The sequence below is a fragment of the Erinaceus europaeus genome, chromosome 16 (genome assembly GCF_950295315.1).
Source record: "Erinaceus europaeus chromosome 16, mEriEur2.1, whole genome shotgun sequence".
Classification (NCBI taxonomy): Eukaryota; Metazoa; Chordata; class Mammalia; order Eulipotyphla; family Erinaceidae; genus Erinaceus; species Erinaceus europaeus.
The window spans coordinates 19,626,155-19,697,459 of NC_080177.1; the positions used below are offsets into that span (position 1 = coordinate 19,626,155).

A 71,305-nucleotide genomic window follows, 5' to 3' on the forward strand; every position below is an offset into this window, starting at 1 on the left:
AAAGGGAAACTAAAAGCAGGACCTGACCAAATTGTAAGTAGGGCACCAAAGTAAAAACCCTGTGGTGAGGGGTTGACATGCAGCTTCCTGGGCCAGTGGGGGGCGGGAGGGGGTGGGAGGGATGGGTCACAGTCTTTTGGTGGTGGGAATGGTGTTTATGTACACTCCTAGTAAAATGTAGTCATATAAATCACTAGTTAATTAATACGAGAGGGAGAAAAATTAATTGTATGTCTCAAAGTTTTTCAAAACACAGACTGAATCTTTTCTATATATAGGCTGTGTAATTGATATGCAGACTCTCTCAAAAGCCTAGACCAAGTAGATCAGAAGCAACCAATAGCACAGCTATATACAAGATACTGGGTACTGTACAGCAAACCCTAACAAAAGGACTTTTCAAAGTTAACCCAATTACCAAATAATGTGATGATAACATTAACTATTGATTGTCTTTTTGAACCCTAAGACAGCAGGAACCTCACATCTCCACTATAGAGCCTCTACTTCCCCCAGTCCTGGAACCATTGGATAGGGCCCACTTTCCTGTATGCCTCTCCCAATCCATATCAAATAATATTGCATCTGCCGATCACAACCTAACCAACCCAACGATGGCCACCTCAACATGCTTCACTTCAGACTGTGTCCAGAGACTTCATGTGTGGAATGACAACCCTTCAACTTCATTACTCCGGTGAGACCTTTCCTTTCATAGTATACTCTAATTTCATCTCAGGTGGTTCACTTTCTAACAAAGTCCCAAAACCTAGATATACACTAGTTTCTGTGAGAGAGAGCATATCTTCACACGCATCTATAAACTACTGCAAAATATATACCTGAAAGCAGAAGTACACTAGAGTTTGCAGTGAGTACCCCCCTAACACTTCCTCTCCACTATTCCAAGCTTTGGGTCCATGATTGCTCAACAATCTGTTTGGCTTTGTATGTTAACTCTTTTCAGTCACCAGGTTCCAGATGTCATCAGGATGCCAGCTTGGCTTCCCTAGACTGAAGACCCCACCAATATGTCCTGGAGCTCTGCTTCCCCAGAGACCCACCCTACTAGGGAAAGAGAGAGGCAGACTGGGAGTATGGACCGACCAGTCAACGCCCATGTTCAGCAGGGAAGCAATTACAGAAGCCAGACCTTCTACCTTCTGCAACCCACAATGACCCTGGGTCCATGCTCCCAGAGGGATAGAGAATGGGAAAGCTATCAGGGGAGGGGGTGGGAAATGGAGATTGGGTGGTGGGAATTGTGTGGAATTGTACCCCTCCTACCCTATGGTTTTGTTAATTAATCCTTTCTTAAGTAAAAAATAAAAAATATATAAAAAATTTAAAAAATTTAAAAAACTTAAAAAAATAAAGCTTAAAAAATTAAAAAACTTTTTAAAAATTTTTTTAAATTATAAAAAATTTTTAAAAACTCTTAAAAAAATAAAAAACTTAAAAAAAACCTTAAAAAATTTTAAAAATTAAAAACCTTTTAAAAAATAAAAAACTTAAAAAAATAAATAAAACTTAAAAAATAAAAAAACAAAAAGATAAAAAACTTAAAAATAAATAAAAATATTTAAAAAATAAAAAAGCTTAAAAAATTAAAAAACAAAAGAAAAAACTTTCAAATATTTAAAAAATTTTAAAAACTTTAAAAAAATTTTAAAAAATTAAAAAATTAAAAAACTTAAAAAAATAAAATATTTAAATAAAATTCTAAAACAAAAAATAAGACTAAAAAAATAAAAATACTTACAAAAAATAAAATAACAGATAAATAAAATAACTTTAAAAAATAAAATAACTTAAAAAATAAAGACATTAAAACATAAAAAAAACAAAAAAATAGAGAAACTAAAAATAAAAATAATAAAATAAACAAAAAATAATTTAAAAAACAAAAAAATTTAATAAATAAAATAATAAAATAAATAAAATACTAAAAAATTTACAAAACAAATAAATTTTAAAAACTTTAAAAAATAAAACATATATTAAAAATTTTTTAATGAAAAATGAAAAATAAAAAATCAATAAAAATAAATATAATAAAAAACAAAATAAAAAAATAGATTGTGTGTCTAACAAAGGGACTTTTCAAAGCTAACCCAATTTCCAAATAATGTGATTATAACAATAACTATTGTCTTCTTGAACCCTAAGAACCTCACATTTCCATTATAGAGCCTAAACTTCCCCCAGTCCTGGGACCCTAGGGTAGGGCCCACTTTCCAGTATGCTTTTCCCAATTCTTATCAAATAATATTGAATCCGCTCAACGCAACGAATCCCTTCACTTCAGACTGTGTCCAGAGACTTCAGGCGTGGAACGACAACCCTTCAGCTTCATCACTAGGGTGAGACCTTTCCTTTCATAGTATTCTCTAATTCCATCCCAGGTGGTTCACTTCCTAAAAAAGTCCCAAAACCTAGGTATAGACCAGGTTCCAGGAGATAGAGCATATGTTCACAGGTATCCATAAACTAGAGCAAATATATACCTGAAAGCAGTAGTACACTAGAGTTTGCAGTGAGTACCCCCCAACACTTCATCTCCACTATTCCAACCTTTGGGTCCTTCAACAATTTGGGATTCTTTAACAATTTGTTTGGCTTTGTATGTTAACTCTCTTTTCAGCCACCAGGTTCCAGATGCCATCAGGATGCCAGCCAGGCTTCCCTGGACTGAAGACCCCACCAATATGTCCTGGAGCTCCGCTTCCCCAGAGACTCACCCTACTAGGGAAAGAGAGAGGCAGACTGGGAGTATGGATCCGCCAGTCAACGCCCATGTTTAGCGAGGGAAAAAAATTACAGAAACCAGACCTCCCACATTCTGCAACCCACAGTGACCCTGGATCCATGCTCCCAGAGGAATAGGGAATGAGAAAGCTATTGGGGAGGGGATGGGATATGGAGATTGGGTGGCTGGAATTGTGTGGAGTTGTACCCCCCCCCCATCCTATGATTTTGTTAATGTCTCCTTTCTTAAATAAATAAATTAATAAATATATATATATAACTTTTAAAAATTTTTTAAAAATTAAAAATTTAAAAATTAAAAAAATAACAAAAAATAAAAATTAAAAATTTTTAAAATTAAAAAATAAAAAAATTTTTTTAAATCAAAGAAACTTTAAAAAACTTTTAAAAATATATTAAAAACTTAAAATAAATTAAAAATAAAAATAATAAATTAAATTTAAAAATTTACAAATTAAGAAAATTTTAAAAATAAAATTTAAGAAATTTCAAAATTTGAAAAATAAAATAAAATAAATTTTTTAAACAAAAAATAAAATAAAATAAATTTTAAAACAATAAAATTAAAGATAAAGTAAATAAATTAAAAGTAATAGAAAAAGCTTAAAAGAAAAACTTAAGACCTTCCGGCTTCTGTCAGTTAGGAATTGGGTGCATCTCTATCTTTGTTATCTGTAGAGGGAATTTGGTGGCTTAAAACCTAAAGCCTCATAGTTTATGTGGGTCAGGAACTTGAAGCCACTCACCTGCTAGCTCCTGCCTTGAGGACTCTGAGTTGAAATTAGAGTCAAGGTATGGACCGAGCCTTCCCTCCTCTGAGTACTTGAGAAGCTGGGAAATGCACCCGTGGGGTTGAGCTGCTGGGTCAGCCTGGCACTGCTGGAGTGAGAGCTCCATTCTCTGTCATATAGTCCCAGGCTGCTTGAGTCATTAGGACATGACAGCAACAGCTGTCCCCCAGAGTAAGTGGTCCAAGGGAAGCAGGTAGCATCCACACATCTGTGTGGCCTCCTGAGGTTGCACACCATCTTTTCCTCAGCATCCTGTGCACGCACAGGTCAGCTCTCTGCAGCATGGGAAAGGCCCTCCCCAGAGCATGAGTCCCAGGGGGCCAGGCTCACCAGGAGCCCACGTGGAGCTGTCCACCACACCACCTTAGAGACAGAGGCCCAAGAAAGCAACTGGCAGGGCTGTGCTGTCCTCCCACCTAAAATAAACCTGGAGGTGGGCATTTCCTAGATACCCTGACACTTCCGCAGTCAAACTGAGGGTTGCCTCATGCTCCCAGGATGGTCTCTGCAGCTGCTGTCAACACACCTACATCCCAGCCAGCTTGGAAGGGAGGAGGAAATGCTGTGGAGACCCCCCCCCAGCTGAGTCAACTGCTTTTCTGAGAAACTCCCCCCAAACAAAATGGTTTGTTATAATAACAAACTGTGAGCCAAAACTTAGTCACAAGGCCCTCCTTATCTACAGGCTAGCCTGGGAAATGGTTTTTCATCTGGGTACACAAAACCAGCTTGCTACTGAGGAAGACAGGGAGGCAGAACTTAAGGGGGGGGGCTTCCCGTCCTGCCTCTCCTACAGTGACCCCCTCTGGGGCTTACAAGTTCATGGGTCCTCTCCTGGTGACCCTGACCCTGGCCTTTCAGAAGTTTCCTTAGCCTTCATGTTCAAGTCATGGGGTCACATTCACCTGTCCCCATGTTCCTGGTACCCTTCATCAACTGAGCTCGGCTGGCCTGGGCTGGCCTCTCACTTGTGATGTCAAGTGAGAGGGAACTGTTGTCTTCAACATCTCCTCAAAGACCCCTGACTGCCTCTTCTCTTTCATGACTTTGGGGCTAATGAAAGCTGTGTGTGCTGGTTCCACTCTGGGGCTCAGAGTTCCAGCTGTGGGTTGGAGTCTGCCTCTTCTCTGGCTCCTGCAACCTCATCAGGCCATAACCGGCTATCCCTCTGGGGAGCCTTTCTCATGACAGCTGGCCTTTCTGGTAGCTTTCCTCATGCTCTCTGGCAGTCCTCACCATCCACACCATTCTTTCCTTGATGGGATGGTTCTCTCAATGTGAAATCTCGGTTGGATTCCTTTCATAGTCTTCAATAGTTTCTCTTAAGACCCACAGTCACCATCCTCTTAATAGCTCCTGAAAGCGACTGTAGAAACTGCTATTACCAGATGTCCTTGTTCAATGTTTTGAATCCCAGGCAAATCCCACAGTGGTGCTTAAAGTGGCCATTTACATTGGGCACTAGTGCCTCATGTTCTCTTAACCCTCCATGTAACTGTTGGGAGTAGGGACTGCCAAACAGCTGGAGAAATCCAGGTCCAGAAAGGTTCAATCAATCACTGAGATCACACAGTTGATAAGAGGCAGGACCTATATTCCTCCTGTACTTTCAAGTTGCCATGCTATCTTATGTCCCACTGTCTGTGATTGGTTCCCTCTTCTGGGCAGATGGGAAGGTGTCCCAAACTCCCTTGTGTCAGTACTTGGGAACTAGAAGTACAGGGAAAATGAAGGTTAAAGCTTCTCCTCACAGGAATGGGAACAGTAGCTCTGACTCAAGCTTTGGTTCATGCCACCATCTTTCTTTGCCTTGTGTTAGCCATGTGGAGAGTGCATGGTAAAGAATAGGTTATGGCCAGGGCCTGCTTGTGAATGGAAGATAGACCTTCTACCACCCTGGGCATATTGTTCACATTTTCAAGTCCTAGTAGATCAGACATGTTGGGTGGTGGGGAAGGGACAAAGAGATCAGTGGGTTTTCTTGATTGTTGCCATTTTATTGAGGGAAGCTAGTGGTTTCCAATACAGATGTTGACACATGGGTATAATTTCTCATCTCACCATGATAGGTGTCTGGAAAATACTTTCATCCCTGACTTAAGACCTTTCCCACCACCAAGCACCAGCACCTCGACACCCCCACCCCATCCTTCTCCCTGTCCTCCTTCCCCAGAGTCCTTTGCTTTGGTGAAATATGCCAAACCCAGTCCAAGTTTTTACTTTGTGTTTCCCTTTTTTGCCCTTGTTTCTTAAGTTCCCCCTTACAAATGAGATCATCATGTAGTCATCTTTCTCTTTGTGCCTTATTTCACTTAACATGATTCCTTTAAGGTCCATCCAAGATAAGGTGAAGGAGATGACTTCATCATTCTTAACAGCCAAGTAATATTCTGTTGTGTATATATACTATGATTTCTAGTTTGGGCTATTGCAAAGTTTGCTATTATGAATATAGATGTACATAGATCTCTTTGGAGGGTAGCTGTGTTTGTTTTTTCCCCAGAAACAGGAAGTATATCTGCCTCCCCTTTGAAAGCAGCACTGCCTCTTTTTGTTTTCATACAAAATGTGACAGGTTTGCAGCTGGCCTGTGGCTAAGTGTATTGCTTAGGTTCTTGAGAATCTGACCTCTCTGAATAAGAGATGAATCAAATGGGAAGGTATTAGTCTGAGGAGGTGTCGATTGTACTTTATAATCCAGTCTATATGGCAACTCTGGTGATTTTTTTTTTCCTAGAAGGGAGAAGAAGGCCTGTCAAACTTTCCCAAGAAGTAACTCACAGCTTGGGATTTTGTTGACCCATGTTCAGTTCTCTCTCAGAAAATTCTAGGCTGTCACAAGCAGACAGCGTTTCCAACACAGCTGCATCATTCACAGGAGCAGGACAACAGTTCCCATTGCCCTGCCTGCAGTGCTTGAGGAAATTTTTGTGTGTATGTGCATGCTTTTTTTTTTTTTTCCTATTCTTCCAGCTGGTGACTTTTGTTTTCTTCTAAGTGGTGCTGTTTAAACGCTTTCCACAAATGCCATCTTGAAAATAAACACACTGAATGAACAAGAACAAAAGAGGAGCCATTCTCAGTGCTGTTCACAGGGGTGAGGTTCCCTCAGCTGGAGAGCAGTAGGGGCCCCAAGGCTAAGCAGACTGTCTGTGAAATGCCACCAGAGGTGGGGTGAGGACTGAAATCCAACCAGGGCCCCCCTTGCAGTGTCCACACACCTCTCTGTAGGGCACTTTTGATCCACCTATGGGCCCTGAAAGCAGAAGCCTCCTTTTCCACATGGTGATTCCAGAAAATTTTGCCTTTTTGCCTCCAGAGCTTCCCAGACTGTGACTGAAGGGTCACTTCACTATGCCCTTTTCATCTCCATGTTTGAAACTCTCCACTGTGACTACTGTGTAGGTGTGTGTGTGTGTGTGTGTGTGTGGCTTGTCCATTGTCACTACTGTTGCATTTTTAACACTTGTGGTGACTCGCTCCTTGTGTACATCCTGGTTCACTGTGAACTGACAGTGGGGTAGAGGGCTAGGGGGATGTCAACATCAGCGTCCTGAACCTGGTTTACAAATCTCACAGCCGCCAGGCACCTGTGTCAGCAGCTGGAGCCAGGAGCCTCCTCTGGGGGCTTGTTGGCAGTTTCTTTTTTATGCCATCAGTGTTCTAGATATGTCTCAGTGCCTGCACAACTGCACTGCTCCTGGCAGCCTTTTTTCTCAGAGAGGTTGTGAAGAGAGTCTTGATGTACCCATATGCCAACAGTCATACTGTAAACCATTAGTCCCCACAATGATAATTTTTAAAAAGTGGGGGGGGGGGTTGGGGGGGCAGGTAAAAGACAGGAAAAGAGCAAAAAGTAAAGGAAATGACTGCAATACCTTGGAAAGACTGTTTTGTTCATTATTCTGTCTCCTACATACCTGCTTTGGCATTCCACACAAGAGGCTCTCAAGAAATAAGAATTTAAGGGGTGAGTGAACTGGCATCACTATGCTGTAGACTAACACACACTAAGCACTTACTAGGTGTCAGACAGCTTTAATCTGTGCCTTGAAATGACCCTGGTGGGGCTGCTCTGGTCCCTTCATTTCCAAGCATGGGACCCATGTGAAGAGAGTTGCTGCCTCAAGCTCACAGTGCTGCTGCTGCTGCCAAGCCATGATCTCCATGCCCTGAGCAGCCCGTTAAGCCTTGCATCAAGGGCCATGAAATGGAAGAGCCAGTGAGCAGGTATAAAGTATTTTCATTTTACCAGGCTGTAAAAGCAACCAGATGGGCTTTTTACTGCCGGTCCCTGGCCGGCACCCCAATTTGGTGGGAAACTGCCAGAAACCGAGGCAGCCTGGAACCATCGGACTTCAAAGCCTGTGAGCCTTTCCATGTCTGCCCCCTGCTGGCCATCATGAGAATATCAGGGCTGCTGGGACCGGCCCCAGATGGTTGCAAGAGCACTGCTTGCCCACTTTTCCATCTTTCTGCTGTTTGAGGAGGGTGGTTCATCACCCAAACCCCAGACTGCAACCTGTGCTCTGGAAAATAGCCACACTGTAGGATAGGCTTTCATTTTGGTTGCAGTCCTGGCAAATTTTGTCTATTCGGTCACTTACTAAAGGATGAAGGGACTAAAGTTTTCAAAGCCTAGATAGTTCAGTGGGGAGGACAACTTGCCATGAGCTCAGGTTCAAGCTCCAGCACCTCATGGGACGTGCTATGGCACTGGGTAAAGCTCTGGTGTTGAAGTTTTCTGTCTCTGTCGCTGTATCACCAGCCCAGGAGTGGTGAAATCACACGTGTGAGGCCCCAGTTCCATAAAATTAAACAAATAGGTTAAGCGCACATGGCGTAAAGCACAAGAGCCGGTGTAAGGATCCCGGTTTGAGCCCCTGGCTCCCCACCTGCGGGGGGGGGGGATCACTTCACAAGCGGTGAAGCAGGTCTGCAGATGTCTCTCTTTCTCTCCCCCTCTCTATCTTCCCCTCCTCCCTCCATTTCTCTCTGTCCTATCCAGCAACAACAGCAATAACAACAAGGGCAACAAAATGGGGAGAAATTAAGCAAATAAAAAAGCGTTGGAGGAGGTCAGGCAGTGGTGCACCTGGTTGAGATCTCATGTTACCATGGTCAAGGATGAGGGTGTATGTAAGTCCTTGGTTCAAACCTGCAGGGGGCAACTTCACAACTGGTGAAGCAGAGCTGCAGGTGACTCTCTTTCTCTCTCCCTCTCTACTTACCCTCCACCTTCCCTCTCAATTTCTCTGTGTCTTGTCAAATAATAAGGAAAAAGAAAAAAAAAAGCACTGGGCTATATCAGGGGGCCTGGGGTCTGGTCTCAGCAGAGCCTCCTTTCTGGAATCTCGTGCTCACCCCATAATAGGAGGCAGAGTGTTCACAGCTCTTTCCGATGGCCCAGCACCCCCAACTCCAGTCTTCCTGTCCTCTTGGACCACCCTGTTCAGGTCTTGTCCCTCCAAGGCTCCTTCCGCAGGTCCTCCTCCCCACTGTTGTGGACTTGAGAATCAGAGTCAGCAAGGGTGGATCTTTAACAATATAAATAGGCCACAGAAGTCTTGCCTGCTGACCCCATGTCCCTCAGACCATGGAATTTGGCTCCAGAAGGTGCAACCTGGTCCCAGCACCTTGGTACACCTTGGGTATCTCTGTTCTCCTGGGCATGGAGGTTATGGCAGGAACCAGCAGTCTGGCACTGGAGATGCAGTCTGCTGTGATAAGCAGCTGATGATCTGCGAAGCATGCTTGCAGGGCAAGATATCTGCATCACCAACATTTATACGAGGACATTGCAGCCCGAACAGTGACCATCCCTGAATTCTTAGGACACCTGTTTCTGGGCTAGAGTGTCTGCACTGCTGATTCTGAGATAGAATGGGAGGCAGAGAGATTGTAAACCGATGCCTGTTCTTCAGGACCTTTTCTTTTCAGAATCTGCTCAAAGTTTGCCCTTTTACAGCACAGTGTGGAGGAGAGGGAGCTTATTCGAATGTTGAGATGGGGTTAACTGAAAAGCAAACATTTCCAGAAGTATACTTATTCAGATTTTTAAAAAATATTCCCTTTTGTTGCCCTTGTTTTATTGTTGTAGTTATTATTGATGTCGTTGTTGGACAGGACAGAGAGAAATGAAGGGAGGATGGGGAAGACAGAGAAAGGGAGAGAAAGATAGACACCTGCAGACCTGCTTCACTGTCTGTGAAACGACTCCCTTGCAGGTGGGGAGCCGGGGGCTCGAACCAGGATCCTTATACTGGTCCTTGCACGTTGCGCCACGTGTTCTTAACCCGATGCGCTACCACCCGACTCCCCTCATTCAGATTTTTTAAATGGCACAGAGTAGATGGACTCATATGGGCTCTATAACATGAGTTGTGGTGTTTGGAAAGACAACTGATGTCTTTTGAAAATTTTCTCTGGAGGGATAATGACTGTGTAGTGAATTTGCGAGCTTAGTGCATCAAACCACTCTGATGAAAGTTAAATCAGAGGTAGGCTACAACATGAGTACAAAGGATTCTTCCTCCCCCTCCCCCTCCTCCTCCTCCTCCTCCTCCTCCACCACCACCACCATCACCTTCTCTACTGACTGTCCTGAAGAGAGAAAAGAGGAACTCAAGAGGGATGAGTAATGGATGCAAGAAGCTTACCTTAGAAGTTTTAGCTGATGGCAATGAAAAATTAGAAATAGATTTTAGAGGACTACCCCTTCTACAAATCACATGGAGATACTGGTTAGAGCTGACAGAAACTTTTGGTTGGTCTCACTGATGGAACTAGGCAACAGTGCAAACATGGGGGAAAAAAACAAGAAATTTTATTTCCACTTGAAATGTTTTATGTGATATCCCCTACCCCCCTACCCCCACAGTAGAAGTATGTCCCCAGTTCTTGTTCACTTGGGGTCTTGCTAGGTTGCCTTGTGTTACCGGAATCCCCACCTACTGCAGGGTAAGTGGCTGAGGCATGAGTCAAGAGGCTAGGGAAGGAGAATCTTTGAACTTTTGCCACAGACACATCACACAAGGATGAAAGGAGGTTGGTTAAGTAGGATTCACAAGACGAGTCAAAGGCCACATCTGTGAGCGTTTCTCCAGAGATGATGACTATTGTCACCCCCTTCCCTCCATGTCCCCCATACACATACACACTGGAAACCAAATCAAACCCCATTTTGTGGTAGTGATGTCTTCACTGATTGTGCTCCCCCCACCCCCAAACTCTTGACCCCTGTGTCCTCTCTTAAGTCTGATTCTCCGGTTTGAAAGAGGTTGAATGATAGCTGTTTCTGGCTGGATGACAGTCCACAGGAGGTATATCTATCGGACACAGTAGGCCCCCCAGTGCTCAGTGACAGGGTGAGGCGATCCAGAGGTGGTGGATGGTTTCCCTGCGAACCATCAATGAGAAATGCTCCAGAGGGCCACCGACCAGTCTTGTCTAGTGTTGGAGGCACTTGTTTGGATTTCTTGGGACCAGCATCATTTGCAATACGTCGCTAGGATCACTGGGGTGCACGGCCAAATCATTGACTTTATCTATGTTTTCCACACACTGTCCTTCCAATGTCTTCACGTGGAAGCGTTTTAGAAATGTAACCAGGATGACTTTCATCATCACCATGGCCATGTACTTCCCTGCGCAGCCACGGGGCCCAAAGCCAAATGGCTGAAAATACCTGTAAGGGACCTATGGAAATGAAATGATCAGACAATTAGCCAGAGCATTAAAGGCTAGACTTATACTGTCCCCTGATTGCCTCACCCTGAAAACAGTTGTTTGTTTTGGTTTGTTTCCCCTGGTGGGCAGGTCTCAGCCACATTGTTTCCCTTTACTGAGTTGAATGGTTTACTCAAATCAGACCTTCCTCCAGCCAGTTTAATGTAACACCTATGATCCGCTGCCAGCCTCAGACAGGACCCCAGTGTCACTTGATGAACACTTGAGCAGCTCTGTGGGATGGCCACGGTTTTACTACTGTCTGAAAATCACAGAGGCAGAGTGTTTTCTCTGCCAGGCTACATAGCTTGTTGGAAAGAGGGCCTTTTATTCAAGAGGTGTGGATTCTTGGCCTACTCAGTCCAAACATTTAAATATTATTAGTTATCTAAAGGAAGCAGGGTGTATTATCTGCCTGTCTTTTGTGCATATTTGGTTTGACATAGTGCCTGGGGCATAGTAGATAGGCAATGAGGTGGTTTTTTTTTGTTTGTTTGTTTGTTTCTTTTGTTTTCTATAGTTGCCAACTAATAAGAGATCTAAATTAACTAAAATCATATTTCTGCAGTCCAGGTGATGGTGCAGTAGATAAAGTGTTGGACACTTAAGCATGAGGTCCTGAGTTTGGTTCCTGGCTTTACAGGTACCAGCATGATTCTCTGGAGCATGTTCTCTCTCCCTCCCTCTCTCCCTCCCTCTCTCTCTCCCTCTCTCTCTCTTTCATTAACCTTAAAAATGAAAAGACATTTTTAAAAAAATCACAGTTCTATACCACATAAAATGAGGAGAAAAAGGGCAGTGGAGGGACTATGTGGATAATTCAAGTTAGAAAGTATCATTGCCTTAAATTTGACCCATAGAGGTTGAATTTCCAGTAAATTTCAGTTACAGAACATAAAAAAACAGAGACTCTTTTAGTTATTGAGTCCTGTTTAGGATAGAGGCTTGTGCTCATGGGACCACTTGGTAAACAAAAAGCAAGTTAAAGACAAAAAAAAAAAAACACCAAAAACCCCAGAACAAAACAACAACAGAAAAATCCAGCCAACCAAGCCAACCAACCAGTCTATAGTCACATCTGATTTCCATCTGAGGCAGAGGGGACCTTTGTTTTGTCTGGAGGGCACTACAGCTGAATCTATGAGATAACTAAGGGGTAACTGGAAAAGTAGTCGGATTCAGTTAAGCCAAATCTGCCTTGGTTTGGCCAAATTCAGGGCCTGGCTTTCACTCATTTTGAACTACTAGATGAATACCATGGAGACACTTCCCAGACCTAGAGATTCAGCATCCTTGCTTGAGGATGAGTGTGGTGGCCATGTTCTCAGGTAGGGGAACCCGTGCACTCCTAGTCAGGTGGCAGGAGGGAGTGACTAAGGAATGGGATGTGCACAGTGCAAACACGGAACCAAAGCAGACTCAACAATAGCTGACATTTTCAAGAGTGGCACACTTGGTTTTAAGGAAAGGCTCTTACATTCTTTGCAAAGTTTTCAAGTGTAAACTCATTTGGCTTGGGGAAAAACTCGATTCTGTGCATTCTTCCAATATTCAGGATAATATTAGTCCCCCTTTTCACCGGGTATCCATCAATGACATCATCCTGCAAGGCTTTGCGCATCACCAAGTCTACGACGGGCTGGTAGCGCATGCTCTCATAAATGAAATTTTCCATCACTTTTAGTTTTGGGATATCAGCAATTGTTATGTCTCTTTCACCTGAGTGGGGGGGGGGGAAGGAGATAAAAAGGTTGAAAAAAAAGTTCATTAGTTTCAGAAGAGCATTAAAGATCTTGCAGTTTCCATGAATAGCTTGTTTTTAGCTAGGGGAAAAATGTGAATCTTTTTATTTCCTTTATTTCAAATTGACAGGACAGAGATAAATTGAGAGGGAAGGGTGGGCCTTTTGCAGAATGGCTCAGCTGTACAGGAGACAGGGCCATGGGCACAAGCAATATTCCTTTGAGGATGCTGTGGTGATTTCCAGTTCTGAAGGCAACTGGGGATGGGGTGTCTCTGAACAATGTTAGGCAAACCTGAGGTACCCATGGAGCCCCAGTTGTCTGGGGCTGACCTAAGGCACCAACTCTTTTTGTGGTGGAGAGAAGGAATTCTTACCACTCGACTATAATTGAATGCTCTCGATGAGCTGCAGGGGAATGGACTTGCTAGTGATGCCCAGGTGCTGGGAGAAGACCATTCCATCAAAACATTTATGACCCACCCTCTTCCTTTGACTAGAGAAGGAATGAGTAAGTGCCCCTAGAGTTTGGAGTAGGGACTCTCAGAGACCTCAGAGGCGAGGCAGATAGGCATTTTCAGAAGATCAAGGAGGTCTCCAATTGATTGCAGAGTGAAGCCACCACTTAAAACGTCACTGAACACCCAGCACCAACAAATCGCTGCCACATACGGGCTGGACCTGATGGTGCCAGGATTCCTGACTTTCTAGACATCTAGTCTTTTCAGTGGGCTCTCACAGGCTTTATGATACTTAACTTCAAAGCTGGTTTTTGTATGGACACTCTGAACCAAATATACGTGATATTTGGAGGCTGGGTGATGGTGGACCCAGCAAAGCATATTTAGCATTCTGGTCAGTGCTCTGAACAGCCCTGCCCCACACAAACTGTCCTTGTGTACTGGGGTGTCTAGTGAGGTGTGCTTATCTGGGGTCAGGTGGGAGAAAGGAAAGGGATGGAGAATGGGACTGAAGACTGAACTGAGGGGGTACCTGAGGGCTGCCCTGCAGAGGTGGGAGAGAGAACAGTGCAAAGGGGGGGTGGATGGAGGGAGACCTATCATGCCTTTGCCTTCACTGTCCCTTTCTACCCCTTCTGCTTAAAATGCAGAAGCGCTCCTATAAGTGAGCCATCTTCACTGGGTGGACTCACTGAAGTCTCTCATTACTGCTCAAGTAGGCAAAACATTGTATTTAATTCTGTGATCTTTTTTTTTTAAAGACAAATACAAGCCTGCTCTGTTGCCTACAGCAAAAAAGGAAGAGGAACAGGGTGCTTGAGGGGCGAGGAATGGCTTTAGGTGAGGGCACGCTCTGCTCTGCACATTTCTCCACTGTTTTTTTTTTTTTTCCAATGAGCATATGTGATTTTTTTAAATAATTAAAAAAAAAGAACTATATTTTCAACCAGTCTAGAATCATCAAAAAGTGTGACCAAAAATAACTTAATTGTCCACGGGATACACCATAAAGCTTTTGTTTGGTATTTGGATTCTTAAGACGAGTTGTCATGGAGAAGGAATTTCAGATGGGGGCTGGCAGAGAGGTAAGCAGCACACTAGACTTTCATTCCTGAGGCCCCAGAGGTTCCAGGTTCAATCCCTGCCACCACTACCTGTCAGAGCTGAGCAGTGCTCTCTGGTGTCTCTCTCATGGAAGAAAATTAATGGAATAATAAAGGTTGATGGGAAGGCATTTGGTTTTCAGGTCCATTGTGTAAGTCTCACCTGTGACAGTCTTGATCTCCTTCACTATTGCCTCTTCCACCTTGGGGTGTTTGGCAATGAGAAAGAGCATGAAGAACAAAGAGACAGACATGGTGTCAGGTGCTGCAATCAACATTTCCAAGATGCACTGGTTCACATTCTCTTTTGTCATGTCTCCACGTTTCTGGTTGAAAGAAGAGAAGTTGGAAAAATTGATCTAATGATTAGAAGGAGATGATGATGATGATGATGATGATGATGGGGCCAGGTGGTGGCAGACCCAGTTAAGCACACATAGTAGTACTATGCACAAGGACCTAGTTCGAGCCCCCACTCCCCACCTGCAGCAGGGGCACTTCACAAGTGGTGAAGCAGTTATGCAGGTGTCTTATCTTTTCCTCTCTCTCCCTCAGTCTCTCTCTCTACTCTCAATTTCTCTCTGTCCTATTGAAAAAAAAAACAAAAAAACAACCACACCAGGAGTGGTGGATTAGTAGTGCCAGCACCGTGCCCCAGCGACAACCCTGGAGAAGAAAAAAAAAAAAAGATGAGGAATATGTGACTATGTGCCATTCGAGGATCAACAACTTCAGCAATACAACATCCTAGAACTGACATGTCTTTGTCATTGACTGTGGATGTAGCTCACAACAGTCTTTAGCTGGGAGCATAGCAAATTTTTGCTCTTTGTGTGTTTAGTGTCTTTGGATTGCCTTGTTCTCAGTTTGCTGTGTACAGACACAAAGAAGTCTCAAGCTTGAAAGGCCAGTCTCAGCAGAATGTCTAGGGAGTGGACTATCTGGGTTGAGCATTCTGGTACCAAGAATGACTCTTAAAAGCAGAAATCCGCAATCATTTTAAGCAGGAATCTTTTCCCATCTATACATAAGCAATGGTAAGTGCAGATCAGTACCTCAGCAAAGATCAATTCAGTGGCAAAATCAAGGCAGTCTTCCAATTTCTCTGCTGTGGAAATCTTTTGTCTTTTTTCTTCTATGAGAATCTCCATGGCATCTTTCATGTCCTTGCTGGGGGGGAAGGGGGTGTGTGAGGGTGGAGAAAAAAAGAGTTCCAAGATAAAATTTACTTTTATCCAGAAGAATGGATTTATGTGTTTAAATAATCTACTTTAATTGGATCAGGCCATCCTCAGTAAATGAATTTATATTTTCATTGTCCACAAATATCCTCGTATGGCATATATAAAGTATATTTGATGTGAATTAACCAGAGTTAGCTAACATTTCTGGGTATTGGTAGTAAAACCAAGGCTATGACTTCTAACTAAGGGACTAAAAACTGGTACCAACAGGCTAATTCTGACCATGTTTTCTGATTTTTCAGTTTGGCTAGCACACCATTTAAATTAAAAATAAAAAGTAAAACCTCTCATGGGGACATGGTGCCTCCAGTTTGCCAAAGACACCTGCATTTCTTAGCTTCTTAGGTCTACTCTGCTGCTGTTATCTGCCCACCCCAGAATGTATCAGCTAGAGGTTCCTATTCAAGATGTAAAGATGCAACCCTGCAGTGCTTACCACACTGTGAGCACCAAGGGAACATTTCCTGAATACATTCCTGGCTGCATTAACTGGGATATGCATTTCCACAGTGTGGTCAAGGAGAGTCAGCTAGTCAGGTTATTTTAGATCTCTGACCCTTATATCTCATAAAATGAAAGGGTCAAACTGGGATGAATAAGGCCACCTCAAGATCTGAATTCTGTATGCTTATCTTTGTCTCTAAGTATATGTGTTCATTTGCTAACATACTGTTCCCTAGTCTCAGGGAAATCATGTTCCATTTTAATGTATAATAAATTGATTATTCTTTCCAAATTTTGTGTGATCATCAACATACTTAAATGCCATGCTGATGTTATTGAAATAACTAGTCTAAACTTACTTTCGCTGGGGGCTAGGTGGTGGTACAGTCTGTTGAGTGCACTTGTTGCCTTGCGCAAGGACCCAGTAGTGAAGTGCAGTGCTAAAGGTGCCTCCATTTCTCGGTCCCTCTCTCTCTATCCCCCTTCCATCTCAGTTTCTCTGTGTCTCTATCTAACAAAAGAATAAATAAAATATAACAAGAGCTTTTTTTAAATTTTATTTTACTTTAGCTCTGCAGGAAAAAAAAATTGAGTGTACTTTAAGATTCTATTTTTTTATTTTTAAAATTATTTTCTTTAAAGAACCAAAAGGAGGATATTGCAACATTCTCCAGGCTATTCTAATGATTGTGCTCTATCTCAATGAGGATGCTATTTATTGTGTGTCTCTGAGTGTGTTTATACACACACACACACACCTCGCCAGCTGTACTCCAGGGACACATCTACATTTAATCATTTACCCATCCAAGTGCTCAGTAAATATTTGTCAAGCATCTCATATATACAAGGAATAGAATAGGTATTCAGTCTGTGGGTGAGATGAAAATGCTCAAAGCATTCCTCCTTGAGCAGTGACCACCGCCCCCCCACCCCCCAGCCTGGGAGGTGTTGAAATGTCTCTAAACTCTGAACACATGGAGAATTCCTTGGTGGAACTCCAAGTTCTTCTGAACATCTACTTTCCCCATGTGCCAGAATCAGGCTGGTGAGTTTCCTTGGGGATCTCTGCTATTGGAGTTAAAAAGTGGCTCTACTTAAGTGTATGCATCTGAATCTCTGCCTTTAACATCAGGGAGAATTGAGTTCCTGATGGCTCTCGGGAAAAGGACATCTAACTTATGACCATGCTATCAGAATGGATCTGGGAGTCTTTTGTCTAAAAATATGAATAAATTTTGCCCCCAAATAATAATGGCTCAGTTACCAGTTTGGGCCATAAAGAACTATTTCAGGTATTCTATATTTTGAAACAATTTAATCTTGCCCAAATAACCAGCCAATAGTGTTTTAATACTTGGAAATAAAAAAAGACAAAGTATAAAAATTAAAGAGATGAGGGTAGTTTTCCCAGAATCCTTCTCATAATTTTTTTTAAAAGTATTTGGCATTTCAGCGCAGGGACCGGCGTAAGGATCCCGGTTCGAGCCCCCGGCTCCCCACCTGCAGGGGAGTCGCTTCACGGGCGGTGAAGCAGGTCTGCAGGTGTCTATCTTTCTCTCCCCTCTCTCTGTCTTCCCCTCCTCTCTCCATTTCTCTCTGTCCTATCCAACAATGGCAATAATAACCGCAACGAGGCTGCAGCAACTAGGGCAACAAAAAGGGGGAAAAAAGGCCTCCAGGAGCGATGGATTCATGGAGCAGGCACCGAGCCCAACAATAACCCTGGAGGAAAAAAAAAAAAAAAAGTATTTGGCATTTCAAGAGCAGGGGATAGGGAGGAGGCTGAACTAATTCTTTAGACCTTTACAGCTCTAGGATGTGGGAGACGTAAACTAGTGACCTAATGGCAAATACTATAGATGGAGTACCGCTGAGGTACTTTTTACCAAACCTTTGAGAAGCCATTTTGCAATTTCACACAACTGGTTTCTATGCCATCCAAAACTGAAGCCGAACCAATAACCAAGAACTATATATCAAAACTCTTCAGAACACCACCAAACCTGACCACAGTGAAGAAAGGAATCTTTTAGGGGCCAGGCTGTAGTGCACCAGGTTAAGCACACATGGTGCTAAGTGCAAGGGCAAGCACAAGGACCCTGGTTTGAGCCCCCGACTCCCCACCTACAGGGGGGTCACTTCACAAGCAGTGAAGCAGGTCTGCAAGAGCCTTTCTTTCTCTGTCCTTCTCTCCTACCTCCATTTCTTTCTGTCATATCCAACAACAATAGCAACAACAAAAACAATGGGGAAAAAATGGCCACCAGATTCATAGTGTAGGCACCAAGCCCCAGCAATAACACTGAAGGCAAAAAAAAAAAAAAAAAGAAAAGAAAAAAAAAGAGAAAAAGAAAGAAAGGAGCCTTTTGCTTCATTGATTAAAGTCACAGAAAGATCTGGTAAATGAAATGTTTAAAGAACCTATAAGGACTTGGGTTTAAGTCCAAATCCCCACCTGCAAGGGGAATACTTCACAAACAATGAAGCAGGTCTGCAGGTCTCTCTCTCTCTCTCTCTCTCCTTTTCCCTCTCAATTATCTTATTAAGATAGGGGAAAAAGGGGGGGGGGAAATGGCTATAGGGAGTGGTGGATTTGTAGTGCTGGCACTGAGCCCCAGTGATAACCCTGGTGGCAATTTAAAAAAAGTGTATAAAGAATCATACCCACAAAGGAAATGTGTAAAGAGCCATGTGTTTCAATCATTCACCTCTTAATGCATCAACCTATGAGAGAGGATATATAAAACAACACTGAATTGAGTTCCCCGCCTCCCCTTTGGAAACTAATAGTCTGGAATTTCAGCATCTACAGATTGGATAGAGCTGAGTCTGCAAGCAAGTCTGGGGACTTGCAAAAGATGAATTTAAGGTGGTCAGGGCTATCTGAAGACGATATGGAAAAATGAATCTGTTTAGTGCCTACTTTGAACTCTGCTAATTGCCCTGGATAGCTTTAAGCTATATTGTCCCTCAGAAAGATAGGATAAATATACTTTTGTTTTTAATTGAGGGGTCTAATGGTCTGTAGTATATTCACTGGCACATGGTAGAAGATATATTTTAAACAACTTCCCAAGATCCTTTTGTTACTAGATGATAGAAAGAGGATACAAACTATGCCTGCCTTCCTTCCTTTAGATCCTGGAGACTTTCTACTGATGCCTAGAGGGGGCAGTGTTTAGTAGTTTTGCTACTTACATTCTAAAACCCCTACTAGTCTTTCCTTGTTCAGTGTTTTGATGGGCTGGTTTAAGACCAAAGCAGAGTCATTTAATAACAGTTTCAGAATCTCTCAAAGGCACAACATATGCTACTAAAAAAGAAAACCATACATATAATTGATATTTAGGGGGGAAAAAGTTTGAAACTACCATCAGTGCTTACAAATTAAGTTCCGTTCAGCTTCATTCAGAAGCAACACAAGAATAAAATGATTCCACATTTCCACTATGTGCAGACAAAGAAAAAAATTGACATATCATAATGATAACTTTGGCCAACACTTCTCTTAAATTCAAAATGCAACACAGACAGTTTGGCGGTGGGTGTGGAGTGGCTACACCCCTATAATTGTATAGTCTTGTAAACTGTTATTAAATCACACTGTTTTAGTGGGCACTGTCCAAGGCCCAGAGATGGACCTCCCAGCACCCCTCCCCCCACCCCCCACACCTTCCCTCATGTGCCCCCTTGTTGGGAAGCTGCCTCAGCCAAAGTTTTTTATTCTGGTCTGACCTCTGGTGGCCAGATTGTAGTAAGAGGGGTTTAAGCTCAGAAGGATGCATATGGGATGATGTCACTCACAGGCAGAAGTTGGAAAACAAGATCAGAAGAGAAAACGCAAGTAGAACCTGAACTGGAGTTGGTGTATTGCATCAAAGTAAAAGACTCTGGTGTGGGTGGAGGGGAGAGTACAGGTCCTGGAACATGATGGCAGAGGACCTAGTGGGGGTTGTATTGTTATGTGGAAAGCTGAAAAATATTATGCATGTACAAACTATTGCATTTACTGTCAACTGTAAAACAATCTCCCAATAAAGAAATATTTTTTTAAAAAGGGGAGGAGGTTTCAGCAGCAGCTTAATTCACAGCTCCTGTCCTCATCAGATGGTGGTGGGATGGGGGAGGTGTGTGAGGGTGGTGGTAGTGGGGAGCAGAAAGCTTGCAGAGAGGCCAAGAACAGCAAAGCTGCAAGGGAAAGGTTGTCTCATGGATAGCCGTTTCAAACTTGTGTTACTTACATAGACTTTTCATACTTTCTGTACAGCCAAGAAATCTTAAAGAAGATATCTGGTTTGATAAGGAGAGCTTGCCATGCTTCAAAATAACCCTGGATTTTATCCACAAAGACACTCTCTGGAGAAACAAACAAAAGAGCAGAGGAGTTGAGCAAGATTCATGCTATGCAGACATGGTGAGGCCAAAGCACTGAACAGAACAGCACAGGAGGCCGCCGGCCCTCCCATCCCTGGAACCAAAGGGCAGGGTGTCAAGTGAGGAAAATGAAAACAGTGGTACCGTCCAAGGGGATGCCCAGAAAGAGCATGTTTGAGGTGTCCAGTATCATGCGCCGCAGCAGCGTCAACATGTCCACGGTGCCAGATGTGCTGGTGACTTCCTCCAGCTTGTCCAGATGTTTGGCCATGGATTCCAGGCATATGTTTACCATGCGCACCAGGCCAGGGCCTGACAGAGCTGCAGGACACACACCAGACAGTGAGTAGAGCTTTTCATGTTCTTCTTATTTTTTTTTTCCTTCTGGGTTCTCCTAAGCGCTTACAAGCAATGTGGCGACTTCATGGTTAAGAAGAAATGGATAGGGGTCTGGAGGTAGCTCAGCAGGTTAAGTGCACATGGCGTGAAGTGTAAGGACCGGAGTAAAGATTCCGGTTCAAGCCCCTAGCTCCCCACCTACAGGGGAATCACTTTACAAGCGGTAAAGCAGGTCTGCAGGTGTCTTATCTTTCTTTCCCCCCTCTGTCTTCCCTTCCTCTCTCCATATCTCTCTGTCCTATCCAATGACGATGACATCAATAACTACAACAACAATAAAAACAACAAGGGCAACAAAAGGGAAAATAAATATATGTAAAAAATTTGGCAAAGGGGGATGTTGCTTTTATGGTCCCACAGGTGGCAAAATACTTCTGCATGATTTGTCAAATGGGGCCTTAAATATTCAGTCTAAGGTGCTCCCTCTTTAATTATAGGATAGATAATGTTAAGTCTTATAAAATGTCCTTTATTTAAATTATTTAGTATTTATTATTGGATAGAGACAAGAGAGAAATTGAGAGGGGGAGATAGAGAGGGAAAGAGACAGAGAGACACCTGCAGCCCTGCTTCACCACTCGTGAAGCTTCTCCCCTGCAGATGGGGACCAGGGGCTTGAACTTGGGTCCTTGCACACTGTAGTGTGTGTGTGCTTAACCAGGTGCACCACCGCCTCACCACAAGTGTCTTCTCTTCATTTCAGTTTCTTTTCAAACTACTTCCAGATTTATTTTAACAGCTAAACTAGTCTTGCTTTGCTTAGCAGACTTTCCCCACTGCGTCAGGGGCTCCATAACAATAATGATAGCGTTACTGATAAGATCTTTCATGTCCATGGTAGCTGGAGACCTTCAATACATATATATCAAATAGAGGAATGAATGAATGAATGAATGAAATGAAATTAAGTAGAGTGAATTGGCTGTGATCCTCTCACCTTTTACTGTGTGTGTGTTGAGAGCCTAACTTTTAAAAGTTCCCCTTTCCCTCATTGTTCTACATTTCTTTAAGTTTTCTGTAGGAGTAATCACTTTTAATATTTCCCATTCAGACTTCCTAGATAAGAGCCCCAGTGGTAGAGAGGGAACCATTTTACCATTTGTGCTACACAATCCCTGGAAGGCAAGGAGTTTTTTTTTTTTTTTTTTTTTTTTTTACCAGAGCACTGCTCAGCTCTGGCTTATGGTGGTGTGTGGGAGACTGAACCTGGGACTTTGGAGCCTCAGGCATGAGAATCTCTTTGCATAACCATTATGCTATCTACCCTCTGGGAAGAAGTCTTAATGAGTGAATTGATACCCTTAAGATTTTTTACTTATATATGAAAAGAGAGGTTGAGCTAGTAGCATATTTCCTCACTGTAGTAAAACCTGGCAGACATGAAAGACCTAGATGTTATCCCTCGGATAAATGCACAGCCCTTCTATGGAAGGATTGGCTTTGAGTATCGCTGCCAGGCTGATGTCTGATTTGTCTTTCCATCAAAGAGCTTGAAGCTACATTGCAAAAGTAAAAACTGAACGCAGTCATCAGCAAACAGGATATGGGCCTCCAGAAGCTGGAGCACCCAGGAAACATCTCCTCTCCAGAAGAAAACAGCCCTGACAGTGGCCTGATTTCAACTTACTGGGACCTGCTCCAGATGTTTGACACACAGTATTTTTACAGTAGCAATGGCAGACTAATACAATGATGTTAGCAGTAGGCCTGTGCTGCCTCATGGTGACAGACAGGTGTGTGGGCAGTCCCAAATCCCATCAAGCCTCAAAGTCTAAGCTTCATCAGCTTCCCTGATGCTAATGCCCAAGCCTGGGCATTTGTAAACACACACACACACACACATACACACACACCACCCCCACTAGCTCCATTTCCAGCATAATCTCATCAAGGGGGAATCTCTAGCTAAAGGAGGCTTGAGAATCTATGTCTTCTCATCCGTTACTTCCTATTTTGAGTGGAAATCACCACCTCTCAACTGTACTGTAGAGGCTGCAAGAGGCCACATACACACTCTGCCCCGCACCCCACCCCTTCTAGGAAGCTTCACTTTTCCCCAGTTCTTCAGTTCTTAACTTTGTTGACCAGTGATTTAGACACCTGGTTTGGCTATATTTAAGTCCAAGATGGGGGGGGGGGGCTGGGGGGCTAGATGGCAGTACATCTGGTTAAGTGCATGTGTTATCATGCACAGGGACCCAGGTTCAAGCCCTTGGTCCCCACCTGTAGGGAAAGCTTCATGAGCTGTGAAGCAGTGCTGCAGATGTCTCTCTGTCTCCTTCTGCACCCCTTTTCCCTTTCAATTTCTCTCTGTCCTATCAAATAAAAAGAACTTTAAAAAGAAACCTTTAAAAAAAACAACCCAAGATTATATTTTAACTGGAATGACCTTCTAGAGAGCACCCTGTTTCTTCTCTGTGTGCCTGGAGTTGCCTTGTGCATCAGTCAAAAGGAGAGAGTGTGAGGCTCTGGGTTTGTTGCCCTGGCCACCTTCTATCAATACCGAGGCCTTGAACAAGTGGCTTTACCTCTCCCTGCCTGGGTTTCCTCCTCTGTAAACTTTAGATGCACTGGGGTTGGGGAGACAGCAGAATGGTTTCTGCCAATGGACTTTGGTGTCTGAGACTCCAAAGCCCCAGTTTCAATCCCCCTACAGCACCATAAGCCAGAGATGACCGATCCTCTGATCTATCTTTCTCCGTATCTCTATCCCTCATTGAAATAAATTAAAATTAAATATATTTTAAAAAACAAATTGCCCACACAGAGTTACTGTGGACTTGAGGATCAAATGATCCAAACAAGTGCTGCCCAGCTGGTGCATGTCTACGGAGCCTTTTGTTAGTATTTCAAAACGGCAAAGTCACAGAATCTCAGTGTGATTCTGAAAGAAGCCGCATTCATAGACCTGAAAGCAGACAGCGGCCAGGCACTGGGCTACCTTTGTTAAAGAAGGGCCGGACAGCTTTCCAGAGGGCGGGGTTGTTGTTGAATATGACGCCGTTCTCGTGCATGCCGATACACTGCAGCCCCAGCTTGCTGCCGAATCGAGAGGTGTAGTGGCTGTGCTTCATTATGTGGAACATGCTGGAAGACCTGGAGGGAGAGCAAAGCTAGATATGAATCTGGACCAGTCAGAAAGATGCCTGGGGGTGGTTCTGACCAAGCTGGGGGGGCGCTTGTGGATAGAGTGCATTGATCTCCAGCCCTCAAATGGAATCTGAAAGCATTGCTTCTCCAGTTGCAGCATTTCTACCCACTTCCTATTTGAACAACACTGAAGTTAGAACACAGGCATGCCTTCCTCTCCCCCCCCCCACCTCAGTTTCCTTTCTAACTACCCACCACTGGGGAAAGAGTTGCAAGGCTTTAAGCACTGGACACCTCAGACAGTGCCACTCCTGCAGCAGGGAGTCTCAGAACCAGAACTGGCTAGAACTTCTCAAGTTTTGCTTCTTTAGTTTGGAATTGGTTGGTGCTTCTGCCTTGTGCTACTAACCCCCAGTCTCCACACGGGCCTTTCTGGTGGGTTACCACTGAAAGCTTGAACATCACAACATCTCTTGGCCATGTCTGGTCTAGGACTTGGCTCACTGGGCTGGCCTTGGGGAACTCTGAATGGTGGTGACAGTAGCTATTTGGGGGACTTGCATCCCATCAGCAAGGTCTCCAGAGTCACAGAATTTTTTTCTTAGGAGATAGGCTGTGGTGAGCCTTGAGCTGTCTACCTTGGACCCTGCCACTAATCCAGGCTCCCTGCATTCTTCTGCTCTTGTCCCCTTCTCCATGCCCAGCTGGAAAGAATCTTCAGAGGATCTAGGGACAATTAGGCAACTCCTGTCTCTCTCCCTTCTTTCCTTCTTTCTTCCTCCAAGAGCTACTTACTACCTGGCCCCACTTCCGTCTAATTTAGGTCTGTCGAGGCAATGGGCACTCTAAAGTGGCTTGAAAATCTAGCTGAAGAAGTTACATATCTGAAAAACATTTATATTCCTGGGACAGTGGCACTGAGTTCCCCTGCAGAGACAGACATGCTTTGTGGAGTAGATAGATGTCTTAAGAAGGGATAGCCACGGAAATAGTGCAGTGGTTCACACAGCTGACTTTCATGTCTGAGGCTCTGAGGTTCCTGGTTCAATCCCTGGTGCTACCATAAGCCAGAGCTGAACAGTGCTCTGGTGGTGGCGCACCTGGTTGAATGTACATGTTATAATGCACAAGGACCCAGGTTCAAGCCCCCAGTCCCCACCTGCAGGGGGGAAGTTTCATGAGTGGCTGCAGGTGTCTGTCTCACAAACACACACACACACTCTCCACTTTTCTCTCTCCCTCCCTCCCTCCTTCCTTCCCTCCGTCTCTTCCTCCCTTCTTGGTTTCTGGCAGTCTCTATCCAGTAAATAAATAAAGGTAATTAAAAAAAAACTTAAGTTTTTATTAAGATTGCTTGTGAGCTAGCCTATGGCATGGGAAGGAAAAACTAAGGATTTAAATTAATAACCAAGAGGACAAGAACAAAAAATAATCATATTTTAGGCTAAGTGTGGGGGGGGGAGAGGTTTGAGCACAAGGGGATGGACTGGTCCAGGTAGTTTGTGTGTAAGGATCTGGGAAGCAGTGACCCCCTCCCTGGTTCACTGCTCAGGAAGAGAGAGATAGGGGAAGGATAGAAATCTGTTGGGAATTTATAAAGGTGAAAATAGTGGGGTGGTTGGAATGAAAACTCTCATCCACAAAGAGAAAATTTTTTTTTGAGAAAATTTTTAAAAAATGAAAAATATGATGGTCTGAGAGACCATCATATTATGCAGTGGATAAAGCATTGGGCTCTCAAGCATGAGGTCCTGAGTTCAGTCCCCAGCAGCACATGTACCAGAGTGATGCCCGGTTCTCTCCCTCTCTCTCTCCCCTCCTTTCTCATTAATAAATAAAATCTTAAAAAAATAAAAATAAAAAAATGCTGTGGTGGCTACGCTTCCTATGGAAAGGGCTTAAAGTTGGTGGAGGCCTGAGGAAAGCAGGCCAGGAGGGCAGAGCAGGGCTTGGGAGTCAATGCACAGAGCTTATCTTCTGCCTGAGGGGACGATGGCAGGACACTAAGAGGGTGATGGGTGTCTCTCAGAGCACTGAGGAGAATATGCAGGAAGTGCAGTGTTTCCATGTCTCTTGTTTCTATCCAGGCACACAAGTCCTGTGCTCTACCAGCTAAGCCATCCCCCGCCCCAAAGCTGGCACTTGGCTCTTAAAAGGAAGACTTGATTATTTCAATCTGGAAACATTCTTTATGGCCCCAAAAAGTTCCCTTCTGGCTGAACAGACTGGGCTGTGGCTACATATTAGCCAGACTGTCACTTAGTCTATTCTAAGCAAGACCCTTTGAGTAGCAGCAGTGCCAAGAAATGAACATAGATGTGTCACATGAATGAATCATTGACTAGGCATTGTAAGAAAAAAAAATTCCTATTTTCAAAACACTACTAAGTCAGTTTCTTAACTTGATCTCAAATAATATTCATCAAATATTCCCAAATTTTGGACAAGTTTTCCTCTTCCTAGCAACAAAAAGAAGCATTCCATATGCTTCTACTATATTCCAAATAATTTAACTGGCAAAAAGCTAAAATATAAAGCTAATAGAAAAAGTCATGCTACGGAAAGAGCTGACATTTTTTTTTACTAATGCATTTGAGAAGTCTAATTCTACTTTCTCCTGTGTCATTATATAAGCAAAGAACAAAGTAAATACTTTGCATGCTTCCCCCCCACAAATAGGTATGTACAAGTTTCAATGTACAGAAAGCTCTGTTTTTATCCTGACATCTAGAGCTTTTGTTTCTTCTTCTTCTTCTTTTTTTTTTTTTGCCTCCAGGGTTATTGCTGGGGCTCAGTGCCTGCACCATGAATCCACTGCTCCTGGAGGCCATTTTTCCCCCTTTTGTTGCCCTTGTTGTGGTTATTGTTGTTGATGTTATTCGTTGTTGGATAGGACAGAGAGAAATGGAGAGAGGAGGGGAAGACAGAGGGGGAGAGATAGACAGACACCTACAGACCTGCTTCACCGCCTGTGAAGGGACTCCCCTGCAGGTGGAGAGTCGGGGGCTCCAACCGGGATCCTTCCTCTGGTCCTTGTACTTTGTGCCATGTGCACTTAACCCGTTGCGCTACCGCCTGACCCATCAAGAGCTTTTGTATGCAGCACTTATCCACATAAGCCTGCCCATTTCTTTTGAGAAATAACTAATCAATAAAAAGGAAGAAAGAAAGAAAAGAAAAAAAGAAACCTCAAACTTAAAAACAAAATGAAAAAAGAAACCTCCAATTTAAAAACAGTTTCAGTGTAAAACTCAATATGTCCTGTAGGGGGCGTCCATGCCTCATCAACATTATTTAGTCAGTGGCTCAAACCACGAAAGACAAAGCCCCCAAATCTTCAAGGCAGAAATGCTAAGGGCAAGAAGTGTGAAGTATTTTCTCTTTAAGAATGAAAAGTTGCTACTACCTCTCCTACATTATTGGTATCCGCTGATCTAGAGATGAAGCCTCAAGCAGTGGCTCTGTAGGCCCCTAGGGGAGGTCTGACTCTCCTCCTCCCCCCCCCCCCCAACACACACTGTCTACTCCCTTTCCTGCTCCTTCTCTGCTGCTCAAGATCTGCTTCCAGGATTCAACTCCCAGCGAAAGTATCTTTCCTTCTTTTTACCTTGTTAACTCTTACACATTCTCCATTGTCCACTGCACAGGCCACTTTGTCATAAAGCTGAAAATCACTTTCCAGAAACGACCCCACACCTGCCCTGGGTGAGACAGGTTCCCTCTGTTATATGCTCTGGGAAGGCATTTTTTTGTTTCCTCCCCAGCACTCAGTGCTTGGGATGGATGAATACACAATTGTGCAAGTCAAGTCTGATAGCTTCGCTGGTGTAGTCCTTTTGCCCTCTGAACAATTCACAAATGCTAAATAAAAATGTGGTGAGTGACTGAATGAGCAAAGAGGCTGTCTGCAAACTGAGGGAAGAAAGGAGGAAGGGAGGAAGGGAGGAAGGGAGAAAGGAAGGAAAGAAGGTAGTTGGCTATAGAGGAACTACTTAAAGGTAATTGGGGCCAGTGAGATGGGTCCCCTGGGAAGGAGCCTGCCTGCTTTGTCATGTGCATGACTCAGGTTTGAGTCTGACCCCCACTGTACTGGGGGAAGCTCCATGCTGTGGTCTCTCTTTCTCCTTCCCTCCCTCCCTCCCTCCCTCCCTCCCTCTGTCTCTTGTCTTTTTCTTTTTCTCTTTCTTTCTTTATTAAGTATTTTATTTATTTTATTTTGAGAGAGATACAAAGAGAGAAAGGCACAGAGAGAAACACCAGAGCACTGCTCAGCTCTGGCTCATGGTGGTGCAGGGGATTAAAACTCAGGCACAAAAGTCTCTTTGCATAACCATTATGCTATCTACCCCCTCCCTGTCTTTTTTCTTTTTATCTGAAAAAAAGTGGGAGCAGTGTAGCCCTCATGCAACTTAATCAATACATACAATGAGGTAATTTATCAAAAGGAGATTGACTTATTTAAAAGATTTTTAAAATATTTATTGCCTTTTTGTTGCCCTTGTTGTTTTTATTGTTGTTGTAGTTATTATTAACGATGTTGTTGGATAGGACAGAGAGAAATGGAGAGAGAGAGGGAAGACGGGGAGAGAAAGATAGACACCTGCAGACTTGCTTCACTGCTTGTGAAGCAACCCCCCTGCAGGTGGGGAGCCAGAGGCTCAAAGCGGGATCTTCATGCCAGTCCTTGCGCTTAACCCATTGCACTACTGCCCGACTCCCAGAGACTGACTTTGAAGAGTCAAGGGGGTGAATGAAGAAGAGAAAGTTGGTGATGATCCAGGACACCGGCGCAGATGTTCTGGCCTTCACTGGAGCTCTGACCTCCCCACTGGGCAAAGACCAAGTGAGCCCCTTGGCTCAGAAAAGAGCCCAGGATGAGAAGGGGCCTGGGCACTGGGAACATACTCTTTCAAAAGGAAATATTCTTTCTAAAGCCTGAAACATATTACCAGAGGTGGCAAACTTCCTGTCTAGTTCAAAATTCAGTCCCCAGGAACTGGGGATGGGCACCTGGTAGAGAGCACACATTATTATACTCAAGGACCAGCACTGCAGGTGTCTTCCTTTTTGATCCCGTTCTATTTCTCTCTCCCCTCTCAATTTCCCATGGTCCTATCAAAGAAAGTGAAAAAGAGAGAGAGAGAGAGAGAGAGAGAGAAAGAGAGAGGGAAACCACCAGAACTAAGTGCTTAAGTGGAGGAGCCAGGCATTTGCTATTTTTTTTTAATTTTTAAATATTTTATTTACTTATTTATCGGCTAGAGACAGAAAGAAACTTAGATGGAAAGGGGAGATAGAGAGGGAGAGAGAGGCCTACCTATAGCACTGCTTCATCATTTATGAAGCTTCCCCTCTGGAGGTGGGAACTGGGGACTTGAACCCAGTTAGTTGTATACAGGGTCATCCCTTGACCCCGCCCCCCGCCATCCTTTCAGTCTGGTCTTAAAGGGCTCATACATATATGACGAGCTTGGGTTGATGAGTAATAGACACATGGATGGACAGTTGAGTAACAGACACATAGTTGGACAGTTGATGGAGCAGTTGGTATCTGCTTTGCCATGGACGTGACCCAGGTTGAAGCCCAGCCCCTACCACATTGAAGGAAGTTTTGGCACTCTAATCTCTTTCACTCTCTACTTCTGACTCTCTGTCTCTCCCTTTAAAATGTGTATTTTATTTATATTTCTCTTGTTGCATTTTAAATATTAATGAAAAAAGGAGGAAGAGAAAGAGCAGAGGGTTACTTTGGTATATGTAATGTTGGGGATCAAATCTGGAACCACATGTATATGCAAGTCCTGTGCTCTGTCACTATGCACCTCCCCAAACACTTCATGAAAGAAAATTATTATTATTTTCTTTTCTACCAGAGCACTGCTCAATTCCGGCTTATGATGGTGCTAAGGATTGAACTTGGGACCTTTGGTGCCATAGGCATGAAAGTCATTTAGCATAACCATTACGCTGTTTCCCCAGCCCCCTCCCCACCCCATCACTTCAATAAATATCTCATGAATGAATGACTAGAGAGCAGTAATTGTGATAAGTTGGAGTCCTCCAGTGCTCAGTATCAGTAAATTGACAGTAATAGTAGGTAGAAAGAATACATGAGTGAATCTCTTATAGACTCGCACATGAGTTAAACAAATGTACAAATCTGATGCTCACTAGCCTGTTAATCCCCATTTAGATGCTACCCACATTGTGTCCTGTATTTGTGACAAAAGCTAATACATACACACGACTTTCTGTATCACTCACCCATCCATAAACCATCATTAGTTTAGCATGTCTGCCATGGGAGCTCTGAAGAGGGACCAATAGGACTGTCACCTGGACCCCATGACCTATACTATGATGAAGATAAAAGGTCCTGATACACTCTTGGTGGGGCTGTAAGTTGGTGCCCTGCTCACCTCTCTATGGAAGATAGTGTAGAGCTTTTTAAAAATAAAAATGGAAGTACTTTTTTTTTTAATCCAAAGGACATGTCGACACTAATTTGCAGGGACATATGCAACCCCAAGTTCCCTTATTCACTGGAGCCAAAATATACCCACTGACAGGTAACTGGAGAAAGAAGTTATGGATTCAATGGAACACTCACTGCTCTGCAATTTAAAAAGATGACATTGTGTTGTTTGGGTTAGAATGGATGGCACTGGAGTTGCTTATGTGAGCTGAAATAAGAGGAGAAAGAAAGACAGCTACCAGGCAGTTTCACTCATGTGCAATCTACAAAACTAAAGCAAATGATCTTTGGGGGGGGGGGGGTAAAGTAACCAAACTGTCTCCTAGACTTTCTAAGAACTATGGTTGTTATGGGGGCAAGTGGGACAAAGGACTTTGGGGGTGGTGCCACACACACAGGTGTGAAACCATACCCCTAAAATCCTGTGATTTTGATAAGCCATGCAGAATCACTAACTTCAAAATTACAAACAAAAAGAGGAAGGGAAAGTTTGGCTGTAATCTCTACAATTAGAATGACCACAGATCTCAAAATTTCAAAGAGAAGAAAAAAAAAAAATCTGGCAAATAATTTAAGTAAAAAGAAAAAGCTTTTTGAGGTCCAACAGGGTCTTTTCAAGAGGTACTGGGAGTTCTGGAAGGACCTGAAGAGCAGGCACGGGAAGGAGATGGGGACAAACATGTCCTCTTCCTGAGGAGAAGCTCAGCCCTTAACAACAGGACTGAACGCCAGGAGGCAATTAAAGAGAACACAGAGACTCAGCCCAGTGAAAAGCCTGGGAGGACAAGACAACAACTGGGGGGTGGGAAGTGGGGGTGGGGATGCATGGTCTGTGCCCGCATCCCCAGCATGACTTGATCACGGGGGCTTGCAGCTCTGTCCTAACTGCACATTGTGCCCAGAAGCCACCCTGCTCTGTAGTAGGGCTTCTGTTCCAGCACCTGGCTATAGACTTCCAGAGAATGTGTTTAATGACCTGAAGTATCTAGTATCTCAGGGCCAGTTCTGGTGTGACCCTTAGTCTTTCCAAGACTAGCCAGAACTAGTCTTACACTACCCCTATCCCCTCACCTTGGCTAAAGCATGCAGCAATCCAGCAGGACCATTCCATAATCAGCCATCTCCCCTCGGGCCAGAAAGAGGTCCTGGGGTCAGGGCAGCTTCTCACCTCTCTCTAGCTCTAGCTATGTCACAAGAATCAGCAGTTCTGAACAATACTGACTCCCCTGGATCCACCCCTAAAGATTCTAAAAGTCAGGGTGAGCCTTTGCTCTGCATCTTGGGAAAGAACCACTGCTTTCCAGTCTGAGCTGCAGTCTGGCCTTCTCCTGCATAATTATCTTGCCAATTACTCCACCTGCCCACCAAGAGAAAGAAAGAGGTGGGTAACAGGAATAGATGTGTGTTAGAGGGCTGGAGAGGATCATTCTGTGTTGGGGCTGGGCCTGGAAGAGCAGGGACTAGTATCTCAAACCCCGATGTGACTTGTTTCAGGGCATTTTGGAGACTACAGCTCATGGCAAAAGTAAGAACATCCCAGCTCTGGCCAGTGAGCATTTAGTAGACCAGAAGTAAAACCAGAGGATGATTATGCTCTGGCCACCTGAGCAGTGGTTCTCTAAGATCATGTCTCAGAATCACCTTGTAAGACAGATCTTGAGGGCCTTACCTACCTCCCTGACTTTCACGTTTAGTAGGGCAGGTCATGCCCCAGAATGTGCGTTTCTAATAGGTTCCAGGAAATGTTGATGCTGTGGGTCCTGGAGTCATACTTTGAGAAGTGTGGCATCAGAGTGGACTCATAGTGAACCCTATGAAATGACATTTCCATAAGGAAGTATTGACACTTAGTTGTATGCATGTGATCTGCCTGATCTCCTTGAAAAGCACTACAACATTAGCTTCAACAAGATAGAAAAAAATCCAGGCGATTTTATGCAAGATGGCGACTTTGGAGCCAAAGCTGCCTTAAGCTCCAAGAGGCAGCAGCTTTTAACCTTGAATCTGATGGATCTGCCACCAGGTTCCAGATGCTAACATGATGCCGACCAGAATTCCCTAGACAGATGACCCCACCAATATGTCCTGGAGCTCCGCTTCCCCAGAGCCCCAACCTATTAGGGAAAGAGACAGGCTGGGAGTATGGATCGACCTGTCAGCACCCATGTTCAGCGGGGAAGCAATTACAGAAGCCAGACCTTCTACCTTCCACCTTGGGTCCATACTCCCAGAGGAATAAAGAATAGTAAAGCTATCAGGGGAGGGGATGGGATATGGAGATCTGGTGGTGGGAATTGAGTGGAGTTGTACCTCTCCTATCCTATGATTTTGTTAATGTCTCCTTTTTTAAATAAATAAAAAAATTAACTAATTAATTAAAAAAAGAAAAAGAAAAAAATCCAGGCAAAATCAAGATGTTAGATTGGTTCAAAATAGCATTACAGGATCATCTGAAACATTTGGAAGGAGGACACTTTTTTTTTCTACCCACTTTCAGGTATTTGAGGATACCATGGTATTTTATGATATGATATATGTAAATTCTTGGCCTAAGAAAATATTGATGCACTTTCCGGAAATGCTTCACTAACCTCTGGGTACTAGCCTGTGTGCTTGAACAAAGAACTCTGCTGAATCAGGACAGTACCCTGCTGGGTCTTAGTTTTTGGGCAAAGCCCTGTGATTATTATTATAAAAGCTCATTAATGAGGTAGTATTGGCAGATGACTCTTCTAAGAAATCTCATCAAGATAGCTGAACAACCTAGTGAAAATCACTCTCTGGAGTTCTCCATTTTCTTTGATGTATAAATAAGGAAGCTAGTATTTGACAATGCTAGTTCTTTCAGTCCTGAAGGAATTTGGTGTGTTAAAGTTTCTCCAGAAAATATAACAATGCAGGTGTGTGTAGTTAAGCATCAGATTCCTGCTTTATCTTGGAGCATTTATGTGTTTTAAAGACTTGTTTTATTTTATGACAAACAGAGAGAAGAAACGATTGGGACCAGGGCGCTGCTTTACTCTGACCATATGTGGTGGCAGGAATCAAACCTGGGGCTTCATGCATGCAAGTCCTGTGCTCTACCTGCTAAGTCACCTCCTTGACAAATCTTATTTAACTGGCACACAGTCACATATAGGGTCATGGCAAATGAAAGTGCTGCTTCTGCTGTCTGTAGGGGTGTTCAGTAGCCCATCATTAGAAGCCCCAGTAGCAAGGGGCTGGGTGATGGTATGTCTGGTAGAGCACACATGTTACCATGGGCAGGGGCCTGAGTTTAAGCCCCTGGTCCTGACCTACCCCTGGTCCTGAAGAGGAAAAGTGTCACGAGTAGTGAAGCAGTGCTTCAGCTGTCTCTCTTTGCTCACTTTATTTCTCCCTATCTCCCCCTTCCCTCTCAATTTCTCTTTATCCAAAACCAAAACAAGTAACAACAACAAAAAGTACATTAGCAGCAAAAGGCACAGTTAGCTCCTTACTTGTAGAAAGGAGACCAAAGTCTGAGAAAAGGAGACACAGTAATGCCTTTCCCTGAAGTGCACTGTGTCCAATCTGAACTCTGCCTCAGCTCACTCCATCCCCCCAACCCCGCACCCCACCCAATCCCCTGCACATACAGTTTCATAACTAGAAAAAAAATAAATAAAGGTCTTGGGTCTCTTGCTCGCAGTACCCTATTCCCACAGTTGGATAATGCCTAACTTTCCTGGTTAAATTGCAGGAAATCTGTGAGTTTACTCTTCACAGGGATTTCAACAACCAGATAACCCAGTCCAGCTGTGATGATGTGTTGAGTCTGGTTGTATAACACCCTCTGCTTCCACCACCCCCAACACGCACGCACACACACACACACACACACACACACACCCCACACACACACACCCCCCACACACACACCCCACACACTGTCTTCCCAGCTCTATCCAAACACCTGCCTTTTGTTCTACCGGAGTCTTGTTGAGAAATTTTGCTTTTCTGCTCCCCTTTGGGTCAATTCCAGATAAAACTTTCTCTCTCTCTGTGTGTGTGTGTGTGTCCAAATTCTGTTTGACCTCAGCTTAGTACAACTGGCTGCACGAACCTAAGGTGAATCCTCTGCTAACAAAAATTATCTGGATTTTTTTAGTTTGCTTGTTGGGGCTGGCAAGATTGCTCACCTAGGTAGTGCGCCTGCTGGGGGGGGGAGTGACCCAGCTTTGAATTGGGTATCTATGGCATTAGAAGAAACCTCAGTTCATGGTCTCTTGCTAGAGTAGCAAAGCCCCAAGGATAACAATACAAACAACTCTCCATACTGACTGGTCAAAGAGATTTTGAAGAATGTCCTGACCTTCCAGAATATCTCTGATTTGTAGGTTATTTATTTATTTATTTTGCCTCCAGGTTTATCATTCATTGGCATTCATTGCCTGCACTTTGAATCTACTGCTCCTGTGGCCACTTTTTCGGGTTTTTGTTTGTTTGTTTTTGTTTTTGCATAGGACAGAGAGAAATTGAGAGGGGAGAGGATGATAGGGAAAGAAAAAGACACCTGCAGACCTATCTCACCACTTGTGAAGTGACCCCCCTGCAAGTGGAGAGCCACGGGCTCAAACTAGGATCCTTGTGAGGGTCCTTGGGCTTAGTACTAACTGCGCTTAACCTGATGCACCACTGCCTGAGCCTGACTTGTAAATCTTTATCTGGGAATCACTCGTATCTTTATCTCTGTAGTAAAATTATAAGCCCCTAGCAGCAGACATTGACGTAGCAAGATAAGTTTGGTTGTACTAAGAAAAGCCCCCAGGGCTTGGTCTGTGAGGGGCAGACTCACTTGCTGATGATAAGTGTCTCCTCTCCAAATATCCAGACGCGCATGAACTCGCCGTACATCCGGTTGTAGTAGTTACAGGCGCTGCCGATGCCCATCCACAAGAACCGGATGTGGGAGATGAGGGGCCCGATTCCCATACAGTAGCCAGGACCTGGGGAAGGGAGCAATTCTCCATGAGTGCTTCTAACTGCCTTCACAACCAACCCCCCCCCCCAAAAAAAAGCGAGTGTTAAGTCACTGATGTACTTTTGAGACTTACAACTTCATATATATATATATATATACATCTGTTTTCCACTTGTGTACTGCTCAGCTCTGGTTTATGGTGGTGCAGGGTGGGGGATGGGCATTGCATCTGGGACATTGGAGCCTCAGGCATGAGAGTCTCTGCATAACCATTATGCTATCTACCCCCACTCCCATCTTCTTTTATACTTTCCAGCGTATACCGAATTGCTTAAAGATGTTAGTACTTTTAATTTTTTACAATAATTGCTCAGTGTGAGGCTATTGGCCTTTCCATAAATAGAACACCCATTCAGTGTCTACCCCACACTAGAGTCACTGAATGAACCAGAGTATCATTTTGTTGCCTTTTTTTTTTTGCCTCCAGGGTTATTGCTAGGGCTCAATGCCTGCACCATGAATCCACTGTTCCTGGAGGCCACCTTTTCCCCTTTTGTTGCCCCTGCCGTTTTAGCCTTGTTATGTCCATTATTATTGTTGTTGATGTCGTTATTGGATAGGACAGAGAGAAATAGAGAGAGGAGGGGAGACAGAGAAGGGGAGAGAAAGATAGACACCTGCAGACCCGCTTCACCGCCTGTGAAATGACCACACACACACACATACACACACATCCCACTCGCAGGTGGGGAGCTGGGGGCTTGAACGAGGATCCTTATGCTGGTCCCTGCTCTCTGCGCCAAGTGCACTCAACCCACTGTGCCACCATCCGACCCCCTGTTGCTTTGTTAAATGGTATCCATATCAGAAGTTTTCCAGTCCATCTAGTCTAGTAATAAGCATGGAAACCAGAACAAGTGACAAGCTGGTAAATGTCTGTTAGGCTACCTAGCTTTTACCTGAAGACTGGGTTTGGATGTCCCATATGAGTGAATGGGTGGGCTAGAAGTAGGTTGGAGCTTTGGTATCATCATTTTAATAAAAGCTTGAGACCTGTATGATAATGTCCAAACCAAACACACCTATTTCTTTTTTTTTTTTCTTTTGAAGGAAGGTGTTCGCATGGGGCCAGGTGGTAAGAGCACAAAGTTTTAATGCACAAGGACCCAGGTTCAAGCCCTTAGTCCCCACCTGCAGGGGGAAAGCTTCATGAGTAGTGAAGCAGGTCTGCCTGCAGGTGTCTCTTTGTCCTTCTTCCTCTCTATTTCACACTCCCCCCTCTTGATATCTGGCTGTCTCTATATAACACATAAAATTAAAAAAGAAAGAAAGGAATTCACTTACAAAAATAATCTTAAATCTCAGAAGGCAAAATAAAATTAAGAAGGGATTTGTAATGTAAACCATCAGTATTAATATGTACTGTGAGGATAGAGCTTTTCTAAGCATTCATAACTTCACTCCATCTATGAGATAATTAGGAAGTCCAAACACGCACGGTCCTCTCACTTTGTGTTCTAGAGTTATTTAATAACCTTGGATGATCTAAGTTTTGATTCAGATCCTCTCAGTGGAATGCTTAGTCTCAAATTTGGTAAGTCTGATTTAGTCCCCAATTATGTAACGCCTGAGTTAATGACAAACTATCAGCTTTTCTTTTTTATTTAATGAAAAGGTATTAGATAAAGAAGTTATGGGATATAAACCCCATAGAATACTACTATGCTCAAAAAAAGGTGATATTATATCCTTTGGAGCAAAATGGGTGGAATTGGAGGTGATTATGCTTAGGAAAATAAGTAGAAAAAAAATAAAGAGAACTACCAGATGCTTTCACTCATGTGGAATCTAGGGAGCCCATGAATTTGTGAAGAAGAAAAAAAAAACCCAGAAGCAAACAAACTGTTTTTAAGACTTTGTGAGAACCATGGTGGTTATCTTTGGGAGGGTAGAGGAGACACAGAACTCTGGTGAGTATGATGTGGAGTTATACCCTGTAGTCTTACAAGCTTGTAACCCACTCTTAATCACAAATAAAAATGGAAAAAATACATTGCTAATACAAGTATTTTAAAAAGTATCCTGGGGAGAAAGATATTTGTTGTGATGTTGCAAATTAGTGTTGAGAATGCCTGTGTAAATGATCGGTTGTTAGAGATTGGTGTTCAAAGTGTGCTACTGGCACATGTCCTTCAAATACACATGGACTCTGTAACTTGGCAGGAAAAAAGAAGAAAAAGGAAAAGGAAATAAAGAGAAGGTCTCTAGCTACGTCTATAGAAACAATACATTGTCGATTGGTTCTTATGCTCATGAGTGCTCTAATAATACTATAAGTAGAGGAGTTTATATTAAAATAACTTCATGAAGTTCTCTTTATTAGAATTTTTATATTTATTTATTTTCCTTTTTGTTGCCCTTGTTTTTTTATTGTTGTTGTTATTGATGTTGTTGTTGTTGGATAGGACAGAGAGAAATGGAGAGAGGAGGGGAAGACAGAGAGGGGGAGGGAAAAATAGACACCTGCAGGCCTGCTTCACTGCCTGTGAAATGACTCCCCTGCAGGTGGGGAGTTGGGGGCTCGAACTGGGATCCTTACGCCAGTTCTTGTGCTTCGCACCATGTGCTCTTAACCTGCTACCGCCCGACTCCCCCATGAAGTTCTCTTTTTTTAAAAAAAGCAAGTTTTAAGTTCTTCAATAAGCAGATTTGATTGAATATTTCCTTTAAAAATTCTCATATATCTGACCACTGACCCTTTGAAATATGCGGAATGGATAGGAGAGAGATACATTCATTGAAAAAGAGAGAAAGCAGTGAACTCTGATTACTTATGAAGAGGACCTGGGTGTACTGACCAGAAGGGAATTAGAGCTTGAGGTCCTAGTAGTCAGGATGTCAGTTTAATTCACCAAGCAGAGACCCTACTCCTAGGTCTAGGCACAAGCTTTATGTTAGAACTGGATACAGTACAGTTAAAACCATGGACGTCAGAAGAGAGAACACTGGGGAAAGCTGACACTGAATAGTGACAACACAATAGGACCCTCTTGTTCCATATATGCCCTATTTCTCTGGCTGGGGAGATGAATGCTTTAGGTGGGGAGGAGCTTTGGTAGAACATCCAGGAAATATTCTGAGGGCAGGCACACTGAGCTCCAAGGATGCTTATCCACCCTGCAAGCACAGGGTGATTGCAGGAGTCGTAAATACTTCTCTACATTTTTGTGCCAAGACAGCCTCTGTAAAGCCAACAGCTGTCACCCCTCACCTGCTTCCCTAATCGATAAGCTGCTGCATTCCACTCCAGGCACCCACCCTTGGAAGCCCTGCACTCGGGTGTTCGTAGCAGCAGAGGGGGCACAGCCCCGGCTAGACACCCTCCCAGTGTCTGGCTGGTAGCTCTAAACATCACGTGGGTTCCTGCTGTAAGCCACACTCTGGAGGAGTCATCCAAACACAGCCGTGAGCAAAAGTAGCTAACTAGAGGAATGGAGAAGGTAGGATCTGATTTCTCCCAACATTTCAGATTAGACCCCCAACTGAAAAAAAAAAAAAAAGTTTTACTTGGGGAAATGTAACTATGTGGCTGTTAGGGCAGTGATAGTGACAGAATCCAAAGAATGCTTGCTTCTGGGGACAAAAAGGAGGACCAGACTGGAATTCTAAGAGGCTGCTTAACAGCCTGGTTCTCATCCTGGTCTGGGAGGCCCTCTCTTTTTGTCTGCTTTTCTGTGCAGTATTTTTCCTGTTGGGGTGAGGGGGGGATGTGTTGCCACAGCCTTTCCCAGTGACCTCTGGGGTGTGGGACCAGGGTAGAGAACTCTGGGAGAGACCAGCCACAAGCCCAGCTGGGAAGGACCATGCATCCTTGGGTAAGGGGGAGCTGCCAGGTGCCAGGTAGCTGGGAGGCCTGGGCAGAGGTCAGTGTACTCAGGGCGTTTCCCAGAGCTGCAGACTGAAAAGCCCTGGGTAGGCAGTACTGGCTCCTCCCTCAGACTCCCACAGCCCTCCCTGACTCTAAGCCACCTGCCAGAGTGTGGACACATTCACTCATACAACACCAGCCCCAGGCACTGTAGACACTTAAGATTTGAGTCCAACTGCCTCACTAACTAGCTGCATAGCATCAACCCTCTCCCCTTAAAGCCTCAGTTTTCTCATCTGCAAAATGGGCATAAACAGGCCATCCTCCCCAGGGGGCTGTGAGATTCATAGGGAAGGCAGATGTGAAACAGCCTTGTCTGTTAGGAATTACTTAGAGGCTTTTCATCCTTACCCCTTCTTCACCCACTGCCATTTTCACTGGCTCTGCGCTCCCCCAAACCTGCAGAACTACGGAAACCAGGCATGGGATACGGAAGAAGGGCAAACGCTAGAAGAAGAAGAATGGGATAGCTCACCTGAGAGAACATTTGCTTTGTCATTGTGTGCAAGCGACCCAGTTTGAACCCCTGACTCAACACCTGGAGGGACTGTAGCACTAGAGGACCACTTTGCTGCAGTGGTGTCAATACTGGTCTGCCTCCCTCTCCATCTCTGTCTCTGTCTGTCTCTCTCTCTGTCTAAAGGTTGGCCCTAAGTGACAAATAACAAACTAGAGGAGAACATAAGGAAGCAGAGAAGGGAACTAGCAAAGTTTAATAAGAGTACTGGCCAGGGAGCCAGGTGGTGGTGCACCCACCTGAGCATATCCATCATTACAAGGCTCAAGGCCCTGGTCCACACCTGCAGGAGGGAAGCTTCACAAGCAGTCAACCAGTGTTGCAGGTGTCTCTCTCTGCCCCTCTACCTTCTTATCTTCCCCCATACCTTTTGATTTCTCTCAGTCTCTAACCAATAAAGAAATAAAATATTTTTAAAAAATTATTTCTGACCACTAAGAGCCACCAGAAGGAAGCCAATTTCCTCACATTCTTGCCCTAACCAGGGCCCAGGGTTGCAGAAGTTCTCTTCCCCACCCATTCCCAACACACAGGCACCTCTGCTTCCCTTCCAGCTGCGGCGAGGACCAGTCACTTCCCTTCCCTGGGCTTTCACCCTGTTTCAACTCAATGAAAAGCTTGGACTCCATGGCGTTTCATAACAGTTTTCCTGGGACCTTGTTTCCCTTTCTGCCCTGTGAAACAGTTGGGCTTCTGTCTAATCTGGGGCTCTCAAACTTGGCTACCATGCAAAAACCACAAGGGAGATTGACCTGTTATCAGTGTGGGGTAGAGAAGCCCTGTGCAGCATGATCTAACATCCAAGTGGAAGTGTGGTGTCCCAGCCCAGAAGGGGATGGCGGAGCGAGCCCAGGCCTCAGGTCTAGACCTTTGGGATGCCCAGGCTCATGCTTGCACCTGTCAGTAGGCTTCCTTGTGCCAGTACCAAGGGAACTCCACCACCAACAACAACAGCTGACACGTCTTGGAGACCTTGTTAAAAATGCCTCCCTGGGCAGGGTGGTGGGATATAAAGTCACAATGCTTGAAGACCCAGGTTTGAGCCCCCACTCCCCACCTGCAGAGGGAAGCCTCATGGGCATTGAAACAGGCTGCAGGTATCTCCCTCTCTTTCTCTCCAGCACCCCTAATTATCTTGGTCTCTAAAATAATGATGATGATAATGATAATAATAATAATAATACATTTTTTTAAAAAAAAAAACCTTCCCAGCTCACTCCCAGCATTCAAACAGGCAGCCTGGGAGTCCACTATGGGACCCAGTGAGGAAGGGACAGTGGTGAGCAGTAGAGAACCAACATTAGACATTCCATTAAACTGGGCATCAGAGGGACCTAGAATACAGCACTGAATTCAACAGAGACAAGCATTCCAAAGAATCTAAACCAGGACCCTTGCAACCTGCAGCCTACAGTGATTTGGATCTTAAGAGTAATGCCTTAGCTGAGGAGGCTGGGGACAGGAGCCTGAAAACCCCAGCAGTCTGGTGTTTCTGATAACTGTAGGTTAATCTGGTGGACTGGGGAAATTTCTACTGGAAGTATCTGGATGACGGCATTGCACTCAGCTTTGGACTAACCCACAAGCTGTGCTGGAGCTTCTCTTGGGATGTGATGTTCTCAAGGGCCAGTAGTGATCCCTGTTCTCCTTCCGCTTCCTGGCCTCATACAACTCTGAGGGTGGCAGCACTATTCCCCCAAGAATGAAAAGAAAAATAAGAATGTCTATACAGCCCAGGAAGTGGCACAGTACATACAGTGTTGGACCCTCAAGCGTGAGGTCCTGAGTTTGAGCCCCAGCATTCTATGTGCCAGTGATGCTCTGATTCACTCATCTTTTTCTCTCTCATAAATAAAAATAACTCTCTCTCTCTCTCTCTCTCTCTCTCTTTCTAGAAGTAGGATAAAAAGAAAAAGAAAGAAATGGGCACAGAAGACATTTCCAGAGACATCCTCACCTTCAGAACAAAAGTGAAGTGAATTTGAATTACACACACACACACACACACACACACACACACACACACACACACCAGTGCGCCACAGTGAAAGGAGATGAACTTTATAGTGGCTTGTGAGGTATATTCACACCTGTTTTGGGGAGATGCAAAACTGTCCCCCTGTGACAACAAGTATTGTAAAGCACCGTTTCCTCGATCAAACAAAACACAAAGACACTTGGAAATTTTACCTTGTTCTGTGCCACCTCATACTGACTTTAAAGGCTACTTACTAAGACTTAAGGCATATTTTCTCAAAGCAAAACATAAACAGGAAGGAGTGACATTTGGCATAGCCTAAGAGATACTTTAAAAAGTACTTTTGTGTGCTCTGGCAGGTGGCACAGTGGATAAAGCATTGGATTCTCAACCATGAGGTCCTGAGTTTGATCCCTGGCAGCACATGTACCAGAGTGATGTCTGGCTCTTTCTCTCCTATCCTTCTCATGAATAAATAAATAATTTTTTTAAAAGTCCTTATGTTGAAAATATGCCAACAATGGACCCCCGCCACACACACACCTCTCTGGTCAAATCAAATACTCATTGGTTTGCTGGGCTGTGGCCTTCCTTCAACCTAGCCAGCTTTGCTCTGTGCCTTTTTTTTTTTGCACTTGCTTTTACTCTTTGAACCAAATACCTGCCCTGAGCACTCTCCCTGGATGTAGGAGCAGAGACCCACTCACCTGGTATTGAGGACGTCTCCTCATAATTCCAGACCAAGAGGAGGAAGCCGGTGAGCAGCAGGATGGGCATGGTGGCGGTGGGCACCACTTCCAGCACCGTGCTAGTGATGTTATCGTGCACAGAGGCCAATAGCGCCAGAGCCATCTTGTAGACCTCGAGTGCAGGGCGAGCAAGTTAAGTCCTGTGGAAAATGAAAGACACAGAGAGATCAGAGCAGCCCCTCATAGAGAGATGGCTCTGGGACTCCAATTTCCTCAGAGGAGGTTGGAACCTGGTTTTATAGTGTGATTGGACATCTAAAGAAGGCAGATATGTAGTTACAAGTCAAAACAAGCAGACACAAGATCTTTTGGCTTTAGGTGCAGATTTCTGACCTTGGTAATAGTTTTCGAGTTCGCTGAGACGATTAGTCTGATAAAACCTTATCATTCTGCCCTTGAGTGGGTAGGGTGACTAAACCCCCAATTTGGCTAAATTTCTTACCAAATTACAAGGGAATGAAGCTCCTTCTAGAGGCAGAGTCATTTTGTGACTTCATCAGGAGATTTTATAGTTATCTTTTCCCTTGCTAGCTAACATAGCTGAGAAACAAAGCCATCCCCAAGTCTCCTCCCTTGTTCAATGTTATTTCCCCAAAGAGAAAACTTTTCTAGTGAGAAGGTGTTTCTTGTGCATCACCAGCCAGTGGTCAGAGCCTCCCCTTGGGATGTCTGCTGAATTCACTAACTCAGGATTCTTTTCTGGCTTTAATAAGACTCTTCTCTTGACTCTAGTGAGGCAGTTGCACCATGGGCCAGGAAAAAAAAAGTAGCTGGTCTATACTTTAATGATGGCTCTCTTGGTGACTACCAGGCCACTCCATCATCCAGGGTCTTAGTCAGAGAATCCAGGCATTCCCACATAGATATGATGGGCCTAGACCTCTAACAGATCCTCTCTCCCATCACTGGTCATATCCTTCAGGAACAGCGTTGTGGACCCGCTTGTTGGCCTCTCCAGAACCTTGCCCTCAATGTGGAACAAAAATGGTAGAACTGCCCCACTCTCTGAAGGGAGGCTGCGTCGGCATACTCTGCTACCCAGGGAAGAACTCATTTGGAGTGTGTGCTGCTTTGTCATATGTGCAACCCAGTCTTGAGTTTGGTCCCTACTACATTGAAGGAAGTTTTGGTGATGTGGCCTTTTTACTCTCTCTTGGCCTTTCTGCCTTTTCCATCTCTATTTAAGAGAGAGAGAGGGAGAGAGAGAGAAAGGAAGAGAGAAGAGAAAAAAAGAGATGCACTTTCTATGCATGATTTTCATGTTCAGTAGAACAGTCTGATATGTCACATGAACAGGTTGAAAAGTAGCATTTAAGGAATGAAAACACTGATTCAAGGGTTCATAGGCACTTTTTTTTTTTTGCCTCCACTGTTATTGCTGGGGCTTGGTGCCTGCACTATGAATGCATTGCTCCTGGCAGACATTTTTTTTCCCCCATTTTGTTGCCATTTTTGTTATTGCTGTTGTTGTTGGATAGGACAGAGAGAAATCAAGAGAGGAGGGGAAGACAAAGAGGTAGAGAGAAAAATAGGCACCTGCAGATCTGCTTCACTGCCTGTGAAGGGACCCCCCCATCAATGACCTCCCAGAAACTTCTTCAAGGAAGTTCATCTACGCCAATGACATCTGCTGTGCAACTCAGGCATCAAAGTTCGACATCCTCAAGGAAACACTCATGAAAGACATGTCTCTGATATCTGATTACTGTAAAAAATGGCGACTAATCCCTAGCACTGCAAAAACGGTATCATCTGTTTTCCATCTACACCGTGCCTCGGCTTCGCGTGAGCTTAATGTGCAGCTTGGTGATACGAGAATCCGGCATGAAGCCCAGCCAGTCTATCTTGGCGTTACTCTCGATCGCACTTTGTCATTTCACGAACATCTCATAAAAACTGCAGCAAAGGTGGGCGCGAGGAATAACATCATTGCAAGACTGGCCAGCTCCTCATGGGGCGCGAGCGCTTCCACACTACGATCATCCTCTCTGGCATTATGCTATTCCACTGCAGAATACTGTGCCCCAGTATGGTTCCGTAGCCCCCATGTCCACTTGGTCGATTCCAAATTATATTCCTCCATGAGGATAATTTCTGGAACCATCCGTTCCACCTTGGTTCCATGGCTGCCAGTTCTTAGCAACATCGCCCCGCCAGATATTCGTCGGGATGCGGCATCATCTAAGTTCATTTCCCACATCCACGCTCTACCGGACCTGCCAATATACGCGGATATCTTCACCCACCCTGTCCAACGCTTGACGTCTCGTCACCCAATCTGGTCCCCTACGCCTACACTGAACTTCTCTGTTCCAGACTCTTGGAAACAGAGTTGGCAGTCAGCTGAGGTAAAGAACAAACACCTCATCACAGACCCCTGCAAGCGTCAACCCGGCTTTGACCTAGCACGTTATGATTGGGCCCTCCTCAATCGCTATCGAACAGGCCATGGCTGGTGCACCGCTATGTTCCATCGCTGGGGAGCCAGAGACGACCCGAACTGCCCCTGTGGCTACAGACAGACTATGACCCACATAGTCAATGACTGCCACCTCTCCAGATTCAAAGGAGGTCTCGAAACTTTACATCAGGCTCAACCTGACACTGTTGACTGGCTACGGAAGAAGGGCAAACGCTAGAAGAAGAAGGGACCCCCCCCTGCAGGAAAGGAGAAGCCAGGGGCTAGAACCGAGATCCTTACACCAGTCCTTGAGCTTCATGCCAGGTACACTTAACCTGCTGTGCTACTGCCCAGCCTCCAGCATGTCTCTGTTCTTAGTTGTATTATTCAGTCAACATAGAGTGGAAGCAGTTTAAATGCCCACTGGCTAAAGAAGTTATGGGATATATACTCCTTGGAGTTCTACATACTACTCTACAATCAAAAAAGATGATACTGTGTTTTTGGGGACAAAATAGATGGAACTAAAGGTGGTATTCTTAGTGCAATAAGTAAAAAGATGAAGACAGCTGAAGGATAGTTTCATTCATATGATGATTCTAGAAAACTGATACATGAATTTGCCAAAAAGAAAAATAAAGTGAGAAAGAAAAGTTAGAAAAGAGAAAGAGAAAACAGAAGCAAACAACAGTTTCTATAACTGAGTATGGGGAATGCACAGATTGAGAGAACCTTAGTTCCTAGGGCCTTGAGATTAGATGTCTCTGGGAGTGTAGAAAGTATAGCCACAGCCAGTTCCCATCCAGTTGAAATTACCGTACAGAAGTCAGGTGAGTCACACATCGTATCTCGAGCCAGGACAGTGCCAGATGTGTGCCCCCTGCCCCAAGCTTCCAGGAGTTTTTATTAAGGTACAAGTAAATGTGCTGGTTATCCATCACATAGGCAAAGGTCAGAATATATTCTAAGGGGAGAAAAATCTGGATAAGGGTGCTTAAAACTTCCATTATCCAAATGTCACTATAACAGTTACTCTTTTGATGCCATAAGATACTGAATCTATTCCAGTTCTCCAATGCACAATCTCGAAACTTTTACTCCGGCAGCCAGACATCAGAGTTGTAAATGTTTTGCATGTGGCAATACACCCCTCTACTGCCTGTGGGTAGAATCTCTGAAATATCCAGACTTTGTCTTGGAGCAAAATTCTTGTGAAAACAAATGGAACAGCCTGAAATTCAGACCACATAGTATATTAGTCAAAGGAATGTACCTAGCAGACAATGAGGGATGTGGGTAGCCAGAACTTTGGTGGGGGTTATGACAATCTTGTAAACCCATGATTAGTCACAAAAAAAATAAAGTGGTTCCTTGTGCATGGTAATATGTGCACTTAACCAGGTGTGCCATCTCCTGCCCCCCTTCCTTTTTCTTTCACCCTCTATCACAAAAAAAGAAAGCGAGAAAGAAAGAAAGAGAGAGAGAAAGGAAGGAAGGAAGAAAGGCAGGAAGGAAGGAGAAAGAAAAGAAAAAGTGGTCTCAGGGAACAGTGGAGCTTGCAGACATCAAATCGAATTGACCCTCGGTGGAAACCTTGGTGGCAAAAATAAATAAAACAATAAACTAAATAAGGAAGGGAGAGGGTCTGATCTGATGGAGCTGACCTTCTTTATGGGATACTTATTTCTTTGAAAACCAGAGAGCAACCAGTCAACCTCTATCAATGATACAGGAAGTTGTAGGGTCAGTGGGGGAACTCACCAGGGGGTTCCCCACGCTCTGTGGGGTCGAGGGGCTCTGTTGGCACCCCAGTGTCATCCAGGAAGTACAGGAACAGCTGGAGCAAAGAGAAGGGCCAGGTGGGTGAGGAGACACCATGGAAGTCAGGAAGCCATCTTGACCAACACAAACCCCACCACCCCTTTCACCACTGACTCCCAGAGAAACACAGACCCAGCAGACCTAGCCACCTTGGTTCTCTCCGCTGCACCTTCTGATCTGCCTGCTGTGGTTCCTGCAAGAGCTAAATACATGTGGCCTCACCCTGCCACTCACCCCCAGCAGAGCCCGATGACAGACTCTTGGTGGGGGAGGTATGGACCCTCTTCCAATGGCTCCCCAAGGGAGAACTCCCAGTTGGGGCAGGAAGGCTTGTGATTGGGGGCCATTCTGCCCCAGGAAAGTTCTGCTGCTGGGTAGGTGAGGGGGAATAGGAGGGTGAGCTGATACCAAGCAGAAAGAAGGGTGGTGTCTGGTTCACCCCTTCCCCCACTCTCTCAAGAGGTGAACTCAAAGGGTGTTCAAGGCAGGGCTAGGAGGTGGCTCTTCAAGGTGTTGTAATTTGGCAGAGATGAAGAAATGAGGAGCATTACACCCAGAAGCTTTTAAGTAGAGGGTCAACAAAGTCACATTTGTGGTTAATTTTTTTCCCTTCGAGCACTGCTCAGACCTGGTTTATGGTGGTGTGAGGGATTGAACCTGGGACTTTGGAGCTTCAGGTCACATTTGTGTTTAGAGCAGCTAAGCCAAATAATGACAAGGCTATGATGGGGGTGGGCAGGGAGGGTGAGGGGAGGGAGACCCGCTTAAGGCATCTAGGACTTCTCAGGCTGCAGCTTCAGGGCTTAGCACTCTGTGCTGCTGATCCTTTCTTGTCAGGACCTCAGCTCTCATCGCTGTGTCTGCTTCCCCTAGGTCCCTTCTGGGCCCCATCTCCACCTTAATCTGGGAATATTGGCCCCACTGAGATGTCTCCGGGTGATGCTCTCTTCTACCCTTACCCCTCCAGCCTCCTCAGATATACTTTTCCCAGGGGTCCAGGTGCACCCACTTGAGGATACAAGTTACCATGAGCAATGGCTTCGTGAACAACAAAGCAGTGCTGCAGGTCTCTCTCTCCCTCCCTGTCTCCCTTCTCTTCTCAACTTCCATCTGTCCTATCAAATCAAATACAATCCAGAAAGTTTTTAATTGGAGGGATTAATGATTTATAGTCGACAGTAAAATACCATAGTTGGCATGTGTGTAACTCTTCTCAGTTTTCTACATGATATTCTTTTTTTTTTTTTTAGTTACTCTGATGTTTATTTTAATGCATCTTAGTCCACACAGCTGGTACAAAATCAGAAGAAGCAAAGCAATCATGATAATAACAATAATAAAAGGTCTGGAGTCTTAGCATCAGAGGGCACCATATACATCTACAGTTGGTGGCCAATACCAGTCACTGCCAGAGAGCTCTTGGAGGCAGAGAACAGTCTACACCCAGACAAACCCTGGGAACTCACAGTCTGAGGGGATCTAGAGGTTTGTCCTGATGCTCTGGCCGTATGAAACAAATGTGGGGGTGTTAATGGCAATTTATTATTTATGTATCTTCTTATTTATTGGCCCTTGTGATCACAGCAGCCTAGCTAGGTTCAACAGCAGTGACAAACTTTATATTACACAGCATTATTATGAAGGTCTCCATTCTATTTTATGTCCTAAAGCTGTTAATTGAATTTCCAGTGAGACTTTAGATGGTTAGTGATCATAAGGAATGGTAAATACATAGCACCATTTCATAGGTTTCTTATCTGGACACGGGACCAGGGCACACCCACCCTCAAGAGCAAGTATTTCCAAAGCCACAAACATGTTTTGCTGAGGGGTTCCAGTTGGAGGGCCGGGGGGTGGGGGGCTGACTGCAGCAAGCTTTACAAGCAGGGGTGGGCAGTGCCTGTCTGTGTCTGCCATTCACTGGTCTCCCGCATCAGAAAGGCAATGGGCCATTCGGAGCTTCTACCCACATTTTTTTTTCTAAATGAGGTGGAGAAGGAGGGGGGTATCTTCTTTTGGAGAAAAGGGAAGGGGGTGAGATGGAGTTATCTATATCTCTGGACAAAACCAAAAGAAAAGCAAAGAAAAATACTGAACTTGATTATACAGTTAGGATGTAAAAAGTCCCTTAGCTACTTCTTGAAGGTTCAACACAAGGCTGATGGTCAACATAAAAAGCAAACAATACTATGTACATATATGTAAAAAGTGTTATAAATAGGTTTTATAAACCATATATATTATATACATCTTTAATCAACAACTAAGCCCCTTCCCACCCCCCTCAACTGCTTTCAGTTTGATTTGGTTTGAGTTTGGGATTGTTGGCTAGCTCTCTTTCCATTTCTCTGGTTTCGGGTTTCTGGTTTCCTTCCTCCTTTCCCCTCCCCTGTATGCTCATAACCACAGATGGACTGCCCTTGCACCTCATTCATGCTTCCGTAAGATCACGTAGACAACCCCGCTGAGAAGGGATAAGGGGAAGGCCACCCAGGCCAGGATGTAGGCGTAGCCATAGGAATTCTCAGCGTTGAAGTGCCAGTCTGTGTGCTTCACTGTGTAGATGGACGCAGCACTCATCACACACAGACCAGCAAGGATTTGGAATACTCCAGTGAGGTAAAACCGGCCGCCCATGGTGAGGGTAAAGAGCTGGCAGAAGAACAGGAACAGAGAGAGAACACTGAAGATGATGGACAGGATCATGGTGGCCTGGACAGACTGAAGCCATTCGGCTAGCAGAGTCACATGTGTTCAGTTCCCAGGAGAAGGAGCCATGGCGGATGGATGCCTGGAGCACCTCTGCCAAGATGCTTCTGACCAGAAGAAGCCGCAGCCAAAGAGAGAGTCTACATGATATTCTAAACCCCCCCACCATGATGTTTCAGGAACTGAACCCTCCCCTCCAAATCAATTTTTTTTATTTAAAAATAAAAAGAAGTACTTTCCCCAAGGCTGAAGAGATACTATAATGGTTATGGAAAAGACTTTCATGCCCAAGACTCTTGAGGTCCCAGGTTCAGTCCCCAGCACCAACATAGGCCAGAGCTGAGTACTACTCTGGACTCAACTCTCTCCCCCACCCACATCCCCCACCTGCATCTCACTAAAATAAATATTTTAAAAATTAGCAGAAGCACTTTCCTTAGCCACAAAATCTTGGTTCTTTTTTCTGACTCCCTGCCCCGCTATTATTTTTCTACCTACATTCTTCTCCTATTCTAACCTACACTTGTTCTGGTCACAAAATTGTAGGGCTATTTGCTAAACGATGCCTTGTCCCTGAAGCTACTCACATTACCTTCTGGCCTCTATCCACCTCCCCCACAACCCCCACCCAAGTCAAAGCCTTCCACATATTTGATTTTACCACTCCTGGACTGGTCAACTTTTTTATTAAGATGGAGGCACAGGGAGAGAGAGCGAGCTTCCTCCCATACCATTGCACCTCTCATGTGGTACCTGGCTCAAACCCAGACTTTGTGTGTGGCAAGATGCATGCCTTATCCGGTGAGAAAGCGCTCTCTCTCTCTCTCTCTGTCTGTCTGTCTGAAATTGGTATGGTGGACCCTAGGCCTGCTCTCTGATCCAATTGTGGTCAAAGCACATTCTCCATGGTCAGTTGAGGGTAAATTCCTATCTGCCTTGTGAATTCTCTCACAGCTGATCATTTTCAGAAAAACTTCTGTTGTACAAAACCCCTTGTGTGTGTGTGTGTATGTGGTGCTGTGCGTGTGTGGGGGGATGCCCTGATGTGCTCTCTACCTGCCCCTGGGAGCCCCAGCTTATGTCACACTCACAGAAGTGGCAGGTGGGCTTGCAGTGTGACAGAGAGCGTCACCCCCCAGCATCTCCATGATCATGGTGGTCTCCAGTCCCATGAAACCTTTGTTCACTGTTCCAACCTTCAAGGAGTTACACACTTGGGACTTGTTCTTTCTGCAGCTGCCTTTACTGTCAGCCCATTGAGTGACTCCGAGATTACATTGGCAGCACACAGCTGCTGCCCCCCTCCCCCTTTTATCTGAGGAGAGGCTGTTTACCCTCCTGAGATGGAAGCGCTCATCTGAGCTTCTCCAAACCACTCACAAAGCTGGAATTGTGTCTTGGCGGGTGGGGGGCACCCTTCTCCCTCTTCCTGGTCAGGACCCCAAGGTCAGAGCTGTATCTCTCTGGCATGACTGACCCCCCCCCACTTCTGTGTGTGGGTCTAGTGTTCAGGAGGTCAGTCTGTGGGTCTGTACTGTTTCCACTCTGCCCAGGGCCTCCTCCCCACTGTGGGGGGGCTCCTCCTCTGTCCCTCACTCAGCTCCCCCAACCCGGCAAGGCTTCCAGATACATCCTTATCCGACCCCATTTCTTGGCTCTCTCCACCCAGCCTGACACGTCACTCACAGGTGTCACTCCTGTTGCCCACTTGCTTATGACCTCCTTTCTGGGACTCCCTCCCAGACTGGATGGGCCCCCTACACACATCTCTCAGGAGAGACCTGCTTCTCCCTTGCCTTCTTTGATCTGTGCAAACAGTCCTACTCCCTCTCCTTTGCCTGCATTTGCAAAAATGGGTTTGTGGGGTGCCACTGAGCAAGCATTTATTCAAGAAGCCCTCCCTGCACAAGGGGCTATGAGCAGGCAGGCATACAGTCAGCTCAGAAGGATGCCTCGTCCCGAGGCCTGTGGCCTCTTGAGGTGATGGGGCAGCTGCCCATCAGCACCTCCATCTGGACAACACAAAGCTGGGAAGAACCCTGAGGTCTTCTCATGTTGCAGTTCTCCCTTGAAAAATGAGCTGGTTATACAAGAATGGGGGGCAGTTTGGGGGGGGCACTTGTCCATAGCCACTAAGAAGCGTGAGGGGGCCTACAGACTGTGGCCTGACCTCCCCTCCCCCTTCCCCACACACAGCTCCCAAAGCCTCAAGGCCAGCTTGGGGGGAGGCAGTTCCCAGCAAACTTGCCAGTGAGTCTTTCAGAGATGCTTGTTTTGAAGATGGAGGGACAGTAGGAACCAACCAACCAACCAACCAACCAACCAATCCGAGTGAACCTGTGAGATGAGTGGAGAGGATTACTGGGGACCGTAACTGCCACAGGACAGAAAGGACACACTTCCTGTCCCTGGCTGGTGTCTGAGGCAGAGCTCCCAGGCGTCAGGCTGGGCTGAGGCTGTGTTGCTCATGTGGGAGATTCCCACCACGTCACCTCACGTGCGCAGAAGTGTTCCTCTCATTTCCGGTCACCAGGGCACCTGCCTGCAACTTTAGAGGGATTATCTGACACTCCAAACATGAGCTCTTTTACTTGCAGGCCAATCTCATGGAGGAGACAGAAGGCCAGTCAGCCCCCAGCCAAGCAATTGTTGCTCTAAGACATTTTCGACTATTTCACTTTTCAGCTCCATTTGATGAGGCCTAATGTATTGTCTGGTCTCAGGGTGGGCTGGGTGGTGAAAGTTTCTTCTTTCCACTGTTGGCTTCTAGCCTGAGGGGAGGAGGAGGAAGTGACAGAATCCCTTGAGCAGGACTTGAGGTAAGAGGCCCACTTTCCTGTCTCATTCCTATGATGAATGTAGGACCCTTGCACCTAAGGCTCCCAGATTCCTTGTTCAGGGAAGAGGTAGCTTCTGTTCACCTCAGGCCTCTGAGGACAGGGAGCCTGTGGAGCTATGCACCATGTATGCTGTCTGCTGGCTCTCAGATATCAGAACCTCTGTGGCTCCTGAAGTCATGTGTGACTTGACAACCAACTTTGGTGGCAAACATGGCAAGGGGATTGCAGAGGGACTGCTTAGGGCAACCAATGAGACTGCCATGCCTCCCTCTGTTGCAAGATCCAGCACCCTATCTGAGCCTTAACATCCAAGATTTACCACACCACACACTCCAGATGTTTATGGGGAAAGAAAAACAAACAAAAAAGTAAAAACCCCAAACACTGAAGGGAGTTCTGGCTTGCCTATCTGTAGGTGGTAAGCTCTTGTCAGGGTGAGACCAGCCCACCTCCTGACAGAAAATCCACAGAACACATTTCTGCAGAGTAGAGACTCACATCTCACTCCTCTCTGGCTGGCTGCCCCCTCGGGGGTGCCTTGTGTGTGGTAAAAGCTGTCAGTGCTCAGTAAATGTTGGCTAAGTGAATGAATGGATGACGGGCCTGGAGGGCCTGGAGGGCCTGGAGTTATCGCTTGATGATTAAATCACAAATCCCCAGAGGCATGCTCCTCTTATCTGCCATTTCAAATGACCCCTCCCCCCAAAAATAATAATGAAAGATCCAGCAACACAGTAGCCAATAGCCACCACCCAAACAAGCAGATAAGGACAGCTTTCCTGCGCCTTCTCCTGAGCTTATCAGCTGTTTAGTGAACATGCTGTGAGGCCACAGAGATGTCCTAGGGGCCCAGCTCTGGCAAGAGATTCACTGACTGACCCCAAGTGCCAGGGTTAGTTACTATACTTCTCTGAGGAGTTCCAGGTCCTTATCTATAAAACAAGGGTAGGGGAGGGGGATACATGACCCCTTCTAACTCTGTTCTGACGCCTATCCAGCATTTTTTTACTCTTTATCTCAGTTCCTTCTCCCTCCCCCCCACCCCATTGGCCTTTCTCTTCCTCTCTCTGCCATTGGCTTAGGCCAGTCTAGGAACTGGGGTGAGAATGCAGCCCAGCCAGAATCTTAACCCTTTATCTCTCTAGGGCCCCACACCCTTCTGAAGACACTAGTGACAGTGGTGGAGAAAGAAACTCCTGAATCAATGCTCTTGTGATTCCAGTATAAATCTGGTTCCTGCTCCTACCCCACCCCCACCCCTGTCCTGCCCTAACCCACCCACTTCCCCAGGCCTATCAAAGACCTCAAACCCCAACCAGTTCTTTCTCTTCTACCTTTCACCTCCAGTTCTCAAAATTCCAGAGGCTCTTTCTAGACTAAAGCTATCATCCCTGACTGGCAGAGGAGGGCTTCCAACTTTTGTGGGGTTGGAATCCCCATTGGGTTCTTTGCATTTTTACCAGGAACCTCCATTCCATACCTCAAGTAGGAATGACAAGGCAGGTGACAGGGAGAAAGACAAAAAACAAGGGCCACAGTATCCTTGAAGCCCCACCTGTGGCCCATGTTTCAGCCCTGCAGTGGCCCCCAGGGTCCACGGGGTTCCTGGGTTTCTTCCACAAAGGACATATCCTGTCTCATGAAGAAGGGTCTTTGTCTTGTGGAGGAAGGCCGAATATGCAGGCTCCCGTGCATCCACCTCACCCCACACGCCGTTCCCACAGGGTTGTGCGTCTCTTGGTCACGGAGAGGCTCTAGGAATACAGCGATGAACAAAGCAAGGTCCTTGTCCTCAAAGAGTTTGTGTGGGTGAGACAGAGCTGCCCATGTTAGGGTGAGAGTCCACCTTATAATGATAGTGTGAGCCAGTCTGCCAGGCATTCAACCAAGGCTCTAAGCCACCAAGGAGAAAGTGACTCTCTTGGAGTGGGCAATGTGGCACCATGAGCAGGCCTCAAAGGAGCCCCAGAATTTGCCCAGGTGTGGAAGTAAGGGAAAGGCATTGAGCGGAAAGACTAGTCAGGAGAAACTCCATGCTGTGCTTCCGCCTCTCCCTCTCCTTCCTATGGCTCTCCTGGGCTGACAGAGTCCTCTCCCTCTCCTTCCTATGGCTCTCCTGGGCTGACAGAGTCCTCTCCCTCTCCTTCCTATGGCTCTCCTGGGCTGACAGTGTCCTCCCCCTCTCCTTCCTATGGCTCTCCTGGGCTGACAGTGTCCCGCTATCCCTGTATGCTCACTGTTGCAGCTCTCTCTGCCTCAGTTTCTTCTTCAGAAGAATAGGGATGGTGACGCATTTCTTGCTGTGGTTACTGTGAGGAGGGAATGAGACCAGACAGGTCAGGGCCACTGAGAGCTTCTAGCACATCCAATTCCATCAAGTTACTTGTAGAAGCCTCTTGTCTGAGCTAATAGAGGACCGTCTCTGGACTGGAGTGGTGCCTAGCTTTTGAGACAGACACCTCACCTCTGTTGGATACTGTTCAGAGGCTGCCCCCCTAAACAATTTCAATTCAAGGAGATAATCCTTCAGTTCCTTCTCCCTCCTGAGGATGTTTTCATTTCAACAGATGCCTGGAGCACAAAGGAAAGGCTTGTCACTCCCTCAGCCTTTTTTGGGGGGGGAGGGGAGGTAGTGGTGGTGGTGGTGGTGGTGGTGGTGGTGGTGGTGGTGGTGGTGGTGGTGGTGGTTGTACGGGGGTGGGCCCAGGGTCTGGGAGGAAAAACTCATTCAGGATAATACTGTGATTTTTGATTTACAAAAAAACAGAGATCAGCATAGAGACCACCAAAGCCTTCAGTTGTGACAAGGGTTTGGGGTTCCCATAATGCTTGGAGGGACAGCTGGGACAAATGGTGACTGGGGCCTCTGGGCATCATGAGTAGGACTGCAGGTGGAGCTAGAGGCAAGTGGAAGAGGGTGGAACCAGAAGAGGCATGGCTGCCCCCACCCCTCACCCTCAGGAGTCCAATCTTGTTCTTATACTCTTCTGCAAGGAAAGCAGAGCAGGTTTGGAGCAAACAGAAGCTTCTCTGGGCTACATAGCCCACGCGGGTGCTAATCATGAAGGCGACGTCTTTGGAGAACCAATTTCCAAGCCCTGCCAGAACATTTCTAGTGTGTTTCACTCGCATCCCGAGCTAAGCGAGCTCAGCACTAAAGCAGCTCTCTTCTTCACCACATGTGGCCTCACGTGTCCTCTTGTTGCTTTCTAGATCGAGTCTAGCTTCAGGGCATGGGAGTCCAGGCAGTTCTTATCACCTTTGGGGTCTCTTTGAATCTACTGCTGTCCATTCATTCTCACTACTCTTGCTTCCTAAATCGCCAGTTTGATCCACCCTTCATGTTCCCTGCTTTCCCACACTTCCGTCTCTGAGAGAATTCCTTGATGGACTCTTTGAGATCTTCAATGACTATGCAGCTTTTTTTTTTTTCCAGCTCACTAATCTAGTTTTTCTTTTTTTATCCAAGAATCAATAATATTCACTGTCTGGGTTATTTATTTATCTATTTAATGGAAGCAACATATGCTGATATCTGAGACTACAAACTGAGAGTACTGGAGAGTCTTTTCTTGGGTCAGTAATTCTGTTTTTTCAGGTATAAACTCTACTGGTGACTTGTGACTCCCATCCAGGGCACCTGCCCTTTGTCACATATTTGGAGCTTCCTAACCTTCTTCTTTTGTTGGTTGACACTTCCTGCTAGCTCCCACTGAAGAGGCAGGCTGTTCACTATGGCCGGCACTGGCCTGCTTTCTAGGGGAGTGAGCCAGGGTTGGGGACACATGACCAGTTAGAGTGGCTGGGGAAGTTGGGCCTGGATTTCCTCTGCATGTCTAGTTCCAGCCCTCCATGCCAGTGTTTGTTTTTTTTCTTTTTTGGGGGGCAGAGTCCTGCCTCTAGCTGCTTCTTAGAAAAGGGGAAAGAAGGGCCAGTCTCTCAACCTATGAGGAAGGCCGGGCTTCCTGGCTCCCTTCCTCACCCATGGTTTCCAGTGTGGAGGCCAACTGGACCCCAACCTGCCTCCTGAGGTCCTTCTTCTCTCCATTCTTGTTCATTCTCTTCATCTAGCTGATTTAGTTGGTGTCTCCACTTTAGGAATCTCTGGCCCGAGGCGGGCTCCTCTTCTTAGGTCTCACTGCTCTGTGACTTTCTAAAACTCTCTTTTCTATCAGTTCCAGAGATCTGAGTGCCGAAGGAAGACTGACCCCTGCCTTCCTCATCATCTTGAAGTAAGTAGATCAATGATAGTAATGATAAAGTAAGTCATCACAGACTCCTGCCTGCAAGTCCAGTGACCCTCCCTCTGTGCCAGACTTATGATGGCACTTCCTGAGAAGTGACTCTGAATGTGCCTGGGTGGTAGCGAGTGTTAGCCTGTGCTTCTCTCTGTTGGGCCGTGCATGTGGTGTCTGAGGAAGTAGGGACTCCTTGGCTGTGGGGCTGCAGAGTGAATGAAACACTGTCCCAAAAGAACAGGTTCAGGTGAGGCCTGGAGTCCAGAGACCCAACTGGAGGACAGAAGAGCAAGCCATTCAGCAGATGTACTTGCTTGGCCTCTCAGAACCGGTGGGAAAGAGAACAGGGGTAGAAGAGGGGGCACAGATTTGGGGCCAGTGGAAGACTGGTATGAACATAACCAAAGTGACCACCAGGGCAAACCTATAAAGAAGTGATAGGAAAACCCTTGATAGAGACAGTCTGAAAAGGGCTCTGGGTGCAAGGCATTGGTGTACCCGGTAGAGAGCACCTGTGACCATGTTCACATCAGGGAGAAATCTTCATAAATGGTGACACAGTGCTGCAACTCTCTCTCTCTCTCTCTCTCTCTCTCTCTCCATATATATCCTCCTCCTTCCTTCTCAATTTCTGTCTCCATCCAAAAAAAAAAAAAGAATTTTTTTAAGTACTCTGAATGAACTATGACCAATGGATTTTAAAAAGCCAGTCAGGATTGGTAGTTTCTGAGTTATTAGAAGTCTGTGGTTTACCATGAATGAACTGTGACCAATGGATATTAAAAGCCAGTCAGGACTGGTAGTTTCTGAGTTGTTAGAACAGTCTGTGGTTTACCATGGCACTATCCCAATGGGGACTCCTTCAAGTCCCAGCTCTGTCTCCCCCTCTCCCTCCCCCCGCCCCCACACTGTGTGACTCAGGGCAAGTTACTACACTGCTCTGAGCCTTGGGTTTCCTTGTCAGTAAAATAGAGATGACAGTACCTTGCATGCTTTGGGGAATCACGTAGCACATCTGTACAAACTGGGACCTGAGGTTGGATACAAAGGGCAGGTGTGATAGTGCCTGGAGTCTGAGGGCAAAGCAACCTGGTGTCTGTCCCGAGAGAAGAGGTGAGATAGCATCTCCAGGGGGTGATGTGGGACCAGGGTCTGTCTCAGTTAGTGGACCAGGAGCCATCTCCTGAATATTCTCCTCCATCTCCAAAGCCCCTTCCGGGCTAGGTCCATACACCCAGGTGATGGGGTTGTAAGTGACTAGGTGGGTGGCTCTGTTCCTAGAGCTCATGATTCTAGAGCAGTGAAGGCAAGCCATGAGCTGGTACATATAGAAAGGAGGATACCATGTTCATCAGGAGGAGTGTAGGGGCTAGGGGTCTGTGAAAGCCCATGACAGATCACTTATTTCAAATCACTCAGCCCAGGTCCAGTGCCTGCTGTTTTCCAAGACTAGGTATGCAGAGGGGTGACACAGTCTAGGGAGAGGGACTGTGCATCTTCAGGACCTGATGATAAAGACAACAATGTTCTTACCCCAAATGGTAAAATTCCCACCTTCCAAATGACATTGGCACTATGCCAGTGACTGTCGACAGGCATGATGTGCCCCCAGCGTGGTAGAGTCATCAGCTGGACTATGCCTTCTCGAACACATGGCATCTGGCTCCATCCTGGAGTGAAAGGATCACCTTCAGGAGAGTTGGCCCCCAGGAATGTGCCCTCATCATTAAAGTCACTTATGACACAGGACACCAGACTACTTGAAAACCTGGCTCAGGTCACGCCGAGTCTCACTCCACAAGATGCCTAAAAACTGTCTTGCCTAGTGGTCAATAATTCAGTCTAGGGGTGCAGAAGAAGCCTGACTGGTGAGTGGAGCCTCATCTTGGACTGCAAAGTTTAGGCTTGCTGTCCAGGACAGTCCCCCCACCCCCATCCCCACAAAATGATGGCTCCAGGAAAAACAGAGCCACTTTCCTTGTTCAGCTGGATCCTGAGTCACCCCCTAGTTTTAGGGGAGGAGGGCTAGGCTTGCTCACATGAAGGTGGATGGTCATAGTTCATGTTTATGACCCACAGTCACTGGCAGGGGTTGGTAAGAATCTGTCACCAGCCAGAAATGGGCCTCCTCACTGCAGTGCACAGCTAATCTGACGATGTTAGTAGTTGTTTAACAAACCACAATTTGCGACATTCCCATTTCTGCAAAAACCAGAGGGCAGACAATAGATTTAGCCCAGTGCTCTGCCCTAGAGGATTGGGACTGGGTGTAGGTAGGGAATATATGTCTTTATATATATAGGTATACCTCGGTACCCATCCTATTAGTCCAGCAAGAGAGAGCTGGAAGTGAAGACCTCACATAATAATTTCAGGCACAACTCTAGCCATTCTGGTCCACCAGGAACATCGGCTATGGCCTATGTGGTGAATCTCAAATAGACTGTAACCTTGGTTGGCAAGTTACTTAACCTCCCTGAGTCTCAAGATTCCACAGGTAGGACCTGGAGGCCGTGTCCACCTCTGAGAGTTCATCTCCTTAAAGCCTGTGCCACACTGGCTAGCATGTGTTGGTGCCCCTGTCAGTGACGTTTAACCTGTACAGTAAAACCAATGCCCTTCAAGAGATGCCAACAAAGGGAATAATATCCACAGAGTTCAGAAAGTGTCTTCTTAAGAGAACTTGGTCTGAGAGGTGAGGGGTGACTGGTGAGTGGAGCCTCATCTTGGGCTGCGAAGTTTAGGCTTGCTGTCCAGAAGTGTTGCAAATAGCATTCCTCTTGCTGCCAGAAGCGCCTCAGTTTGGATAGTCCCTGCTGTGGTTAGACAAATTAGATGCAAGTTTCTAGTGTGCTCCTGCTCTCCTGCCTACAGCCTCAATACTGCCGAACTGTTTACAGCTGCCTTTCACTATGGTGTGCCACACCGTGCCTGATAATGTCCAAGCCTATTCTTACATGAATTCTATGCACAAAGCCTGGATAGATTAAGTCCCATGGCATGGCCATGTGCATTGGGAATAGGGTTTAGGGCAATGGACAAGATGGAATAGCAGCCCCATTCCAGGGCAGGACAGAGTAGAGGGTGATTCTAGGAGAGTAAGGAGAACTGCTGGGAAGATTTCCCTTAGCAGTGAAGCTGGCCACCCCCAAGCCTTGGGGTCTAACTTGACTACTAATGGGGTCTAACTGTTCTGGGCAGGGCATGGACCAAGAGCTGGTGCCTCTCCTCTGATGGGCAATGAGCAGGAACTCTGCCTGGAAATCCAGACATGCCCTTGTTCCTGGGCACAGTGCTTCCTGCAGCCAGCTGCCAAGTTCCGGGCCCTGAGGTCATGAATGTAGGTGCTGACTCTCAGAATGGGCTCACCTATCTCTTGCTTCTCACTTTCCCCTCTCTCCTCTCCTATGAGCAGGAGAGCTAGGCTTCTCCTTCTAGAAGCTACCTCTTTCCCCAGGACCTGGAGATCCCTTGAGCAGGAACTGGATGTGACTCTAGGGCCAGCTGGGCTGGGGCTGGGGGCACTCCCCCCTCCCTTCCACTCAGATCACTAGCATTCCAAGCCATTGTCACCTCTCCCCAAAGCTTTCCTCACTCACCACCCCAGTCTGTAAATCTGACCTCTGCTTCTCTCTTAGCACGCACAACTGCAGCCGCACTTGGTGTCCAACCCTGGTGATGTTTGGGTGAAGTTTGGGTGCTCTCAGCCAGTGAGCCAGCCTGCCTTTGCCCTCCATTGTGACCCCCCACCCCTCCTGGTAGGACCCCACATGTGTGCCACACATGTGTGGTCTAGAAAATGCCTCCACCTCTCAGGATATACTTTGCAAAAAGCATGCTTTCCCAAGTTCAGTACTAGGGCTTGGTTGCCCAGATACGGTTTTTCTTTTCTTCCTTTTTTTTTTTTTTTTTTGGTGGGGGCATTGCTGAAATTGTCACAAACTCAGCAAACTAAAAGATTAGTTTTCTCTGTAAAACATATGACAGACTTGTTCAGTTAGAAAAGCTTAAATACTTACTGCCCAACCACCCCACCCTACCCCACCCCCCAAAAAAAAATAGAGGAACCAGCCTAAGTGGATGACCACATGCCCGAGGAGTCAAAGTAAACTGCAGCAAATGCTACTCACAACAAATGTGACACAAGCTTTATGAGAAAGGAGGGAAGCCTTACGAAGCCATGGGTTAGAGACCACCCCATCCTGACTGTCGCCCCCCAGCTCTGTGCACTTACCCTCTCTGATCCATGGCAGTTTCAGATAAATGACCAAATTTCTCTCCCAGCCCCAGATTTTGCATCTGTAGAATGTGGCCAGTGACCCCACCTCCCCCTCTCTCTCCCAAGCTGGCTGTGACTCTTGCAACCTGGAGCTAGGATCCAGGATTACTATTACCAGAGCATTTGTCAAAAAATACCACAGCAGAAAAATAAACTTTATTTATTATTATTATTATTATGCATGAGGAGTAATGGTGTATGCATTACACAACCAAAATGGTTCTAGAAAACTCTCAAGCTTGGGAGTCACCAGAGCTTGCTGTGGGGTTTCGGGAGGGTGCTGAAAAGAGTGGGGAATGAGGGCAGGACCTGTATGGAGACCAGTCAGGTGGCGTGGAGTTCCATTCCTCCATCTTGGGGGCATTTCAGGGGGTGAACTGGCATATCACTTCTGATCCCGAGACAATCAGCACCTTTGCTGAGGAAAGCTGATAAGGTTTTCTTGTGGAGGTGTCATGGGCCAGGGGCAGAAGGACCAGGGGTGGTGAGACAATCCTAGGGAGTAGAGTGGACACAGCTTTGAAAAGGAGTCCAGGGAGGCAGCGGCAGTGCAGGCGGCAGAATGACAGCAGACTGGAAGACACTTCCAAGGTGGCAGATGGCAAGACGCTCCAGGAGTCCAGGAGTGGGCAGAGAAGAGGCCGAGGACTGCACGTGTGGGCACAGCCAGGGGCTGTGTTTCATGTGTGAAATGCCCCGGGGGTGCTAATGACTCAGTCATCCACAGAATTTCTCAGGACCTCAGTGCAGAGCATGGTGCCAAGCTAGGATTCCAGTCGGGGTGGAGTGGGCTGAGGGGGCAAGTGGGAAGCCTCGAAGAATACTGTTTCTGCTTTGAGAGAGCTTGTGATGCAGCTGGATACAAACAAAAATAGCAAGGCTTTCTGTGAGAAACTCAGTGGGAGGGGATCATGAAGATGGAATAGCAGAGGTGTTTTCACAGCTCAGGGGAGGAAAAAGGGAAGCAGGGACTGGCTCCCAGTGAATCTGGTTTTCTAGTCCCCCAAAGCCATTAGGGTTTTGCACAGCTGGGGAACAGGGTGGTCAGTCATGGCACAAGACACACGTTCAAACGTGCTGTGATGGCTTTCACCAAATGCTTTGCTGCCAACTGGCTGTTCCAGATGTTGGGGGATGTTGACTGAGAAGCAAGTGATGGGAAGGGGGACAGCCTGTGTAGGCCAACCCAGTGCACCTGGGAATTAGAACATTCTAGAATACTCCTTCAGTGTGTCTCAAAATGTCACAGCCCTCAAAAGGCTATACCATCAGAGAATGAACACCCAGGCGGCCTGAGATAAGGCCAAAAATGGGGGAAGGCAGCAACTGAACCAGGTTGGGGTTACCGGGGATAGACTTTCAGGATGGAAGAGATATTTTGAAGCTCAGAGACAGCGGCTCATGTCTTTGGGAGTTAGAGATTTGCTCATAAAACCAAAGGAAGAATAAGGCCTGGGTCCCCCAAGACCTTTGTATAAATCTTAGCATGAGTAATGACATTATTGACATGCCCCTGCCAGAGCTTTGTGCAAAAAAAAAAAAAAAAAAATGTTATCAATGAATTGACGAGTCAAGGAAATAAGAAGAGTAAACTACTTCTCTCAGCTATGAAGTTCCCATCCAACAGTTCTAGTCATCGGAAGTAGCAGTGTCCTTGTAGACTACCCAAGGCTTTGACAGTGTTACCTTCATAAGCATTTGTGTTCCATATAAGTGGCAATGATTGACCAATTGGACAAAGTGCTGTCTATGTGGAGGGACAGGAGGGGGAAGGTCTCTCTTCCTGAGGTCATGATGGAGAATTCATAGAGACCTAGATGGAAGACGAGGGTCCCAGGAGCTGGGTAGTGGCACACCCAGCTAAGTGCACATACCATCATGTGCAAGGACCTGGATTCGAGCCCTAGCTCTCTACCTGCAGGGGAAGGGGGGAATGCTTCACAAGTGGTGAAGCAGGTCTGCAGGTATTTTATCTCTCCTCCTCTCTATCTCCTCGCCGTTCTCAATTTGTCTCTGTCTTGTCAAATAAAATAGAAAGAGGGGGAGAAATGGGGAAAAAATGACTACCAGGACTTGTAGTGCCAGCATCAAGCCCCAGGGATAACCCTGGTGGTAATAGAAAAAGAAAGGGGGGATTGAATGTGGGAAGGGGTCTTTCAGGATGAGAGAATAGTACGTATGTGAGAACCCACTTCAGAGGATGATCGGAGAGAAGCTAGGTTCTCTGAGTCTGGGCAGTCTCTCACAGCCCACCACCCCCACCATCTCTGGAGACCTCTCTTTGTCCCCTTAGCTCTGGGCTCCCTACCACTTAAAGTTCTCACCACTGCCCCCTCTTCCCTCTTCCCATAGAGCCTTTCCTCTTGCTGCTGATAGCTTTCAAAAATGTACATCTCACCAGGCTCAGCCCTAGTTTTATTCTCACTCCCCACCACGCCCCCTTTCACCTCTGTTTTGTTTGTTTGTTTGTTTTTGGAAAAACAAGTACAACAAAGAAGAGAAAGCTGTGCACTTACATGTGGGAAAAGACTACAGCGACAAGTCTGAATTCCCAGACTATTCCAAAAAGGCAGCCATCTATCTGCTTTCTGGGTCAGCCAGAGGGGTGTGGGCCCCCTCGAGAGGCAGTTGGCACTGAAGCCTAGTTGCTCTTGTAGACTGACCTGGTGTTTTGTAATACTGAAAGAAGACATTGCCTTCCTTCATGGGAGTTTGCAGTGCCTGGCTAGAGAGTGGATAGGGTGGAGGGATGGAACACAGATCATCCCCCCCCCCCCATAAATGCTTAGCGGACACTTCTGTGGCAGGAAAGGCAAGCTCTCCAGAGAGAGGACACCAGGGTAGAGGAGGGAATGAAGCCCTGGGAGAAGCTGAGAGTACCCGCAGAAGAAGAGAGCGATGTGAGAGGACTTTCCATAGAACTCAAGAGTTGAGACTTGAGAAGGAAGAGGAGAAATAGACAAAGGGCCTGAGAAAGAACCATCAAAAGCTATTAAATATAAGACGAGGGTGGGGGTAGCATTTTAGCAGCAAACCCAGGACAACGACGCCTGTCAAGCTGGAAGCTAGATGAACTGGTATGGAAGCCTGCCGAGGGGCCAGGCCAGAGGCCTGCAGAGTGGTCGCATGGAACAAACCCCAACAAGGGCAGTGTGTACAAGGGGGAGGGGGATCCTGGGAGGCCCAGGTGCAAAGGAGTCCAGGAGGCAGGCTGGAGGGGGCCCTGGGCTTGTTTCCGCCATGCATGTGCAGGAAGTAGTGTTTGAGGGAGAGTGGAGTTCAGGGCAGCTCTCTTCTGCCTGGCTTAGTCTGCAGTGAAGGGTTCTGGCATCTTGTGCTCGTGCAAAGGGGGAGCCCAGGTGTGAAGAACAAGTTGGAGATGGATCGAGAAAGGAAAAGGTGATCAAATGGGACAGGCCCTCTGCTTAGGTCAGAGGGTGGCCGTGGTTCTGGGCACAGAAACAAGGACTGGCTTTTGTCCAAGGAGGGACGTGTGCTCCCTTGTAACACAAATGGGAGGAGAGGACAGGGGCAAATGCATCTCATCCATTGTCTCTGAGGAGCTTCATCCCTGAGAATAAGGAGGTTGGAAGCATAAGGCTTCCAGAGAAGAGGAAATGAAACAGTGGCTGTAGAAAGGATGTCAGGAAAGAGAAAACACCCTGAAACTGTTGTGGAGGGGCAGTGCCCAGGAGATAGCTCACCTGGTAGAGCACACCCTTTGCCCAGGTTTGAGCCCTGGACCATCACATGGAGCAGCTGCCCAGGGAGAGAGCTAGGGGGCAGCAGCCTTGAAGGCAACGCCAACTGCCAGCATGGGTAGAGGACCTTTCTCACCACAAACATACCCTCTGATTTCTGGGGGTTGCGGGGAGGGAAGAGACAGGGTTAGAAGGGTATTTGGGAGGAAGAGTCTGGCAGAATCCAGGAAGGGAGAAGTGGAAGCTGGAGTTGGGTGGGCAGGAAGCAGCCCCTGGAATAACAAGACCACTGGATGACACCTGACTATAGCCCAGGGCTCTGGAACAGCCTCAAAGGAGTCCTGCCAGCATCAACTTTGGATGTGTTTTGTCTGGAAGTCAAGACCACCCAGAGGATGGTGGGCATGGCTTGCAAGGCCATGGTTTCTGAAACCCTTTGAAGGCACTTTCTTGTCACTTTTAAGTGCACAGATGAATGGAATACTACTCTGCAATCAAAAAGGGTGATATTGTATCTTTTGAGAACAAGTGAATGGAACTGGAGGTATTCATGCTTAGTGAAATAAGTAGAGATGACAGTTCACTAATATGTGGAATCTAGAAACCTGAAGCATATGAATTTGCCAAAAAAAAGCAAACAAACCCAGAAGTAAGTAAACTGTCTCTAAGATTTTGTGAGAGTTATGGTGGTTATCATCGGGAAGGTGGGGGCACAGAACTTTGGATGTGGTGTGAAACTGGACCCTGTAATCTTACAATCTTGTAAAGCACTATTAACCACAAATGAAAAAAAAATAGTGCACACAGATGACACAGAGCAGATTCAGAGGACTGGGTCACTGACTTCATGAAAAGCTAAGCATAGTCATGCAGCCAAGTCAACTAAGCTGTGTTAAGTCAGTCCTGTGTCATTTGCCTTTCCCGCCCCCAGTCCTGATGCTGGCCCCCATTCCTCCCAGCCATACCATGCTGCTCCTAACATCCCAAGCACACCACCCCCATTCTGGCCTCTGAGATTGTGTATGACGTTCCTCCAGATGGACCCTGAGCTGGGGCAGGTGAGCATGTGGTACCCGATTCCCTACTGTCCATGCTGAGCACCTTTCATTGTGTCAGGGAAGCAGGCGGGAGGCACCTGGAGCTATGGTCAGCTATTTAAGGATGTTGGGGAATGAGACTAGTGGAGGGGGGGGGGGTTCTTCCTTTCCCTAGGTCTGGCTGAAGTGTCTCCCACCTGCCTGGCCAGCTAACCTGTCTCATTTGACCTTAAATGCTTTTGGCCTGCAGCTGCAGAGATGGCGTAATGGTTCTGCAAAAAGACTTTCATGCCTGAAGCTGTGAGTTCCCAGGTTCAATCCCTAGTACCACATAAGCCAGGACTGAGCAATGTCCTCTGCTCTCTCTTTTATAAAAAATTAATGGCATATTATATATATATATATATATATATATATATATATATATATATATATCATATATAATACTTTTGACTTGCTTTCACTGCCATAATCCCAATTTTTGGCTCTCCTGTAACCTTTCACATTTCAGGTCTCTCTTGGTCAAATCTGGGATGTTTTAGATAGGATTTCTTTTCACTGCCTGTCACACATCTCTGGCCCTTCCCTGCCCAACACAGCAAGCCTGGCTCCTCCTGGCACTGAGTGAAACTGCAGACAGCAGGCCTCAGAACTTCTCCTCTGGAGTTGGCCAAGGAGAACTGGCCAGACTCATCCTCCGCAGCTAGCCCTGAGGAGAGCAAAGGAGACTGTGTGTTAGTACCCCATGGGCAGCCCTCACGGGCATTAACGAGAAAGCTAATGGAGCCTGACTATCGCTGCTTCTCCCTAAATGAGCCAGAGTCTCGCCGGGAATAGTGACTAACTTCAGAGCCCAGGCCTGCTCTCTCTGTAGCTAAGAGTCTTAGGAGTTCTCCCAACATTCTCCTATTGGGAGAAGGGCCCACTGGGGCCTCTCAGGAGACAGCATCACTAGAGGAGATTCATCCTGTTCTTCCTCCAATCCAGGGAGTCAGGAAAGTGGCCATCCAGAATCCACATCCTGACCCAACTGACTCAAGGGGACTCTCTAAGTTCATTTCTAAAGTCATTGAGTTGAATTGATCCGAGGAGTATGTTTCCTGCCAGGAGCTAACCCAAGGACATCGAGGGGCTAAAGCCAGCTTGCCACATTCTTTCCCCCTCTTTACCAGTGACCAGGGCTGTTGTCATGGTTATTTGTCTCCAAACATCAAAACTGGGAGTTTCTGTCCCGCTCCCCCATCCTTGGAGAGGAGAGCAGGCAGGGCTGTGTCCAGAAGAGACTCTGGGGCGACCAGGCCCTTTTCACCTACACCCTGAGAATCTCCTGCTCCTAAGCCTGCCCAGCCTTCCAGGCTCCTGAACTGTCCTCTCAGACTTGGACTCACTGGTTTAGGCCAGGTCTTCCCCTGCAGGTGGGGTGGTGGTGGTGGTGGTGGTGGTGGTGGTGGTGGTGGTGGTGGTGGTGGTGGATGGCTAGAAACTTCCAAGGGCAAAAGGAGCCCAATTCCTCCACTTGTGACATCTCCTAGTAGGAGCATCAGCCCTGCCAGGGTCCAACATGTTTGGGGCCCCTCAGGCGGGCATGCCTGCATCCAGGGATCCCTTGCCAAGAAAGCAGGACCAACTCTTTCCTTGCTCTCTACTGACCCTGGTGGCTTAGCTTTGCTGTGTAACAGTGTGCATAGGAACACACCAGCCCAAGGTAAATGCAGACTAGTTCAGGAGTCGGTCTACACTCTGTCCCCTATCCCACCCTGATGGCCATAAATGTCCACTTGGACAAGGAGGAGGGGCAGTATAGGAATTGTCCCTAGAGGTGAAATGCCTCCTGTGTGAGCCAGGGGCCCAAGCTGCCAGTGCAGCCCCTGGCCTGTCAAAGTTTAAGCAGCACATATCTGACAATTAAAATCACTCAGCATTTCAACTGGGCGACCAAAAACCATGAGCCCCTTCTAGTCCCTCGGTCTCTGTGACTGTCCTTACCATGCCCCTTACCATGTGGCTGGCCACCTGTCTGGTGCCTACCCCAGCCCAGCAGGCCAGGACCACAGGGGGCTTAGTGCCAAGGTAGGTGGGTGCTGGGCCTTGTTCACCTTCCCTCCCTCCTCCTTCTGTCTAGACAAATACAAAAGCCAAGCCCCAGACTCAAGTCTCCTGGCATTTCTTTTTGGTTAGGACACTGCTCAAATCTTTGTTACAACACTTGGCTGCATTGTCCTGGTTAACTCAGACCCTATACCTCACCTGGGAAGGTGTCTACCTCACCCTGTGCTTCCCTGGGTTCCAGCCCAGCCTGCATTCCACCTCACTGGAGGGAATTTCAGTGATGTGGTATCTTTCCCTCTTTCCTTTTGTCTCTTTTATCTGAAAGAGAACCCAGGGGAGGGGGTGGTGGTAGTGGAAGAGAAGCAAAAACATGTGCTCCAAATATTTTCTTCTACTTTTATCTTCTGCCTTATTTTTTAGTATCTGCCAAAGGCCAGGGGTTATTATTATTGTTATTATTTTTGTTCTTTTTTTTTTTTGCAAAGCCCAGTCATCCTTTCTTTCACAGTTCATGCTTTTTGTGTGTGTTCTAAGACAATCTTGGCTACTTCCAAGGTTACAGAAAATTTTTTTTCTCTGTTTTCCTCCTAAATGCCTAACAGTCATAGGTGTACATTTAGGTCTAAGATCAATTCTGAGTTAATGCCCTCAGTATGGTGTGTGGATGCGATTGAGGCCATCTTTGCCCTCCCCAACCATCACCCCCTCTGTGCATAGTCGGCACCTTGGTTGAAAACACATTTCTGTCCCCGTTGAATTGCTCAGATACCTTTTTTAAAAAATTGCAAATGTATACATGGAAACTATTTTCTAGACTTTTTGTTGTTGTTGCTCCATACTCCCCCCCCCCAAAAAAAAAACCACACTGTTTTGATTCTTGCAGCTTTACAATTGTCTTGATATATGAAGGTAAGGTTGGCAAATTGGAAGATAAGTTTGCCAACTTTATTCTTTAAGGGGGTGGGGGAAAGTGTGCATGGTGGTCACAGCTGCTCAGCCTTCCTTTAATAAAAATTGCTACCGTCAGTAGAGTTGATGCTACCACTCCAGGGTGCCGTGAACTGTCATGCCCACAGAAAGGCCATCTTCTTTGGGTGGCTATTGACCAATGACTAGGTGCAGTGGAGGACACGGGCACCAGTGACAGCCCATTCTTCTCATAGAAGGACTCTTCAGTGCAATCTTTGCCTGGGACATCCCATTCCTGGCTCAAACTCTCCTCAGAGCTGCATCTTTGTCTCGAGTCCTTTCCACATGATTCTCCCTCCCTCTTTCTCCTTTAGGCCTGCACTTTGGTCTAGCAGCTTGCTTTCTTGCCGCCTCCTGTTCCTGCCCCAGCTATCACTCCTCCTTTCTAGCTGTCATCTCCCTAAACTCTCTTGCCTCAATCCAATTCAGTCATATTGCCCGCTTCTCAAGGCTAATCTAATTGGATTTGGTTATTCTGAGTCTTTGGCATTTCTGTACAAGTTTTAGAAATCACTTTGTGAGATTCCATAAGAACAACAAGGACAAAAAAGCATGCTACTGTAAATTTGATCACTACTGCATTGGCTTTAGAGGACAATCTGGCCAAAATTGGCACCTTGAGTCTTAGGCAACAATTATGATAACAGTCCAGGTCTTCTTCAAGTGCTCTCAGAAATATTTTGTACTTTTCAGTATAGAGGATATGGGTGCTTTTGTGATGGATTCATCCTTAAGTATTTTGTGGCTTTTTACTAGTTTTGGAATTGTTTTTAATTTTATCTTCTAATTGTTTTTTGCAAGTATATAATTATACAATTTATCTCTCTATATTAACTTTGTATCCTGAAACCTTGCAAAATTTATTACTAAGCCCGGTAGTTTTGTCTTTGCTTCCTCAACTTTTTTTTTCAAAAAAAAATTTTTAACTTTTAAAAGATTTGTTATTTTGATAACAAAGTGGATGGGTGAGGGGGTGCGTGGGGAGAGGAAGAGAAAGAGCCAGACATCACTCTAGCATATGCAGAGCCAAGGACTGAACTCGGGACCTCACACACACAAATCCTGTGCTCTACCACTAGGGCTACCTCTCAGGCCACTAACTCTTCACCTATTATTATTGTTCATGCAACACCAATGTTGTGGTATGGGGAGAGTATGTGTAACTTAAGTTCCTGTACTTTTCTCCCAGGAATCCTCCCAGGCTTTTAAAAAAACAGCTTCTAGAAAATTTGTGAAGAACTCCAAGGCTCCATGTAGCAGAGTTAAACAATTCACTGCTGGAGGGGAGCTGATGTTTACCAAAGCACCTTCTGCTGCCATATTTAATAGGTACTTTCTACCATTTGTCTCAAAAACTATCTTGTGAAAAGGATTAAAGTTTGTCTGAGGGAGGATTCAAGTTTGTCTCATGTTCTCTCCTCCCTCCTCAACCTAGCCAACCCTAGGCAGCCCAGAAAGATCGCTATATTTCCACATGGCTGTCGGCTAAGAACCCCATCTATAGATAAATGTATATTCATTCAGCATGACATTGCTGGGGGAAGATAGGAAGCACCCTAGTTGGGGTTTCCAGCTTCCTTTTCCACCCCAATGATTTTTAGGGTACCCTCCCCTCACCCATGAATTGTTTGCATGTCTAAGCTCCCCCCTTTGTCGCCTTTACTGAGAATATTTGCTTGGAATTGTAGGACCTAGTTCCCTCTGGTTCCCTTTAGTCTTTGGTCACCTTTTAGCTGTCTTCAACCCTAATTTCTTTTGTAACCTCCTCTCATTCATGGTCACTCTTAGAAGGAATTTTCAAACACTTGTTGGAGTGAGGCCCTTCTCACCAGGTCTGCTAATTGCTTAAAGACATGGTCCCTGGACTTTCTGGGCTTTCCAGGATGGTCCTACAGGATGCTTATAAAAGCTTGGAAATTCTAATAGTTCAGCATCTAGAAGACATCATTCAGAACCCCCACCCTACCCCCCCACCCTACCCCCCCCTGAACTCTCACACACTTTCCATAGTTTCTCTACTTGTGACAAGAACACAGATCCTCTCTTAAGTCCAGTGTGTCTTAATTTTCACTTTGGGGAACATATTTAATATTTCCAAGTAGCAGAGAGCCAAGTAGAAAGGGCACATTTACAACATCTACAGATGTCTTGTTCAAAAACAATCTCACTGAAATTCTACCCAAACAGCTAATTCCTAAGCATCTTTTTTTTTTTTTTACTTCTAGGGGTAGCCCCATCCTTTTAATGTTCTCTCCTCTCATCACCAAGCCTAACCCATTGTTTGCTCTGAACTAGCCTTGAGTTGGGCTGTACTATTGCCCATGCCAGGGACATTATGTCAGTTTATCTTTGCTTAGTGCAATAATTTTCCTAGGTCAATCTAGTCTGTAATAATCTTCACTCAAGGCTGATGATACAGAGGTAAGAATCACATATGGCACTCTTTTGTTAGTAGTAGGCATCCAGAAGGTTCTGATATTCAGACAAAGTCACACAAACCAACAGATTTCATAAGAATGCTCTAT

The 71,305-nt window shown here is 45.8% G+C and overlaps 2 protein-coding genes across 2 annotated transcripts; both read right to left on the minus strand.

The window, feature by feature from the left end:
* Positions 1-10,366: 10,366 nt before the first annotated feature.
* On the minus strand, positions 10,367-48,860 carry LOC103121348 (aromatase). The gene is made up of 10 exons (XM_007531878.2): positions 46,899-48,860; positions 42,695-42,876; positions 35,439-35,589; positions 23,999-24,153; positions 20,803-20,979; positions 20,526-20,640; positions 15,649-15,763; positions 14,757-14,919; positions 12,766-13,007; positions 10,367-11,258 (listed from the first exon to the last, which is right to left on the minus strand). The coding sequence occupies exons 2-10, from the start codon at positions 42,837-42,839 to the stop codon at positions 11,010-11,012; spliced, it is 1,512 nt and encodes a 503-aa protein (XP_007531940.1). The 5' UTR covers positions 42,840-42,876; positions 46,899-48,860; the 3' UTR covers positions 10,367-11,009.
* An 11-nt stretch (positions 48,861-48,871) lies between these two features.
* On the minus strand, positions 48,872-49,711 carry LOC107522979 (peripheral myelin protein 22-like). The gene has a single exon (XM_060174662.1). It carries the CDS (start codon positions 49,662-49,664, stop codon positions 49,386-49,388), a length of 279 nt encoding a protein of 92 aa, XP_060030645.1. The 5' UTR covers positions 49,665-49,711; the 3' UTR covers positions 48,872-49,385.
* Positions 49,712-71,305: the final 21,594 nt, after the last annotated feature.

What these genes read in the sequence shown, in the direction of transcription:
- LOC103121348 (XM_007531878.2), bottom strand. Translation starts at nt 42,839, where the DNA reads ATGGCTCTGGCGCTATTGGCCTCTGTGCACGATAACATCACTAGCACG. An exon ending in CCGGCCCTTCTTTAACAAAG is followed by an intron (nt 20,980 to 23,998) that starts GTAGCCCAGTGC and finishes TGTGTCCTGCAG; the next exon opens with CTCTGTCAGGCCCTGGCCTG. An exon ending in TTGAAAACTTTGCAAAGAAT is followed by an intron (nt 11,259 to 12,765) that starts GTAAGAGCCTTT and finishes TCATTTCCATAG; the next exon opens with GTCCCTTACAGGTATTTTCA.
- LOC107522979 (XM_060174662.1), bottom strand. Translation starts at nt 49,664, where the DNA reads ATGATCCTGTCCATCATCTTCAGTGTTCTCTCTCTGTTCCTGTTCTTC.